General features: G+C 38.2%; 8 protein-coding genes and 1 long non-coding RNA gene across 11 annotated transcripts; 6 read left to right on the top strand and 3 right to left on the bottom strand.

Moving 5' to 3' along the window:
- Positions 1–4,279: 4,279 nt before the first annotated feature.
- Positions 4,280–4,699, top strand: LOC139196125 (uncharacterized). Its single transcript, XM_070821784.1, has one exon. The coding sequence runs from the start codon at positions 4,280–4,282 to the stop codon at positions 4,697–4,699; it is 420 nt and encodes a 139-aa protein (XP_070677885.1).
- Positions 4,700–13,337: 8,638 nt separating this feature from the next.
- Positions 13,338–16,434, bottom strand: LOC103409284 (endo-1,4-beta-xylanase 5-like). The gene is made up of 7 exons (XM_008348096.3): positions 16,254–16,434; positions 15,733–15,779; positions 15,420–15,639; positions 15,151–15,314; positions 14,947–15,045; positions 14,078–14,866; positions 13,338–13,890 (listed from the first exon to the last, which is right to left on the bottom strand). The coding sequence occupies exons 1-7, from the start codon at positions 16,309–16,311 to the stop codon at positions 13,534–13,536; spliced, it is 1,734 nt and encodes a 577-aa protein (XP_008346318.1). The 5' UTR covers positions 16,312–16,434; the 3' UTR covers positions 13,338–13,533.
- Positions 16,435–18,347: 1,913 nt separating this feature from the next.
- On the top strand, positions 18,348–19,345 carry LOC139196123 (uncharacterized). The gene is made up of 2 exons (XM_070821783.1): positions 18,348–18,658; positions 18,748–19,345. Exons 1-2 carry the CDS (start codon positions 18,348–18,350, stop codon positions 19,343–19,345), a joined length of 909 nt encoding a protein of 302 aa, XP_070677884.1.
- Positions 19,346–30,531: 11,186 nt separating this feature from the next.
- On the bottom strand, positions 30,532–32,352 carry LOC139195918 (uncharacterized). The gene is made up of 3 exons (XR_011580995.1): positions 32,094–32,352; positions 31,674–31,747; positions 30,532–30,881 (listed from the first exon to the last, which is right to left on the bottom strand). It is a non-coding gene; the product is annotated as an uncharacterized lncRNA (long non-coding RNA).
- Positions 32,353–37,558: 5,206 nt separating this feature from the next.
- LOC103436118 (adenylyl-sulfate kinase 3-like) lies at positions 37,559–40,778 on the bottom strand. Of its 2 annotated transcripts, XR_529523.4 has the most exons (8): positions 40,339–40,772; positions 39,987–40,127; positions 39,578–39,727; positions 39,349–39,467; positions 39,144–39,228; positions 38,779–38,908; positions 38,555–38,601; positions 37,559–38,055 (listed from the first exon to the last, which is right to left on the bottom strand). XR_529523.4 is itself a non-coding variant. In XM_008374536.4 (7 exons), exons 1-7 carry the CDS (start codon positions 40,556–40,558, stop codon positions 37,957–37,959), a joined length of 861 nt encoding a protein of 286 aa, XP_008372758.3. In that variant the 5' UTR covers positions 40,559–40,778; the 3' UTR covers positions 37,559–37,956. The 2 variants fall into 2 exon arrangements, 1 of the variants encoding a protein (XP_008372758.3); XM_008374536.4 differs by lacking the exon at positions 38,779–38,908 and having other exon boundaries at positions 40,339–40,778.
- Positions 40,779–49,929: 9,151 nt separating this feature from the next.
- LOC103436119 (DNA polymerase kappa) lies at positions 49,930–54,625 on the top strand. Of its 2 annotated transcripts, none has more exons than XM_070822351.1 (13): positions 49,930–50,068; positions 50,216–50,388; positions 50,483–50,656; positions 50,783–50,906; positions 50,995–51,095; positions 51,204–51,290; positions 51,795–51,890; positions 52,045–52,165; positions 52,272–52,385; positions 52,475–52,566; positions 52,768–52,879; positions 53,255–53,894; positions 54,240–54,625. In XM_070822351.1, exons 1-13 carry the CDS (start codon positions 49,990–49,992, stop codon positions 54,358–54,360), a joined length of 2,034 nt encoding a protein of 677 aa, XP_070678452.1. In that variant the 5' UTR covers positions 49,930–49,989; the 3' UTR covers positions 54,361–54,625. The 2 variants fall into 2 exon arrangements, with proteins under 2 accessions (XP_070678452.1, XP_008372759.3); XM_008374537.4 differs by having other exon boundaries at positions 52,257–52,385.
- Positions 54,626–55,273: 648 nt separating this feature from the next.
- LOC114824825 (uncharacterized) lies at positions 55,274–56,759 on the top strand. The gene is made up of 2 exons (XM_029102126.2): positions 55,274–56,005; positions 56,165–56,759. Exons 1-2 carry the CDS (start codon positions 55,496–55,498, stop codon positions 56,333–56,335), a joined length of 681 nt encoding a protein of 226 aa, XP_028957959.1. The 5' UTR covers positions 55,274–55,495; the 3' UTR covers positions 56,336–56,759.
- Positions 56,760–57,169: 410 nt separating this feature from the next.
- Positions 57,170–60,106, top strand: LOC139196122 (uncharacterized). The gene is made up of 4 exons (XM_070821782.1): positions 57,170–57,911; positions 58,221–58,486; positions 58,582–58,655; positions 59,140–60,106. The coding sequence occupies exons 1-4, from the start codon at positions 57,170–57,172 to the stop codon at positions 60,104–60,106; spliced, it is 2,049 nt and encodes a 682-aa protein (XP_070677883.1).
- A 57-nt stretch (positions 60,107–60,163) lies between these two features.
- On the top strand, positions 60,164–61,435 carry LOC139196121 (uncharacterized mitochondrial protein AtMg00810-like). The gene has a single exon (XM_070821781.1). It carries the CDS (start codon positions 60,164–60,166, stop codon positions 61,433–61,435), a length of 1,272 nt encoding a protein of 423 aa, XP_070677882.1.
- The last annotated feature ends 8,900 nt before the right edge of the window (positions 61,436–70,335 follow it).

The raw sequence follows: 70,335 nt of genomic DNA, 5'->3' as shown, positions 1-70,335 counted from the left end.
ATGTGTCAAAATTTCCGTTGTCATACCTGCGTAAGGAGACCTGTTGGTTGCCCTGGTAATTCCAACTTTTAGCCTTTTTATTTTTTTTATTTTTTTTTTGCTTAGAACACGGAAATTTTCACACTCAGATGGACAGAAAGTTTCTAATCAAGGACATGGATTTGTGTTTTTTGTTCTTGAGGTCGAAGGTGATGCTGCTGGTGTAATTTTTCTGTTCTTAAATCTTAAAAAGGTTCACTCGGTATTAGGGCGATGACGACCATAGCAAATTAAGAATACATTTTTTCGGTTCCATGATGACCCACTGTAAGATATTTCTGAAATCATAAGAACAACAACAAGAGATTAGGATCACAGATTTGATAAACCAAAATTACAATAAATCAATTACAATTTACTTATCTTTGGAATATGGAAGACATGGCTCTTGCGGGTGACAAATTAGTCTTCTACTTTCAACAAGCGGAAGTGTTCCAGCAATAATAGGGTTTGCTCGGAATGGAACGTGTGTTTTGTGAAAGCAGGGACACCCTTAATATAGTGATTAGGGTTCCCCTAATTCCGCCTATTATAGTAATTAGAGGAATACACCAAATCACCATTTATTCTTAATGTTGTCCCACCAAGGCATGTACAATATGTCCTACTTAATTAGGGTTTCAATTAGTCAACTAAATATATCTTGGTTCCATGATTCTTGCCAACCAATATTGAATCACATTAAAAGCCAAATATCTTGAAGATCAAGTTATTTGTCTTTCAAGTAATTCGATTCATAATAATTGACAACTCAACATGAGTCTTACACCCGCATCTAAAGTAATTAATAACATATATAGTCACAAAGGTATATAAGAATATAATCAATTAGTTATTAAGGAGATAACATTAACAACACAAAATGCAAGAGCATAAAACTTGCACTAAAACGTCAACAAAAGGCATAATAGAATAAAACTCAAGCAGAAAGTTGGAGCTGCAAACGTTGGTGGGACGCAGTAGTTGGTGCCACATTCAGTGTTTGAACTAAGGACGAATTGGTCTCCACTGATGGCCGGGTGATTTTCACTTCGTAATCACCATGCGGGAGAGAGGCCTCAAAAAGAAACCATTAGCATCTGTCGTGCCAGAAATAATATCTTGGGAAATAATATCCGGTGTGTGTCATCCGTTGGATGAATAAGGAAATAATATTCCCAATATATTAATTAGGAAAGAATATCTTGGGATGATGATGGAAGCATATCAATGATTTATTGTGATAGGGATTCCTTACTTGATGAAGTTTATCTTCAATTGGGAATATAATTAATCATATCTTTAATGTCTGCTTTGAGGTAGTCAAGCCGCTTAGACCTCTAGGGCTGCTGAGCTACGGTAATGAGGGCATTCTTGTTTTTGTCTTCTAGATTTTTTGGATTATTTTTTGCTCTACATCCTACAACTTAGAGAAATTTCCAAGTTGAACTTCTCAGCTATATATTCATTTAACTGTGTATCACTTGTGTCTTTATTTTTGGGTCGATTGTCAGACTTATGTTTAGCAACATCAATGGTTATGTTTGTTTTTATTCATCAAAATTCTGAGTTCTTCATGTTGGCCCGCAGATGAAGCACACAAATATATATATATATGTGTGTGTGTGTGTGTGTGTTCGCTCGCAATGTATAACAACATAACCAACTAATAATTGTAGGAAAACAACAAAATCCGTACATCATAAACTGTAATTACATTGGTATCTGGTACCAAGAAATCGTAATCCCATGCCAATTAAACGCGAGGATACTTAAACTATTTTTAAGCAATATGAAGGACAGTTACCCTTTATGCCCATATGCAGAGATTCATCTTGAGCTGGCGTCCAGAGCTGATAAAATCACTTGGGATTAAAAGGAAACCTGTTTTAGGAGGCCGGCTATCATCATTAAGTACCTGCTGGCGCGGGATGCTCTTGGTGAAAGACTCTAATATGAGAGAATTTCCATTGCTTTTTGCCACAAGATCATAGTAGAAGCCTTCCAAGAATGTGCATTGAACACAGGTAACCATCACCGCATATCCTATATCTTCCGTAGGATAGTTCGCAAGGACAAATAATGTGCCATCTTTCTTTTCATGGAGAACAAGCAAGGTGTCAGAAAGATATAATGTAACGGAAAATCTGCGGTTATACTCAAATCTTGTTGCAGCGGATCCCTCGTGAGCCCTGCTGAATTGTGGGTATAACTTCTCGGCTTAAGAGCGATAGGTACAGCCTAGATGGGGACATGAGCAAGGTGAGTACACACATGCCTTTTGATGTGCACTTCTTAGATGGTATGTCACAGATTCTTTACATCCATAATGTACGTTTGGGCATGATCTTGCAATTGATTACAAAGCCTTCTCGATTCCCCGACAATGATTAAAGCCAACTGACCCGGAGCATGAGTAGCATAGACTTTATTTTTACTTTTGGAGCAGCAGGAAACGCAGGCTAAGTAACAATTTTTGCCACATTGAAAGACAGGGATGGTCAAGGGTTCATAGCAAATTGAACAATCAAACACTTGTGGGTTTGTAAGCGTTACGACAATATTATCAGACCCCTACTACTTGTGGCTCATTATTAATTGGCTCTTTGTCTGCCATATGATCATCGTCTTCGATTTCTTCATCTTTTTCTTGACTTTTGTGGCGAAGTTCTTCACTTTCGGACCTGCATGTGCTGTAGGCCTTCGAGAAACGTCATGAATCAGACGTGGTCTGTTACACCTGAACCAGATGGGTTCTTCATATTCTTCTGAAAAGCCACTTAACGGTGCAAAACGCTTTTGACTTTGAGAAAAGAAGTCTTCATTTGATATATATAGCCATCTGCTGGAAGAGTATAAATCTTATTTGAATACTACTTTTTGCCATTCTGTTTTCAATCCTTACTTTCATCAAGCAAAGAGGCCTGTTTGGGGAAACAAGGCTTTGATAAAAAGAAATGGACAAAAAAACCCCAAAAATGGCAACTGATTTGAAAAATAGAATTATAATCCATGAGTGAATTTTCGTAAAAGAACAAGATGACAAATAATAGAAGAAAAAAATAATAAGCAAAAAAATAAAAGAAATAAAAATACTTTTCCGAGAATGGAGTCACATACTTCTCTCTGCTCTTATTCAGTTTTTAATTGTGTTAAACTGAAATTACTTAACACCATTTGTTGATCAATTAAAACCGAAAATAAAGAAATATCCCAAGAGAAATAGAAATCAAGAGGAGAGTTAGATGTGGGAGGCATTAATAGTTGGTGTCGCATTCAATCTCCGAACCGAAGAGGAATTTAGCACCAAAGGGTGATTGATTTTGACTTCATGATCTTCATGGGAGAGGGAGGCCTCGAAGAAACCATTAGGCCATCTCCAAACTGAGGGTTGGCCAGAGGGCTCATTTTAACCCTCTGGCCCTCCAAGATATTAATATTTTAATGACTAGTACAGGGTCATATTTGCCTCCATCTCCAACCAAGGGCCAAAAGGCCATAAGGCTCGTTTTAGCCCTGTCACAAAAAACCGTCTCCAACCAAGGCCATAGGGCTCGTTTTAGCCTTGTCACAAAAAATCGTCTCCAACCGAAGGCCAAAGGGCCATAGGGCCAAACATAATTTATTATTTAAAAAACTACTACTTAAATTCAAATCCAACGACTAAGTGACGTCAGCATGACGTCAACTAGCCGTTGAATTTGAATTTTTTTTGCTATAAATAGGGTGGATATTGGGCTATAATTCACACAGCTTTGAATTCAATCTATTTCAATTCAATCTCTTTCAATTCAAGTTTGCAATGAATTCCAACTTTGGATTCTCTTCGAATTCCAACTAGGGGTCCTCATCCAATTCTAAATTGGAAGAAAAATAGGTACAAATGAGACAAGAAGATGAGGAATCTGATGAAGAAGTTCAAGTAAGGCGCAACAAACAAAACAGAGCAGCAGCCATGGCTGTGGCCATGGTGTGTCAACCAACTGAGGAACAACCTCAATGGGGTGGCTCTGTTGCTGGTCGCTCTTACAAACCACAAAACAGAGTGATGACGCATGCCAATCTGATGAACAACTACTTCAACCCCAACTTAGTGTACACAGAAGAGGATTTCAGACGTCGCTTCCGGATGAGGCATTATGTCTTCGAATGTTTACTTCATGATGTCCAACAGGTCAATCCATACTTTCGACAAAAGCGGGACAAAGCAGGCCGCCCTAGTTTCTCACCTCATTAGAAGGTTACTGTTGCACTCTGAATGATGGCCTATGGCTCCCCAACTGATTTGATGGATGAAACCCATGGTATGTCTGAGTCTACATGCCTTGATACTCTTGAACAATTCTATGACACAATTGTTCAGGTTTACAAAGACGAATACCTCCACAAGCCAAATCAAGAAGATCTAAATCTGCTCTTTCGCAAAGTTAAAGACCGTGGGTTTTCGGGCATGATAGGATCATTAGACTGCATGCATTGGGATTGGAAGAACTATCCCACCAAATGGCAAGGAGGCTTTAACGGAAGGTCGGGAAAGCCAACTGTTATGTTAAAGGCGGTTGCCTCATATGACACATGGATCTGGCATGCTTTCTTTGGAGTCCCTGGATCCCAAAATGACATTACAGTTCTTGGGCGTTCACCCCTCTTCAATCGTCTGACGAAAGGTAAAGCACCTTAAACTTGACTACTACATCAACGACCATCAATACAATATGGGGCATTACCTGGCAGATGGCATCTACCCAAAGTGGGCGACACTTGTCCAAGCAATTCCAAACCCTAAGATTGATGCAGAAAAGTTGTTTACCTTACACCAAGAGGCATACCAAAAAGATGTTGAGAGAGCTTTCGGTATTCTACAAGCACGATGGAAGATCATTAGCGAACTGGCAATAGGGTGGAGTCGAGAAAATTTGGACTCCATCATGATGTCTTGCATCATATTACACAATATGATAATGGAGGATGAGCGAGATGGGTATATTGATGGAGAGTCCGATGATGACCAAGAAGATCCAAATAGGTCAAGAAGGGCTCGTGCAAAAATATATGATAGGCCTAATTTGCCTTTCAATCCAAGAATTGGTAGTATCTCTATAAATGAGTACATGAGGCGTTATAGAATGATACATTCTTGTGCCACAAACAAGTACCTACAACAGGATCTTGTTGCACATCTTTGGGACAAAAGAAGCATGGAGTAGGCGTTTAAGTTTTAAGTTGTTAAATGTTTTTAAAAATGTTGCTTAAGTTTCATGTTGTTAAATGTTTTATTTATGGTGTATAATTTTTGTGTTGGTTAATGTTATTTAATGTTGTTTCATATTGTTTAATGTTGTTTCATGGTACTTAATTTAATTTAATGTTGTATAATGGTTTAGGAAGTTATAGGAAAAAAAATAGAATTTAAAAAAAAATATGAAACAAATTTTGTAAAATAGAAGTTATAGGGAAAAAATAGAATTTAGAAAAAATATATGAAAAAAATTTTGTGAAATAGAAGTTATAGGAAAAAATGGAATTTACAAAAAATATGAAACAAATTTTGTAAAATAGAAGTTATAGGAAAAAAAAAATAGAATTTATAAGAAAATATGAAACAAATTTTGTGGAATAGAAGTTATAGAAAAGAATGAAATTTAAAAAAACATAGGAAACAAATTTTGTAAAATAGAAGTTATAGGAAGTTATAGAAAAAAATAGAAGTTATAGTAAAAAATTTCTATATAAAAATAAATAAATAAAACTGTAAACCAAAAAATTCAAAAATAACGGCTAGTTGACGTTAGCTAGCCGTTGGATTCAAAATTTTCTTTAAACAATCATATCGGTTATAATCGACATGAATATATTTATATTAAATATATTAAATATCCTCTTGTCGGTTATATCTGACAAGATTGCTCTGATTTTCTGGCCAGCCCAGGCTGGCTAGCTGGCTGTATGCGGCCAGCCCTTTGGCAGTTTCAAATTCTGTGGCAGCCACTAGCCTTCTGGCCTAGCCCTCTGGACCCTTCAGTTGGAGATGGCCTTAGAGTCGGTTGTGCCCGAAGTCAAGCCCTTCAATAATCCCCTTTCATGGAGTAACTCGTCTATAGCAACTATGATGGGCAAGTTTTTGAAATTAATGTTATCTATTAAGCACATTCTGTAACATCCCTTTTCCGCGGTCCAGTGCACATAACAATTCCTTGAATGTGAGGGTGAGCATGTGTCTCCCTTAATATCTGCTCCAAGTTCAATGCCTGACCATAGAAACAAATAACTAAGCTTGTTAGAATGCCATAAATTCCAAGCTCAACTAGAATCGTTCATGGATTCACTATAATAATGTTAGAGTTACTAAATTTATTCATCAAATTGTTAGATTTGGACAAACAGTGAGTAAGTAACATTTGGATTTTCATAATATTCTTATTATTTAGTCTTATTCATCGCGCACTCTGATCTGATATTCAACTTGGTATCAGAGCAAGTTTGATCTTTCGGGATTTAATCTTTTCTATTTGCTCAGAAGTCACACCACGCCCAGATTCCTGCATACCTGAACCCCTGATCCGCCAGCTACTCCACCAAATTCAATTCGACGTGTTGCTCAACCCGTTGTTGCATTTGATGCAATTTAACCTCCGCATCTGACCCGTCTCTATCATGACGTACTAGATCCGACTCACCATTGTACCCATCTCTGTCGTGCACTTGTTTTGTGCATTATGGAGAAAACCACTACCCAGAGAAAAAAAAAAGGAAAAGAAAAAAAAAACAGAGAAAAAAAAAAGTGAGATAAGCCTACACAGGCAAGGAGAAAAATTGTTAGGTTTTGAGTTTCTGAGAGGCCCAAACAGGCAATGCGGCATGTTGTTGAAATCTTCTATTGTTGGTGTTGGCATGTTTTGGAGAGGGTTGTCAATTTTTTTCCGAAAATTCCAAACCAAACAAAAAAATTCTAATCCCATACCGAAAAATTCTGAAACCGATAATACCAAACCATGATCAATACTGAACCGATCCTGAACTTTTCGGTATGGGAGTTGGGATTACATATTCAATGGTTTGGAAATCTTGAACCAAACCGAAAATATATATATTTATTTTGGTTGCATGATGTTGAATTTAAATAGTTTCATAGTAGACTATATTAGTAATAGAAGTATGAAATTAAGTAGTTTGGAACTTTGGAACAAGTCAATCTTTTAAAAAAAATAATTATTTTTTTCTGTATTTTTAAACAATTTTTTTTTATAATTTTTTTTTCAAATTATTAATATGGACCATTGGATTTCAAAAAGATTGAAATCCAACAGCTCAAAATTGGACACGTCACTAGCCGTTATATTTCAAATTCAAATTTTTTTTTACCATGGGAAATCCAACGGTCTAGAAAACTACCGTTGGAAATCCAACCGCCGTTGCCGCACCATATGGCCCAAGTCCCGTGTTCCTTAGTTCTCATGTAGCACGGGCCCACCCCTCTACGCGCTGTCAGGAACGCGCGCCCACTTGCGCGTGTAACGACTCATCCCCAAAAATTGCGGTTTTTATAATTTTAAAATATGAAATTACAAAAATGCCCTTCGAGGTAAAGACATTGACTTTTGCTAACCGCCTTGTCGTGTCATGTAAGATCCATTTTCTTGGCGTATACTCGTAGTACTCTTCACTACGAATGCGTAGGCACAAAAAGAACGTAATTTGAAGTTATAACGAAGAAAATATTAACGTTTAAAGTTAGGGGCATTTTAGTAAATTTATCATTCACTTTAAAAGGCTTCAGATTTTCGGGAGCAATCTGATTGAGCCACATGCACAGTTGTGATAATGAGTGGATGAGAAAAATGAGAGAAATGGACGAAAGAGAAGGGGAGAAAAGGAGGGAAAATGAGGGAGGTTGGGCCAATGGGGGGAGAAAAAGAAATGGAACGAATCAGAAAGAGGGAAAGGAAGGAAAATGAGAGAGGAAGAAAAAGAGAGAAACAGGCTGACCCGTATACCCCCATCGAACCCGACCCGTACCACCACCTTTCTGATACTTTATCGTCAATTTTCCAACAATCCAAACCTCTCCACCCCTGCAAACTAACCATCATCTTCCCCTCTTCCATTTCCAACCAAATTTTATGGAGTTTAGCTTTGAATTCGTGAAGAACGAAACTCGTTGGTTCCGGAGGTGCCACGTCGGAAATGTGATGATCGTGAAGCTAAATTAGCCAATTACCACCATTAATGGACTCCCCTTAACCCCAGGAACAAAGCTTAAGCAATAGTTGAGGCGTCAGTGCTTGTTTGGAGTCGAATGAAGAACACCCAATTCAAGGGCTTCCTGTGGTTCGAGGGCGATTTGGGGTGTTTCCCAGTTGAATTGGACTTTGGCCCATGTATGAAAGTTGTCCCTCTCATTAAGATCTTCATTCCTATAAAATTTGGGAATTTTTTAAGTTATTCGATTTTCCAGCAAGTCGGGGCGGCCGGTAGCCACGTGCAGTGGTGCGTGCGACGACACGTGGGAGAAAAACCCGAGGTCCTTCCTTAGGTTTTCTGACCTATCGAATCCAAATTCGCCTTCCGTTTTCCCAAATTCTATCGTTGAGGTATAGTTTTACTAAAAGGTCTCTAATTGTGCTTAGGCGCGTTGGCGGGAAGCGACGTCATTCTCAATAGTTCGAGCGGCTTCTGGGCAATGGAAAACTTGTGAGTGGACCTTTTCTTAACTTACTTGTTTTTATAAAATGTTAGCCTAGCATGCATTCCATATTTGATGATTTGAATATAATTTATAATATGCTTTATGGACTTTTATAATTATGGTTTATGAAATAGTTTGATTTGTCAAAATTACGTTTTATTAAAGGTATTGAATTATTGGATTTGCATATATGGATTTCTATGATTTTCGAATACGATTTATATTACAATTTTACGGACATGAACTATTTTATGGATTTCATGAATATGATTTATCTTGGATTTATGAGATGAGGTTTGACCTAGCAAGCTCCAGATTTTGATACGAGTTTTGAAGACATGCTTTTAGTACTACCTAGTGGGTTATCATACAACACATCCGCACACCACAGGTATAGATGCCTATGGCCATAAGACACAAATGATGGAGGAGTGAGATATGATATATTATATACCCCCAGCTTCACTGCCGAAAGCATTGTCAGACAGCTTTACTAGCCACGACTAATGTCGGTGTGGATGTATGCTATTTTATACACCTTCACCTTTGGGTGATGGACAGGTTATTTAGCTTCACCTTAGGGTGATGGACAGTTACTACCTTCGGGCGACTATGATACCCCTAGTTGGGGTGTCTCAGTGCGTGTTTCCCAAGCGACTGGCGTAAAAAAAAAAATTATGTCCTTGTTTGACATTATGCTGGCATCAGCCTGACGTCAGATGGGAGGGTTACCGGGTCAGTCCATTCTAGGCTGGGTAACTAGCTGGCCTCCACCTAAGCCCAGCTAATTGGATGGGGTGGAATGGTTTGTTTGTTTTTTTTTTTTTTTTTTTTTTGGGGGGGGTGGGGGGAATAGTATATGGGACTAGTCCACCCTAATTAAGGTTTCTAGGTTTTGCTCTATATAAATATAGCTTATAGTTTAGTATGAAAAGCAAATTAGACGTAGACTTTTGGAGTTCTGTAGCCATTTCGGCATTCTTGTTTGTTTAATAATTTTCTTATTATTATAGTCTTATTCATCGTACACTCTGATATTCAACTATGTTGAAGTGTGCAGAAACCCAGCTAGACAACAATTTCCCCAAAATCCACCCGCACAACCACCCCCAACAACACAGCAGCGCCTACCCACCAACACCCAGAACCAACCCCAGTCCCAAATTTTGCAGGACCACCACGGCTCCCAACACCTCCACCCATCTAGGCCTCCTATGCATATAATTTCTAATCGTCAAATTCCAATTAATATGTCACACTATTGTGTGAAAGAGAAATAACATGAAGTGCACAAAGAACTCCAACCTTCTTTCAGAGAAATTAAAATGTAAATTTTCATTAACGATATCCCACGCGATGAGTTGGCCCTTGTATCTATTCATAATGGAATTTAGCCTCTTGTAAGTAGTCAACCTAAGCTTTAGCCGAGAGAGTGATTTGACTAACCTAGTTGGTAGTATGGATCGTCCCAGAAGACATTGTGGCCTTGGGACTGCAATGTTGAGTTGTTTTGCAAACTTAAGCATGGCATCAGTTGCCAAATCGTCCTCGTGTCCCTGAGCTGTATACTCTGTGCTGTACCATTTCATTTCATTTCCAAAAGTTGTGAACTTGTGATTGTAAACCAGGTTTGGTAGGCAGTGTTGTTGAGGATGTAGTTGGTGATAGCACAACCAAAAGGGAAATTTAGAGATTTGTGTTGAATGGAGATTGTTGCATTTGCCAGTGGTTCCCTTGTGTATCAATTGCTTGGATTCTCACATTGGAATTAATTTGTGTGTAACTTATTACTAATTGAGTTCAAGTGTTAATGTTTAACGTTTAATCTATTTGTATATCTAATGTTCGTAAACTCACATAAGTAATGCTTAGATCTTGATGAGGCTTCCACTGCTTTTCGATGAATGGTTGCAAGGAGATGCTACAACCCATAACTCAACTGATGTGTTCTTGATATCAAATAAACAAAGTTTAAGGGTCAGCATCCTCACTCGGGTACATTTAGATTCACAATCAAAGGGCCTTAATAATATCTTCTCCCAATTTGGTGCATACAAGGAAGAATGGGGAGGAAATGTTGGAAAAATTAGGGTCTAGTTGCTATATTAAATCACTAGAAAATTAAGAAATAATTCATGCAATTATATATCAAAGTAATGCATACATATGAGTAACCAATGTTAAATGAACCTGACATAATGGATTAGAAAAACTTAGAAATAGAGTCAAGGCAAATGTCAGATATTTTGTTCTTAAAACAAGTTTACACCCCACTATGGTATTCATATTGATCAGTCATCGTCTTCCAAGATACAACGACCAAGTTCTTATAATAGTAGCATTCAAAATCACAAGGCTCCAATGGATCACGATTGTATTGAATACCCCCTCATATGGACTCAATGAAACTCTACAAACTCTCTAACAATTAATAGTGCACCATATGAATGAATATGTGAATGCAAAAGTTGTTAAATGAGATTATAGGGGGGATTCCTTATGTATAGAATTTCATGTACTTTTTTGGAAAGCATGTGACTATTTATGAAAATCAAAATATGCAACTCTTTATTTGAATATTTCCACCAAACGACACTACTTCTAATTTCCATTCAACTAATAAATCAATATAATAATATTTTATTATTATTAAATTTTCTAACCATCCCCCACACAAATGGAAATTGACTCAACACTATGCGAATTACAATGTAGACACTAGAGAGAATTCAATTGCAAAAGTACTAAATCGGGATAGGTAGTTTTAGCTTTGAACCTTCTGTAGTGAATTACTATCGGATTTACTTAGCTAATCAATAAGCGCGATGTCTTAAATTGCTCAGCCGTTTGTGTAAACCAAGACAATAGTAATCACACAATACCCTTCTAGACATTTCATGGTTGCTTAGTTGTGTTCATTTCAGCCGTAAACAATTTCCAATTTTTCATGAGTGCTTTAGAGAATTAAGCCCCTAAGAAAATTCTCATAAAAGCGACCTATATATTCCTCACTCAAGATAGGTGACTTCTCATTAAGAGTATCCTGCAATACCCTACTTGGACTTCTAAGTATTCCAAACCATCGGAATCATTAAAAGCATAAAGCTTAACCTAATCTCAATGGTAAACAACACTTCTATCAATTACGGGACATGGGTAGAGGTTATATCTCCAGTGTAAGTATTTCGCTGCATCAGATATTGCTTCGAGCGACTCACTGGTACAAGCTGTTGTGAATTTTCAAAAATACAGACACAGAGTCAAAATTCAAAGGGAAAGTGGGACGATTCCACCCTTTTTGGTATTTTCCTCCACAAATAGAATAAAGCAAAGCAGAGACACTGCCGGTCTCTCTGTGGCCTAGTGGCTTTGTGTTTCACATGAGGTCCACGAGGTCGTCAGTTCGACCGGCACAAGAAGAAGAAAAAAGAAGAAGAAAACTGTTGAAACAAAATGAGGTATTTTAAAATACCTCTGTTTTTGTACTCTCTTTTGCACCTTTCAGAGTGCTTACAAAGAGTAAGAAATTGGCATTGATAAGAGAAAATGTAGCAATTTTATTTACATTATTTTGCACATTTTATCCCCCAAATTTGGTGAAAGTCTTGTGTCGGAGTATCTAATCACGTCATACTTATACAGTATATCTCTTAACAATTTGGAAATCCTTGTATTTGAGCCCTATCCGAATCCATTTGGTTTGAGAAGTGCCCTAGGTACTTACGTAGGTTAAGATGACAATTTTAACCGTTAAACGTTATAACCATGAATAACCATCTGAATAGATTGGATTTGGGTATGAATTATGTATGGGGAAAACCGTGAATATTATTTGGTTATGGTTTTAGATATGGTTATAGGGGTCCCAATCTATATCCGTACATGAATCCGAACTGAATAATAAATAATATTATTATGAGAACTTTAACGAAAAGCTCTTGGTACTGTTCATTTTAATGAAAAACCATATTTTTACACTAAAAAGTCAATCCTGGTACTATTCATTTTACCCTTTATTCTTATCGTTAAAACTCAAAGTTTTCAAACCATTTTCATTAGTTTTTCTTATAATTATATATAATATTAAAGTATTATATAATATATGTACACACACACACATATATATATATGTATGTATGTATTCATTATTCACCGAATTCATTACCTTGAGAATACAAAATTGCATTGTGTGAGTTGCATTTTGTGGCAAAGTTCAAAAGTTTTGATATGAACCAAAATTTATGAGAATTTAATGGTATTTATGGGAGATATCAAAGATCAACCAACATTATCAATGTTTAGCTTTAATTTTTATGCTCCACAAGATCGATTAATTAAATCATTTTATACATCAAATATTTAATGACGGAATTAATATTTACTAAATTATCATCCGTCAATTGAGCGAATGTATTTTTTATATTAACAAAAATGGATATAACTGTTAACCGATGGGGAATCCGTTATCCAGTGGGTATGGTTATGGATAATACCCGATGGTTAATTTGCGGTTATGGATATAGTTAATTTTCGTAGTTATGGATATGGTTAATTTTCGTGATTATGGAGATGGATATAGCATTTCTGTCCCCAAACCGATTTGTTGCCATCCCTACATAGGTAGCCTCAGTAATGAACAAATGTTTTGTCATTCATTACAAAAGAGAACAAACACTTTCGTGAGTAAATTTTAAGCAAAAACTAAAATAAAAAAAAAATTAATCGCCGACCACATTATATGGTTTACAGATTATGATTTAAATAAATGATCTTCTTTGCATTATCCTACTAATAAACAAAAATGAACAGAACTCCCTAGTGAACAAAACTCAAACATTAACTTGAAGCTGCATTTGTTGCGGGGACTCGACAGATGGTGCCACATTCAAACCCGAAACCAAGGGGGAGTTTACGAAAGGATGAGTAATTTTGACTTCGTAATCGCCCTGGAAAAGGGAGGCTTCGAAGAAGCCATTAGCATCTGTCGTGACAAAAATTTCGTCAGAAGTTAAACCAAACTCATGTGAGAGCTTGTCAACAACATCACCGGTGGGCAAGTTCTTGAAATTGTTGTCCGTCAAACACATCCTGTAGCAGCCCCAAGGTTTCCATGCGGACCAAATCACAATGCCTTGAATCTGAGGGTGAGCATGCACTTCCCTAAGAATCTGCTCCAAGTATGATGCCTGCATATACAACCAAAAAACAAAAGCTTGCAAATCCACAAAATTGTGATTTTTATTTATATAATCAATACTTCCCTTCACATGTGACATAAATAAATTGCTCGCCCTGATATCATGTAAAATTTAATGTATCGAATGCAAAATCAATTATACAATGGGTGGAAACTGGAAAGGCGAAGTATTTTACCTGATCGGGACTACTTTCGACGTCCAACTCTGTAATCCAAATTGGCACCTTTGCAGCAGCAAGAGTATCAATAGAAGATCTTATGTACGGAATGTTAGGAGTCTTGAAATGTGACTCGAGGCCAATCGCCATCTTCACATTTTCGTTACCAGGAAACCCTTGTATGTCTCGCAGCTTCTGAAGGTACTTAGCCGGCGTCGAATCTTGATCTCCACTCTCCTCAATGGTATTGTAGTCATTCAAAAACAATGTGGTTGTTCCATCGGCTTTACTAGCCCAATTGTAAAATTCAGCTGAAGCATTTGCACCCATCTTACTCTCAAAGAAGTTAAAGTGCAAATTTTCGTTACAAACATCCCAAGCAATGACTTGTCCCTTGTATCTTCCCATGACAGAAGTGAGCCTCTTGTACGCAGCATCAGAGAATTGTCGGCCAGAGAGCGAGTTGAGCCAACTGGGCTGGTAATGAGGATCGTCCCAGAACACGTTGTGGCCTCGGACTGCAATCTTGTGTTGTTTTGCAAACTGAAGCAAGGCATCAGCGGCAGAGTAGTCCTCACGGCCCAAAGAAGGCTCCGTGCTGTACCATTTCATTTCATCTTCGAATGTCGTGACCGTGAAGGGCCTTGAAGTGAACCAGTTTTGGTAGGCCGTGTTGGTTAAGATGTTCTTGTTGATTGCGACACCGAAAGGGAAGCCTGCAGCCTTTTGTTGGATGGTTATTGTTGCATTTTCTAGTGGATTTGCTTGCTCATCGACTGCTTGAACTCTCACATTCGTCTTACGAATCTGTAAAAAGAGTATAGCTAGTTAATCTGTGCTTAATTAGCCTTGTTTAACGATTAATTATATGGCCTGATTAAACTCACCTTCTCAATGCTTTGTTGTTGATGAGAATACCACTGCTTCTCAGTGAATGGTTGTAAGGAGATGCTATCAACAAAGATTCCAACAGATGCGTTCTTGCTCTGAATTATTAATTTAACAATTGTCAGTTATAAGAGATTAACGTACTAATTCATTGTAACGTAAAAAAAATCAGTAAATGTCGTACAAATAGCTAAAACAAATACCTCAAAGTAGAGCTCGGCAGGACCCGTGGCATTGACAGTAAGGCCACCCTTGAGCATGGACCAGCAACCGGATTCGGCTACAATCGCACCAGCATGTACAAATACGCTATTTGTCTTGAAAATTGCTGTCACCGGAGCACTACCGCTACTCACTTGTATCCAAGCTGCACCAACACAAACCAGATATATTGTACAATTATCGACTGATTTATTAATTAACTAATAATTATATCATTAATCAGTAAAAAAGAGAGTAATAGGGTAAGTACCAGAGAAGGTGTAGAGCTTGTTTCTATGCAAGTAGGTCTTCTGAGAAATACTGTCATGTGGCTGGTTTCTACCATATGCCACAATGAATTTGTTGCCTTCTGAATATCGGTGTTGTATTTTTGCATTGCCGAAAGCAGACCATCCTTTCAGGCCATCATTAAGTTCCGAGTTTACAATGATTCCTCCACGATATTGTGGTTTGTGAGGCTTTGCCAAACACTGTAAACAAGAGGAACAAAAGAGGTCACAAATTTGTTAGATTTAATTGATATCTCTATGTAAACTTTACAAAACAATTGTTGGGAAACTTGCCTCAATACTGGCTGTGTAATCATAGGATAAGCAATTTACTTCAATCCCTGTAAAGCACAAAGCAATTGTTTAATTGTTCATCGTATTATGTTGTGATGAAATAAAATTAAAATACATAGGTAATGTTGTCAAGGTAATAATTTTGATATCGCTTAAATGCAAAATAAAAAATCCTCCTATGATAGCAGAATCAAACAATAGCAGTACTGTTTTGCCTTGAGGCACAAGTTATGGCTCATCAGCGTCAATATAGCAGTATTGTTCCCTTGCTTAGGGCGACTTATAGGTGTCTTGGCCTCGATTGTGCCTTTTAGGTGTAACTGGCTGTATAAAATTGGGGATAGGGAAGTTATTCTCCCCAGAAGGCTTAGTCGATGGGCCCCACCAAACGAATTCAACATTAACACCAAAATTAACGATAATGAGAGACCGTGCCAATAAGCGTTTAATCTTCATTCTGAAGCTTTACACAAGCTCAAAGTCAATTTTTCATAACAAGATGATAGAAATACAAAGCAAACCTGCAAAAGCGAAAGCCCATAACAACACAAGCAGAATGTTTTTGCCCCGAATCTTCATTGTAGGTCGATTGCTAGTTCAAAAACCGACGAACAGATCAGAAAGGCAGAGAGAGAGAGAGAGAGAGAGAGAGAGAACGCTGTAGAGTGAGAAGCAGTGGCCTGAGTTGAAGCAAATCATGCGTTGTAATTTATAGGGAGGTGAATGCTGCTCGGTACATGCCCAGATTCTATATAAAGTTGGGATTTTGTATTATAATAACAAAAATAATTAATTATTCCAATCGTTTTGGCAAGTTTACAATTTTCTTTCCGCTTTTACACTGTCTTAATTTGGGAAAGAATCGCGATGCTTATTTTCCGTCTTTAATGTCTCAATCCATGTCGCCTTAGGATTTTATTTATGTATTCTCTTTAAATTGTAGGATTACTAGAAGGATAATGCTATTAATATAAGTCATGGTCTAGTGATATTTCTTTTCACTTATAAGTAAAAAGTTTTATGTGTTGCAGTCATATTTAGAATAGAAATATGATTGTGTAAATCCTAGGGAATCTAGGAATGTATCATATATTCCTATTAGGATTAGATTACCTATTAAATTTTGTAATCCTAAAGGGAAAGGTTTTATCTTTCCTACTATTATAAATAAAGGCACAATGGGGTGAATCAAGCACACCTCACAATTAAATCAATCTCTCCTCTCTAATAGTGGTCGGCCCCCTCTCTCTCTCTATATCCTAAATCGTTCAATCAAATAGGCCTACAATACATTATCAGCACGCTCTTGCCAGAAGCTGAGGAATTGACACATCATTGGAGGAGGCCATCATCCACCAAATTCAAAGGCTTATTCGTTTTCTGCTAATCAAGTACACTTAAAATAAAAGAAGATATTTGAAACGTCCACAAAGCATGAAAACATTCCCCATGATGCATGAACCCCTCTATGTTTATATTTTCCTTTCGATATATATATTGCATATGTTCATATATTTGTCACAATATATATATATATATATATATATATTTGTTTCATGCATCGCACAATTAAATTGTTATGTGGAATTTGTGAGTCAAAATATAAAATTAAATTAGAAGCAAATTTGGGTTTTTCTGAAACCCTAGGTTCGAAAATTGGGTATGTTTTTTGTCTCACCATGGGATGGCATCACCCTCTTTGGACTACCTGCGCAGCCCTTGTAGGGCTTGCTGCTCCACAACCACTGGCCTGCAGCCCTAGTTTCTGGTTCACAGCCCGCAAGCCTAGCTTGTTGGGCCCCTTATGTCACGGCATGCATCATCAACAGCTAGCCCATGCGCTGGGCTTAGCTTCCCATGCCCACGGCCCAGGTCCCAACCTTCACTGGCCTTTCCCGCGTGCTCGCCCATAAGCCAACATGTGCTGGGTTTGTTTCCATGCCCCCTTCATGGTCTAATTTCGAAACCCAGCTTGCGGTTGGGGTTTCCTCCCTTCACCGTGGCTTGCAGACCACCCCAAGGTTTTTTTGGGCCTCACCTTATGCTTAAGGCACCCATACCCATGCCCTTACCCACAAAACCAAACCCAAAATTATTTTGGGGCTATATTTTCAATCCAATAATATTATTTTAATATTATTTAGCTTCTACAATCGACCCCATGTGGCCCGATTTATTGAATTAATTAATGACCTGCAGTCCATTAATCTGATAATGAATCCAAAATTATTAACCTGAAGATCACTTTTGGACATTAACGATTCAATAATTTATTTTTATACTTTGAATCGTCACATACTTGCGTAGTAACAAAGCTCTCATACTTGAGTTCCCGAAAAACCTCAAATCCACTACACTTAGTTAGTATATTGCATTCTGTGTTTCTTGCAGGAACCTCTCATTATGAACTAATTGTTCATAAAACTAAATTGAACCTGTAGTTTCAAATTTAGTGCCTTTGAAACCCGAAGTTTTCATTCAAAACATACCACATGAAACCCGTAGTTTTCATGCATAAATTAAACCACTACATGTCTATAGAACTTGTATGTTCTACGATATATGTCTATGGCTTACCATATGACTAATCACGTTTTTCCCTCCGTTTTAGGGACATGTCAAACTTGAACAAGCTCGATTTCTCCGCTCTAAAAGTCTCTGGAAGAAACTATCTAAAGTGGGTTCAAGACGTGAAGCTCCATCTCACTGCAAAGGGTATTAGAGCCACCATCGAGGCACCTATTGCCAACAAACCTGTTGACGAAGCTCAGAAAGCTATTACAATGATCTTCCTCCGAAGACATATTTATGATGCACTGCAGACTGAGTATCTCGCTGAGGAAGACCCACGCACCCTCTGGCTTGCTCTAGCCAACCGTTTCGATCACCAGAAAAACATATACTTGCCTAAAGCAAGACATGACTGGCATCATTTTCGCTTCTAGGACTTTAAGTCTGTGAATAAATACAACTCTGAAGTTTGTAGAATCCATTCTCTGTTGAAATTCTGCAAAGTGGAACTAACCGAATCAGATCTCTTGGAAAATACTCATTCGACCTTCCATGCCACCAATATTGTCCTGCAGTAACAATACAGGCACAGAAATTCACCAAGTTTTTAGATTTGATCTTTGTTTTACTTCTCGCTGAAAAGCAGAACCAACTTTTGATGAAGAATCATCAAGCTCGACCCACTGGCTCGAACTTCGCGCTTGAAGCGCATGCGACCTATTCTAGCACCCATAAACGACGAAAGAACCGTCGTGGCCGCGGCAATGGGCGGCAAGCCCAAACATGGGCCCAAGGTCAACAGAGTGCCGCACCTAAGAGAAGAAATGTGACTCAGCAGCGTCCACCACTCACCCCTAAGGTTCCAAACTTCAAGAACAAGGGCAAAGCTCCCGTTCAGGCTGCTTCTACTGAACTGGACATGTGTTATCGCTGTGGATCAAAGGATCATTGGTCACGCGTATGCCGAGTTTTCCTTGAGGCTATTGCCAAGTATCATTCCCGTTGTCAATCTAACTTTGCACATATGGATCATCCGGAAGATGCAACTACATCAATGAGGATATCGGATTTCCAGAAGGCATCAACTCCTATGGATGAATAAAATAGACATGTATTTAGGGTGTTTACCCCTAGTGGCCGAACCCACTAGGAATGGCTGGCCCTACCCCCCTATTTTGCTAGGTTTATGGTTTAATTTTGAACAATTTTTCTAAGTATTTGGAATAATTTGTTTGGTTTTGGTTTGTTTTGAATTATGGATTGTTATTTGAATGGATATTATTTTCTCGAATTGTTTAATTAAATGAATGGACTTATATTTATACATGTGACCAATTCAATCAATTTATTTTTAGGTATGTCTAGTGGGGAAGTTAGTTGTCTGGCAGATAGTGCAACCACGCATATCATCTTGGGTGAATGACACTATTTTACTAACTTCATACCCAAGAAAGGTCTTTAACAACTCTCTCAGGCTCATCCAACCTGATTGAAAGATACAGAAAGGCATGTATCATGTTGTCTAATTTAATGGTACAATTCTGACCATTAAAGAGGCACTATATTCTCCACGTTCTGGAAAAACGTTGTTGAGTTTTAGAGATATTCGAGATAATCAATATCATCTTGAAACCACTGAAGATCATGGTTCTGAATTTCTTTGTATCACTTCGTATGAATATGGCCAGAAGCATATTCACGAGAAATTGGAACGTTTGCCGAGTGGGTTGTACATCACAACCATTTGCGGCATAGAAGCCCACAGTGTGGCCGACCCTATGCCTGAGTTCCCGGATACTTTGTTGCTTTGGCATGATTGTATGGGACATCCTAAACGTGACATGATGCGCCGTATCCTCAAATCTTCACACGGACATAAGTTACATCCATATGTTGGACTCCTACCATGCAAAGCGTGTTCTTTAGGGAAGTTGAATACTCAACCCTCATATACAAAGATTATTCACAACCCCCCTAAATTTCTTCAAATGATTCAAGGGGACATTTGTGGACCTATCCAACCAACCTGCGAACCATTCAAATACTTTATGGTGTTGGTTAATGCATCGACACGATGGTCACATGTTTGCTTGTTGTCCACACGCAACACCGCGTTTGCTAAACTCCTAGCTCAAATCATTAAGTTAAAGGCTCACCACCTTGATTATCTGATCAAGTTGATTCGACTAGATAACGCTAGAGAGTTTACGTCACAGACTTTTGACGATCATTGCATGTCAGTAAGGATAAATGTGTAACATCTTGTACCCCATGTTCACACCCAAAACGGCTTGGCAGAAGCTTTTATAAAGCGCCTTCAATTAATAGCTCGGACTTTGGTTATGAGAACCAAATTGCGGGTATCTGCCTGAGGTTATGCAATATTGCACCCAGCTATGTTGGTCTGCCTGAGGCCCACCGCTACCCAACCACATTCACAGTTATAGTTGGTCACTAGATACAAGCCTGACGTCTCGCATTTACGGGTGTTTGAATGTGCCATTTATGTGCCATTTATGTGCCAATAGCACCGCCGCTATGTACCAAAATGGGTCCTCAGAGAAAAATAGGAATCTATGTCGGCTATGATTCGCATCAATTGTTCGCTACTTAGAACCCTTGACAAGATATCTCTTTACCGCACGTTTTGCGGATTGTCACTTTGATGAGATAGTCTTCCCTGATAGAAGTACTATAGGTTCACAAACTAATCATGAACATCACCTACATCATATTACTACTGGTAGCTAGTTAGTATTGTTATAGTTAGTTTTGTGACCAGTTGTTGCTAAGTTAAAGTGCTGAGTCAGTACTCATTTGATGTATGTATAATTACTGTCTCGATGTATGATTTTGATTAATCAAAATGAAAGATTCGGTTTTTTCACTTTCTATCATGGTATCCCTTGCTGGTGTCTAACAACGCGTCGATCCTACGCTTCCCCTTTCTTATACTTTATTTTATTTTCTCACATTTTCATGTCTCCCAAACAAATCTCTGCTTCTCTAATTCTTCCATTTCTACTGCAGTTCATCTGATTCCTCTCATGACGACAACTCTGAATTCTCTTAATTCTTCTTCTCCGAGAAATTCTTCCGGTAATACTCATCACAATGAGGTCTCCAATCCTTCGATTGTTTCTCTCGAATCGATTACTATTTAGAATATTAGGGGCATGGTACCGACGAAGCTTAACCGTCACAATTTCATCACCTGGAGCAGCATCTTTCTTCCTATTTTGAATAGATTCAAGCTTTTAGGGCTTGTAAATGGCAAAGATCCATGTCCTCCTCAATTTGTTCTTGATTCAGCTGGATCTCGAGTTCTCAACGCTGCTTATGAACTATGGTGTGAGTGAGATCAAATCCTGATGATTTGGATTCATTCTACTCTATCTAAAGATCTGCTACCTTTGAAGGTTGGTATGGAGGATTCTCGATCTCTCTGGCAATCTCTCAAGCGTTGATTCGTTGGTGCTTCGCGCACACATGTTCATAGCCTTCGCTCCAAGATTCAAACAATTCAGAAAAGTGATTCTTCTATGACTGACTATCTTAACTCAATCAAGGTGATCTCCGATAAACTTGCCGCAACCAGTGAACCGATCTCTGAATCAGATCTGATAGCCTACATACTTTCTGGTTTACCTGATGATTACGTGTCATTTATTTACTCCATTGAGACCAGACTTGAACCTGTGCTTGCTAATAAGCTTCATGGCCTGTTATTGAGTAAGGAGATTTCGCTTCAAAAACACAAATCACGAGCTTCTTCGTCTTTTGCTTCTAAGCCCTTTCATGCTTACACTACTTAACAAGCTCCATTTGGTGCGACTTCTTTCAAAGGTAATTCTCGTACTCGATTTCCGAATCAAAATTGACTTAATCAGTCAACTGGCCGTAGATTTGGTCCCAATCGTAATAATAATACCTATGGTGGTGTACTTGGTACTGCTCCTACGAATTTTGGTCAGAATTCTGGATTTCAACATCTTGGTCAATCTTCTTGTCTCGGGTCGGCCAAAATAGTGCCAATTGTGTTTACAATTTGGACACTTTGCTTCTACCTGCCGTTATCTCTTTCAGTTTGCTTCTGGTATAGCTATTGGCATGAATTTTTTTGCTACACCTCCTACGGCAATGTCTGCTATGACATCCTCTACATCAAGCTATTGGCTCACAGATAGTAGCACTTCACATCATGTCACACCTAATCATACTTCATTGAACTCAGTTATACCTTATTCTGGCACTGAACAGCTCTTTGTTGGTGATGGTAAAGGTCTGTTTATTTCTCATATTGGTTCTGCATTATTACATACATCTAATGCTACTTTTCGATTGAATGATATGATACTGGTTCCTAAGGCATCACATAACTTGTTATCTGTTTACAAGTTTGTTACTGATAACGCATGTTCACTGACATTTGATCCTTTGGGATTCTATATAAAGGACCTAAAAACTGGGAGGATGCTTTTTCAGGGCCCTAGTGAAGGTGGCCTCTATCCTTTCTATTAGACGGCCTCTAATGGTGTTTCTGGTATCACCATTTCTCCTACAACCTTCATGATTGCTAAAGCTGATGTTAATGTCTGGCATAAACGTTTAGGTCATCCCTATAGTGCTATTATCACTAGTATTATGCATAAGAACAAACTGCCAATTGTTGGTCCTGATAGTACACTTTCAGGTTGTTCTGCTTGTCATATAGGCAAAGCTTCTCGTTTACCATTTACTAATCTTCCTTGTACATCCACTAGGCCACTTCAACTGATTCACTTTGATGTATGGGGCCCATCCCCCATAGTGTCTTGTACTGGTTACAAATTTTATGTGATCTTTGTGGATGATTTCTCGAAGTATTGCTAGTTTTATCCTCTATATCACAAGTCTGATGTATGTTCAGTTTTTCAACTATTTACTGCTAAGGTTCAGAACTTGTTTGATTCCAAAATAAAGTGGTTCAGATCAGATTCAGGGGGTGAGTTTTTTAGTAAAAGCTTTCAATCTTTTCTAAATGCCCATAAAATTATTCATCAGTTGAGTTGTCCCCATACTCCTGAACAAAACAATTGTGCTGAAAGAAAGCACCGTCACATAGTAGAAATGGGCAGAACTCTTTTATCTCAAACATCGATTTTGAGTTGAAGCCTTTCAGACTGCAGTCTAGCTTATTAACTGACTCCCATATCAGTTTTCTCATATTTCTCCTTGGCAACAATTGTTTAAAGCTCCTCCTAAATATCATACTCTCAAGGTTTTCGGATGTGCATGTTATCCATGGTTAAAACATTATGCCCAAGATAAGTTGGATGTGAAGAGTAAACTTTGTGTTTTCATGGGATACAGTTTAAACCATAGTGGTTATCGATGTCTAGATCCTTCTACCAATAGACTTTATATTTCTAAGCATGTCACCTTTGATGAATCTATCTTTCCCTACCAAACATTCCCAACCACTACATCTGCCTCTTCACCCATCCCTTCACCTTCACCTTCACCTTCACACTCATTTTCTCTTACAATTCCTGTTTCTCATCATTTACCTCTAACTACTGCTCATTTACTCTCATCACCTACATCTTCTAATTCCCCTTCCTCTTCTTATACACCATATATATCTCCTCATCCCCCATCCCCTGCATCTCTTTTACCAACCTCTTCCATCGAAACAAATGCCTTTGCCTAACATTCAAACTTACATCCCATGGTTACTAGGTCAAAAGCTGACATTTTTAAACCAAAAGTGTTTACAGCTACCAAACATCCTCTGCAGGTTTCTACTGATTCCCTTACTATTCTCCCTTCACCACCATCCACTTATCTTCAGGCTTTATATAATACTAAAACCTGGGAGTTGGTTCCACCCAGTCCTCATTACAATTTGGTAGGTTGTAAATGGGTGTTTCAACTTAAACATAAACCTGATGGTACCATAGTTGTTGTAAAGGGTTTTCATCAACAAGAAGGGGTGGATTTTTTTGAAACTTTTTCTCCGGTTGCCAAACCAACAACTATCAGGATTTTATTTTCTTTGGCAATTCATTATGATTGGTTTATTCATCAACTTGATGTGAGTAATGCATTTTTACACTGGCATCTCAAGCAATGTGTATATATGCAGCAACCTCCTGGCTTCGTTGACAGTTCAAAACCTAATTTTGTATGTAAGCTACGAAGATCTTTATATGGCCTTAATTTACGTGGATGATATTATCATCACCGGCAGTTCTACTTCTCTTTGTCAACAAATTATTCAACAGCTTGGTAATTTGTTTCCAGTCAAAGATTTAGGTGATGTTCATTTTTTTCTGGGTATTGAAGTCCACAGATTAGACAAAGGTTTGTTTATGGTGCAATCTAAGTATGCTTTGGATCTTTTTGAAGAAAACTGATATGTTGGTTACTAAACCTTGTGATTGGTTCTACAAAATTAGATCATTCAAGGACTCTTTTATCTATCCTTCACAATACAGGTCTATTGTTGGTGCTCTGCAGTACCTAACTTGTACACGGCCAGATCTTTCCTTTGCTGTAAACTTAGTTTGCCAATATATGCATGCACCTAGAGATATTCATTTTACTGCTGTTAAACGTATTTTGAGATACCTAAAAGGAACTGTGGATTCCGGAGTATGGTTTACTAAGGGTACTCAGGTTCTCACTGCTTGGAGTGATGCAGACTAGGTTGGCTGCCCAGTTAATCGTCACTCTACAAGTGGCTATTGTGTTTTTCTGGGTCAAAACTTAATTTCATGGAGTGCTAAGAAGCAAAGTACAGTGGCCAGATCCTCTACTGAAGCAGAGCATCGTTTTCTAGCTAATACAGCATCTGAAATTACTTGGATTTGCAAAATACTTAGAGATCTTCATTTTCCTCTTCTCCGAACTCCGATTGTGTTTTGTGACAATAAAAGTGCCATTGCACTGGCCTCAAATCCCGTGTCCCATGCTAGGAAAAAACATGTCGAAATCGATTACCACTTTATTCGTGAGAAGGTTTTTCTTGGTCATATTGGGGTTCAATATGTTCCTATCATACTGCAGATTGCTGATATTTTTACTAAATCTTTACCCATGCATAGGTTTCATCATCTTCAAAGCAAGCTTTCAGTGCATGCTACTCCCTTCAGCTTGAGGGGGTGTGATAGAAGTACTGCAGGTTCACAAACTAATCATGAACATCACCTACATCAGATTACTACTGGTAGCTAGTTAGTATTGTTAGAGTTAGTTTTGTGACCAGCTGATGCTAACGTAAAGTGTTGAGTCAGCACTCATTTGATGTATGAAAAAATACTCTCTCGATGTATGATTCTAATTAATCAAAATGAAAGATTCAGTTTTTTCACTTTCTATCATTTCTGTCATTACGGCAAGATAAGCATGCTAAGGTTCACGTAGAACGTCGCGGATTGTTGTGGTATGCTCCCACTATGTCTCATTTAGATCCTTGCACTGTCAGTCTGACACTGAGGTGCATCGAATTATAGATCTTCAGAGCATTGCTCAAAGCATGCCGGATGCTTTTAATGATCTAGCAAAGGTGACAAGATCACATATACCCGCTGCAAACACACCTGCAAGGATAAATGTACCCCGCGTACGTCAACAACCCGCCTGGGAAGGTTGGACCGTCCTCGAAAATGGGGAAGCCGCACCCTCCACGCGGCAAGGTGCATTGGCGGCTAGCCAATCATCTGCTCTAACCCTGAAGCGTGGCAGACCCCTCAGTTCAAAGGATTCACAACCCTGGAAAAGCAAAATTGCACCAACTAGTGACCTTAGTTTGAATCCAACTATCGCTCACTCATCTGTTCCAACGCATGAGGTTATTCTAGATTATGGTGATGCTTCAAACGAAACATGCCAGCCTCCTGAGAATCGTGAGATTTCGATCCACTACACATTATTGGATGAGGTTTGGAATAGGAATGAGATGATCGTCGATGATGCATTCTCGTACTCAGTAGCTATTGACATCATGCTTAGTGATGACATTGAACCACATTCCGTCGATGAATGCTGACGTAGAACCGATTGGTCAAACTGGAAACAAGCAATCCAAGTCGAACTCGATTTGCTCGCGAAACGTAAGGTATTTGGACCTATCATTCCTACACCACCACACGTGAAGCCCGTTGGCTACAAGTGGGTTTTCGTGAGGAAACGTAATAAGAAGAATGAAATAATGCGATACAAAGCACGCCTCGTAGCACAAGGCTTTTCTCAGCGCCCAAGGATTGATTACAAGGAGACGTATTCCCCCGTAATGGACGTTATAACGTTCCGCCACCTATTTAATTTGGTAGTTTTCGAAAAACTGAATATGCAGCTTATGGACGTGGTAACTGCATGTCTCTATGGGGATCTAGATACGAAAATTTATATGAAAGTTCCAAAAGGACTTCCATTGACTTGCTCAAATAGTTCTAGACTCCCGATCACCCGTTGTGCCGATGACTTCATCAACTATTCTACCTTATCTGCTGAAGATCTGATGCGATTGTTTGTTGAGTATTTACACACTCAAGAGGGAGTGTTGCAGTCATATTTAGAATAGGAATGTGATTGTGTAAATCCTAGGGAATCTGGGAATGTATCTTATATTTCTATTAGGATTAGATTACCTATTAAATGTTGTAATCCTAAAGGGAAAGGTTTTCCCCTTCCTACTACTATAAATAAAGGCACAATGGGGTGAATCAAACACACCTCACAGTTAAATCAATCTCTCTTCTCTCTAATAGTGGCCGGCCCCCTCTCTCTCTCTACACCCTAGATCGTTCAATCAAATAAGCCTACAACATTATGTTCGATTTTCAACAAAGATAAATTCAAACCAAATTATTATGGCTAGTCCATTGTGATGTTTAGTCTCCCACCCCCTTAGTATAAATAATATCGAATGTATTAAAAACAAACGATGAATATAAACCTATCAGTAGTGAAGATCCACATGGCTTAGGGATTGATGTCGTGTTTACTAAATTGTAACAAGGAAAATCATGAATCGAGACGGGAAATAAGGATTGGGTATGGGATCATTTAGTGCTTATTTAATCTAATTTTGGATTTTCCAAGTGTGGGAGAGATTTTTTAGTGTGATCGGTATACGGAGTGGTACATCACTTGTCATTATACAAATGGTAGAATATGTGTGCTAAAAAGTTAATCACTTAAAAAATAAAATTTCTCACCACTTCTATTAAAACACGTGGTGTACCACTTGTGTTCCTGTCACAATTAAAATTTTCTCCAAGTGTGGAATTGTGAACTTTAATATGGAGCATGAACACTTTTTTTTTTCTTTATTGTACATGTATTAGTTTGTAAGTGGAGCATTAAACTGATTGGCTGTATGAAGGATAAGTCAAGTGGGTGACAGATTTATTATCAAATTAAGGTCAAATTAAACATGCTCCTAGGACCTTAGGTGAGTAGGGCATTCCCCACCCCCAATGATGGGTGGGGAGGAAATCACCTTGTGAAAGTAAATACAAGGGAAATAAGGCAGTTAGAATTATTATAATGCCCATGTTGTAGGGAATCCAAGATTCAAACAATTTCAAGTTCTCTCGTTGCATGCAAGTAAAGACATCTTCATTTTGAGATTAGAGTTTAAACTTTATATTTAGATTGTTATTGGTACTCGAAAATATTCATGAAATTCCAACTCCTTTATCTTCTACTTATTCATGTGTGAAAATGCATGATAACATTTTTATCAGCGTAAATAGCAACGATACTCTTTTAGATGTTATATTGGTATTGACAAAAGCCAACAATAGTATTATCTTCTATGTATTCGTGTATGAAAAAGTGTATATTAAATTTTTATTAGTGTAAATAACAACAATCTCTCTTTTAGATTTTATCAGTGTAAATAACAACAATCCCCCGCTCTTTTAATGAAGTTGGTTTAGTTAACAACTCTAAACTTAACTGTAGGAGTGTATGTTCTTAAGCAATAAGGCTCCACATGTTATAAATTTCCTTTTCTGTGTACATCAACATGTCTAGATCCATCAAAGATACTAACTTTAATATGGAAAAACTACCGACATTCCCACACATTGCCACATTTAAGCAAAACTCGAAGCCACAAATACTATCATAACCAAAACTCTAAAGTAACTCATAACTCTAAACTCTAACTGCCACTCCACATTATTGAAGTCACAGTACCGTCATAGAATTCATCGCATCTCGCGATAACAAACGAACATAAACCTTGATTTGAGTAGTTGGAAAAATAGCAAAATTTTATGAACAATCACTTATTAAGGCGTTGTTAATTAGCATAAGTCTAGACAAACAGTTTAATAACTAACATGTAGTGAGTTTCGTTCCTGCCATATACGCCATGCAGCAACCAGGAGTCAGAACTCTCTCTTGCCAATTATGGAGAGGATCGGCTTTAAATCCATTGGAGATGCATTGCAAGTTGCAGGCTATACAAGAGTTTTAAAAATGGCACGGGTGGAAGCATAAACCAAGCCCTGGTAACGCGCAAAAATGAAAGGCAACTGCTATGGGCTGTGACAAGTGCAATATCGATGGGGCTTGGGGTAAGCAACGGGGTCTGGGAGGTGTTGGGATGGTCGTACGAAATGAATATGGCGAGTTTATTGCAGCTGCGTTGAAGAACCACTGCAGGATTGCTTCCCCGCTGCTGGCAGAATTTGTGGTAGCCAGAGACGCGGCCCTTTCCATGCAGGAACTGAAGCTCATGGCGGTGGAAATGGAGGGGGAAGCACTGCTTGTTATGGTGGCATTGCAGCGGGCTGAGGAGGTCCCCAGTTGGGCATATTATTATGGACACACGCAGGGTGATGAAATCCATACCATGGATGGAGATTTATTTTAGCAAACGGGAGACGAACAATATTGCTCACAAACTCGCAAGAATGAGCTTGACTTCGGAGAATTCTGCAATTTGGTTTGAAGAACCCCTGACGTAATTCATGATCTCCGGCTTGAGCATAGTAGTTCATAATTGTTTAGGTGCAGAACACTCTTTTTCCTTTCAACCAAGTTGTAATTCCCGGTAAAGTTTTTATTGAGGCCCATTGTATGCACCATATCCTCAATGATGTACTTATTCTCCTCGTTATGAATGAATATCGTACTACGAATGGCTTGATCATATCTTAGGATACATAAGCAATCTAACACAAAAGTTAGATGTAATCATAAAATAAACGAAGGGATGCTATGTTGCTAAATTATTGAGTCCTTTTTAGTCATATCTTGAAAGCGAGGCGTGAGAAGACTGCCTTTATCGGTTAGGTACTTTGAGTTTTGGAGTGCTGAACTTGGCTTGCGTACAATATTAATTACTTTGGCCACCTTAACGCCAGTCTCTTGAAGCATGTTGGTTTTGTGCTAATTCAAAATCCAGTTTGTCCTGGGTTCGAGACTGGCGGCCAATCCACTCCAATTCCTCCCATTTCTCTACACCTCTGTAGAGGCCTTAAAAGCAAATGAGGTATTCTAAAATACCTCTGTTTTTTTACCACTTCTTTTGCATCTACTCTCTTTTTTGTTGAAGACCTGGAGCTCTCTTTTTGGTATGTTTTTAATTAGTAAAAGAAAGTAGGGTTTGAAATTGTTTAAGGTTTGAAATTGTTTAAGGAAGCCCCTTCAACTAGGATATATACATAATTACTAGCACCTTGCACGGACACGAATACGGCAACACGCGACACGACGATACGTACGGCGACATAGTAAATCTTAAAAAACAAGGACACGAAGAAGGCTAGGACATAGCGATTAAAATATAATAAATTACATATATTAAAAACAATATTTTGAATTCATCATATAACAAAGTACTACTCATTTCCCGAAATAAAGTTAAGCAACAAATTAGGTTGAGGTCAGGGCTCTTTTAGGTGTGCATGTTGCTCTTCATCAGTCACTCCATCAAACATTATGTATTCAATGAAGATTTTTTGTTGACTGCAGAATCAGTCACTCCAAATGTTTTTAGCAATTGCGAACTACATTCAATGAAAGAAGCAAAAGAGTACTCATAGTTCATACTACCTAATTTACTAAGATCCACAAAATCTAAAAACTACAAAATTTTGATTATAAAATCAAAATATACAGCTTATTAGAGCATTTCCTTGGTTGTATACTCTTTGACTGTCAAGGATTTCCGTGGCATTGATATAATAGCTCCACTACCACATTGAGATGCCGTAGGTGGTTGGAACATAGTTATGTACCTATAATTTGACAGAACAGGTTATATAAGAAATAGTGATCCAGTCATAACATGAATTGCTTCAATTAAGGAACCATACTTATTCAAAGGTTCTCCCATTCCTTGAAAAAATACACAAAATCAAATTATTCAACATTTCAACGGTTGCCATATTTCTTCCATATGCATACCATTCAATAATAACCACAAATGTGAGAATTTGGAAAATGATCAAAGGATCAGGGTCACCCTGGGCACAGCTCCAGTTTGAACTTTATTGATAGCATCGCAGAGGATTATCCCACTTCTCAACCCAAGCCTAACTCTCCCTCCAAAGGATCCGCCGGCATATCTATAGCAGCAACAACAACAACAATCATCTTTCAGAGTCCTCCGGCCGACTCATTTCTCCTTGTTGCTACAGAGCAAAAGATTAGCTCAATTAGCTCAAACAATCAAACGAAACCCAATTTTCAAGTATTCAATTATTTCACACTTAATAGTTGAAGTAACTTAAGAAACTTTTAAAGTATCATTTGGTAAAGTTAAACCAAACAAAGGAGAGAGAGCTAATTTTCTGTCTGGTTACTTAGAAAATGAAGGAAAATTTAATCTTGACCTTTTGAGATAGGCTAAATAAATTCATAAACCCACTCCACATGCAATCACTAAAACCCATTAAACTGGTTCAAAAGAACCGGATTCCACAACCACCTATCTAAAGATCACAAACCTAACTGCACCTCTGAAAGATTAAGAATTGAAAAGCTGGGTGGTGTCATTTATGATGGCTACCTCAATTACGATTTGGATTTTTCTTACGCATGCATACAATACAAAAGTAGTATAGTTATTTAAAACAAAGGCTCTGGCTTATGACTTGCAACCATGTTTCCAATTGCTCCATTTCTTGTGATTTATTAATTTAAATTACAAAATCATATTGAAAACCCCTATCGAAGCACATTAATAATCTAACTAATGAATGTGATTCGACACAGAACTCGCCCTTGCATTGCTAGTGTCAACACAGAACTCTGTACACAAAATCCCAAAAAAAAAAATCAATAAGTAACCTACTTAATAGATTAATGCAAGCAAATGTGAATTTGAATGGATTAAAACTCAATAGGTAACCTACTTAACAAACCAATTTGAATGGCTTAAAACTCCAAAATTGTGACATTTTATAGAAAAGTTTCCATCAAACCTTATTTCAAAAACATTCCTCTGTTCTTCCTTATACTGCTGAACAACTCCTCCACCAAAACTGATTTACAACATCTGTTTCAAGCCTAATAATTATGAGTCAATTTGCAGATTTGATAAAAGATCTCAGAAATTAAATGAATAATTCAAATAAAAAAAATCATATCAACCATAACTTTAAAAGAAAAATTGTCCTAAACCCTGCAAATTTAAACAAAGAATTCTAAAAAAAAAAAAAGGTAAATCGATCTGATAAAGACATGAGTAAATTAATTTCATAAATTTGAAATCATAAGCATGCGATTCCTAATACTATTGTTGGTATGAACACGAACATAAGGATGCCTAAGAGCATTCATATGCAGATTATACAGTTTCCTTCAATTCATCTTAAAATGAACTAGTATTGAACATGCAATACCTTCATGTATCTCCTGAGAGTGAGAGAAGTTGTTTCCAGGTAACGGAAAGGCCCGAGTCGCCGGCGATCGGCAAGAATTAGGTCGCTGGAACATATGTCTGAAACTCTCACTATTGGTTACACAAAAACAACGACAAAATTGGCGACAGCTTGACTAAAAAGAGTGAAAGGGATGGGTTGGTAGTGGTTCGAATGAGTGTAGTGGTCGTTTTACAGTAGTCGAGGTTTGGAGGAATGGTGAATTGCTCGCGGAAGGGAAGAGAGAACACCGGAGGAAGAAACAGAGAAACAAATATTTGGTATATATAAGCAGTGGCAGACTTGAAATAACAGAAACTAAGAGAAGGCAAAACCGGAACAACACTGTGCTTATGAACAGTGTTTCAAGGAAAGATGGGTTTTAGTATATATTGAATTTCCAATAATTTCTCAGATATGTTTTTTAATTTACAAAAAGGCCCTTGCCATGTCTTGAGCGTGTCTAAGCCATATATTAACCGTGTCCAAGCGGTGTCTAGGATGTGTGCGAGGCATGTCGGAGTGTCCGTGCAACCTAGACTAGCACCCTCGTAATACCAGTCTCGTGTAACGTGTTGGTTTTCACAATCCAGTGGCCTGGGTTCAAGACTAGGAGCGCAACTTCAACAGCATCTCCAACATAAGGCAATTAAGTAAAATGAGATGGTATTATAACAGTAATATGAACATGCCAAAAGCAAGGGCCTGAAAAAGCTAGGTATGCTAGATGGAGTTTGAGATTTAACAGTTAGTGAGATTAGTAGGCAACCAATATAACTAGAGCTAAAAAGGGGTTGTGCATGGCCCTAAATCATGTGCAAAACTACGAAATATGACCTCTTCCCTTTTCCATAACCTTTCTTGCGACAAAGCAATGATCAATCATCGTTAAGAAGAAAAAAATCCTCTCTCCGAAGGGAGAGTCCTTCTCACTACTGCTTCTGTGAGACTTTCAGATCTAAGCATCTCCGGTGGCATCAGCCTTAGCTTCAGTTGGGGTCGGTTGTTGTGTCCTCTTTTCCCTCTTTTCCTTCTTTTCTCCTTGCATCTACTGCTGGTTCTCCCAATTTTTCAATCTCGCTTGTCCAATTCCTCAACCCCGTGGGTATTCCTCTTCCTAGCTCTTCCTTTCTCCAATCTTCAGCCATGTTCTTTGTCGAGTTCATGTGTAGAGTTCCAGCGCTTTCACCGACTCAGATGTTTCCAACACCACCACGTTCTCCTTAGTGTCTGCTATTTCTGGCAATGTCGTTCTAGGATTTCCTTGAGCTTCACACAGGTGGTTTGCTTCTTTCGCTTGGGTGCCAACTATCTCTTACTTATGGTTGTGCGCAGGAGGTGTCTGAGGAGGAGATGATCGGTGGTGGTTGGAGAATCGGATGGCTGGATGCTCCTCAGATAGGCAATGGAGAAAGTAGTGAATGCTTTTTGGAACTTCTGTTGTTTTGGGGCTTTTGGGCTCACTTTCTGTTTCTGTTTTTTCTTTGTTTTTAGGCCCTTTTTTTTTTTGTTTATAGGTGTAAGTTGGGCATTTGTTTGTTTGTAAGTGTGTGTTCGGTGTTTATTAAAATTTCCCCCTCAGCAAAAAAAACTAAGAAATATTATATCCTGACAAGTTTTAAGGACGAACTCATTTTAACTTTGTAGGCACAATCAAGCAGTTTTTGGGTTTGATTGGCACTTGAATATGAATAGATAAGTGTATGGAAAATATAGCTTAGTTGTTGAATCCCAAATGTCTAAGAATGTTGAAACATATATGAAATGAATTGATCGGGAAGCCGAACCTGTGAGGTTTTTAGTAAGAGTTCCTTTTCTATCACGAAAAATCTTTCATAGATTATTAATGTTTTTATGTCTCAAAATATATGGCCAAAACTCATATCTAGGAAATCATCAATGTCAAATCAAATGAATTCATTATTTCTTTTTAACTCATGGTTGTTTGGGTTAATATTTAACTTGGGCTTAAAGGGAAGGAAGCCCAAGAAAGCTCAATAGAGGAGATTTTGCCCAAGGCCCAGAGTGAAGCCCAGATACCTATCTCAAGACAAGACGGCTCCCCATTAAATGCAAAGGTTAGGTGCTTACAAGGGAAGTGATAACCAATGGAAATCAACCAACTCTCGACCCAAAAGCACTTTTCCGAGTGGCAAAACATGTAAAAATGTTGATGACTCACTACCTTCTAGTTGCTTTCGAGTAAGAGTAGAAATAGCACAGTCGAGCTAATTCACCTATAAATAAGGGAAGATGGCCTAGAGACAATGACACTCAACAAATCAAACAAATAAACATACAACTTGCCTTTCAGTCAAGCAAATATCCAGAAAGTTGTGCTTTGTCCAGATTCTGCACCCTTTTAGCTTTAGACTTCCTTTAGAAAGACATCTTTTGTCTATGTAAAAGCTCTGCTACCTTCTTCAAATGTTGTAGTATCGATTATCTTATGTAAACCCATTTACCTTTCATTCCTCTTTCAATATCTAACCCTTTAGAACTACAACAAAGAGATTGCAAGACATTCAACCTTGCCCGACAAGGTGAAATCTTGCCCGCCTCTCTTTGTTTTGTCTTTCAATTAATAAATCTATTGTTATAATGTATTCCCCAGTACATATTCAAATCATTTCCAGTCTTTTAATGATCCAAAGTTCCATCAATTCTTAGATCTGGTTCACTTAGTGTTTCTATGGTCATAAGAAGATTAAAACTGATTAACACTGATGACTTGATCAAATCTTGATCTTCACCCTTTAAGCATACAAGATAAAGAACCAAAAGTCCTTAATCTCAAGGCACAGAAAAGAACTTAATGTAGACTTAACCCATCTACGACAATCCTTTGATAACAAGAAGTCAGAATAACTTGAGGCACAAGTAATCGACTTAAATACACTTGTTCTACATCTGCCATAAAAAGATGGCAGTGGCATGCCTTAGCACTTAGTTAGTTTTGATTACGAGTATTAAGGCCTACCCCTAAGGCCCCACAAAAGCACCTTTCAGAACTAACTTTGTCCTCCTTTTGCAGCATCTCAGCAAGCCGGAGCCCGACAATCAACAAAATGTCAACTCCTCGAGGAGCTATGTGCTCGAGCCAGGGACCCCTCCCCGTGAGATTTCCTGCTCGAACAATGGTATTGATCACAGTAGTGTGTTCGCCCCCTTCTATTCAATTTGTATCACCCTTTTCGTAACCTAGAATTAGAGGTGGGCATAAAAATAGTTGAACTGGAAAACTGAGTCGAATAGTAGTAAGAAAATACCATAAAAAAACCGCATAGACCAAAAAAGTCAAAACTGGGACAAAAGACGAACCGGACCATCTCAAACCGGTTCTAGTTTCGGGTTGGAAATAATAAGAACCAAAGGAACTGAACCGAATCACTTAAATATAAATTTTATTGTTTTATTGTTTTATTTTTTATATAAACAAGCCATCTTTCCAGCCTGATGGTGTTCTAGTCTTGGTAAATTTCAGCTTGTTGATATGGTTCTAGTCTTGGCAAAAGGTGCTTTTGGTGTTGATATTGGGAGCTAGTTCAGAGTTGGTCACTCTTGTGAAAGGTTCGATCAACGTTCTTTGCTTTCTATTGTTTCAAATTAGAAAAATTGAGTTGCTTTACATGTTGCATTAATTGGGTAGTACTAGACTAGTTTACAAATATGAATCCATCATGTGGTTTTTTTGGCATACTCAAACCAGTGAAGTAAATACAAACGTTTTTTTTTTTTTTGCTCCAATATGAAATGGTGTTTTATTTGTGTTTGATTTTGAAAAAGGTTTGGCATACATCATCGATGAAGACGATTCAACCATCATGAACAACTGAATCAATCTCGCCCAATAGTTGATTTAAAACAAGTCTCATCACCATAAATCCTGAGTTTTTTTTTTTTTTTTATTCTTTAGAAAATAGAGGATTCGAAAAAGTGAAAAAAATATATAATTTTGGTTGGAACCGTAAACCATCATAATCTAATAAATTTAAGTGGAATTGTACAAAAATGAATCGTTGATATTTTTCAATATAGGTTCCAATTTGATGGTGGAACCTGACCGTGCCCACCCCTACCTAGAATGATTAGAATACATGATCTTGTAAAAAAATAAAATAATTAATTAATGAGTGATACATTTAATTTTCATAATCCAAATGCAACATTTTATATTGAACATTCAGCACTCGTACAAAAAAGGAAGAAAACTTGAAAGAGAAATATCATCTCTCAGCCGTATAAATAGAATTACTTAAGAAGGACAAACGCTGGTCTCACGCGTAGCAGCTGGATATTGTGCTACACTCACAAACCAGCTGGTCCTGGGTTCGAGACTGGCAGAAGAGAGAGAGAAGAAGAGAGAGTACTGAAATCAAAATGAGGTATTCTAAAATACCTCTGTTTTTGTAAGGTGAGAATGAGAGTGCGGAAATAACTCTCGCCACAGTATACCAAAATTTTAAAGTGATTCCGTTAATTGTAATTTGTTTATAGTGATTTTGAGTAATGTTGTGTACAATTTTTCTTCTAGCATAAGGAAATGGCTCAAATCAAATGAGTTATTTGAAAGTATCTTTCAAGTCAAATTGGTTAGAGCAGTGTGTTCATTTCTTCACACTCAAAGTTCGGATCCCCCTTCATGTATTTTAAATGAATTTTAAAGTGATTCCGTTAATTATAATTTGTTTATAGTGATTTTGAGTAATGTCGTATACAATTTTCTTCTAGCATAAGGAAATGGCTTAAATCAAATAAGTTATTTGAAAGTACATTTTAAGTCAAATTGGTAGAGCAGTGTGTTCCTCCATTCACACTCAAAGTTCGGATCCCCCTTCATGTATTTTATATGAATTTCAACCAATAAAACCAGTCTTACGACTTGGTGTGGGCTATGGCCTTATTGTGGTTGGGGGAGGTTAGGTGATGAGATGCGTTGGTTCTTAGAGGGTTCTCCATCTTCCCCCAAGTTCTTTTATGAGCATTTTCCCTCTTTTGTTATTCTCAATTAGAGCACGGTCCAGATCATGTACTTTAAAAGATTAAATATAATAACTTAAGAGGCTTTACCGCCGGTCAGTCATCCAATAACTTGTTAGCTTTGTGTTACATCTAAAGTCCAACAGGTTTTAGATTTGATTGGCATTGCATTGACGATAAATCACCAGAAATGTTACAAACAAGAAAAATGAAGTATTCTAAATTACCTTAGTCTTTGTTTCTTTTTACTAAAATTATCTAAATCACTAATAATAGCATGCCAAAGGCAAACGCCTGTAACGAAAACCTCTTTTTGGTTTTTCTCTCTCTTTTCTTTTTGGTCTTTAAACTAGAGAGTAAATTCTTCATCATCTTACATTGTCTATAGAAAGCTCTTTTGGCCTTCTTTTCCCCCAAGTATTTGGTCAGATGTTATATAAGATCTAGTACACATAGTATAACAGCAGTTTATCAATACAATTATATTCAAATGCGTGCACCGATGCATGTACAAAAGGCACGAGATTATTTACGAGTACTAGGGTTTATGATTCTTAAATTTCTAGAGCTGATACAAACACATCGAACACGGGATGAAAGAATCTGACCGAGAAACTCTACACACTATCATTTACAATGAGGAGAGCGCAACTCAAAATAACACCAAACATAGCAAAGATGTCGCATAAGTTAATCAAGCAATTAACTAATGCGTTTTACCAGAGCAGGTGATTTCTGCATCTGTTTTCGCTGATCTGGTAAGGCCAGACGCATACCATCCACATGGAGCGCTAGAAGCTATCTGCACTGCATTTACGGTACAGCTCAAAGTTTTGACAGTTCAAGGAAGGGTTCCACGGACTTCTTATGCCTGGAGGAACCCCTGATCTTCCAAGTAAGAAACTACTTCTTCGGCCATCTCACATGGGGAAGGACATGCTCCTCCTTTATGTGATAATACTATCTGAAGCCAGATAAAGGATGAAAAAACAGCAAATGAGAAATTCTCCTTTCATATTCCAAATAAAACAATAACATCGAGCACACTATAGACCGAAAAGGAAAACGTAACAATAGGTGAGTTGAGTTTATGTGCAGCTGTAGTTACATCATGTGTCCAGCAAGTATACATCAGATCATCATTCATTTCATTCTGCGCCGTATCCCTACAGGCTAAATTAAAAAATGGAATTGAAATGGTGCCTATGTGGAAAGCGACTAATGTATCTCAAATTTAACTTCCAAAAAGCATAGATTAAGCTCTTGGTTAATTACAGACTTTTTTAACAACAGCCTTTTCCTATAGAAAATATTTTCTTCTGGATTGCGTTTTAAGTTTAAATTTTTTATTTTTAAGTTGCTATTCCCCACAGCTCTCACTACGCAATGTGTATTTCTTTTTAGCAAGAGAAACATGTATGTATATATATGATATCTGTAGTCTCTATGTAGCCACACCATACCTCACAATCTAACGGTTGCTCATATGGATCATCAATCCCAGTAAAACCTGCAATGCCGGATTGATACAGTGTAAGTAATGACCAGCATTTCGGACTTGGAAACTGACAAAGTGATAAATAATATGGCCATTTAATCATAACTCCTTGTAAAATACAAAATGAAAAGATTCGGTGCACTATGGAGAGTGGGATTGGTACACATATTTCAAATAAATTTAACATACCAATTGTCCAGGATTCAATTAGTAATCAGAGTCGCACTTAAGGATCCATATATGAGATGGCGAAAGTTACCAACTTCAAAAAATATCCATGTCAATGCACAAGGGAAGATTCACAGATACACACCCACACCTAGAGGTTTGCGTACAGTAGTACCAGAAAAAATTAAGAATCTTCCAAATGATTGTTTAAACAGAAGTTTAATTAACCATAATAAGATTCACAACGTTTCTTGTATCTCATCGTAAAAAAAAAAAAATATCAACGTAAAGATTTTAGTAGGACAGTGGTACCTTAAGCAGGCTGTTAAATTTTAAAGACAAACTCAATTTAGTAACCAAAACCCGAGATACTAGTTTGTATATACCTTCGATCTTCCCTGCACGTGCAAGCTTATATAGGCCTTTCGGGTCTCTAGCCTCACAAACTTGGAGTGGAACGTCCATGAACACCTTTCACAAAACAAGTTCGCTTTACTGATAATTTCTTCAGCAAATATTCCAAGCATATGCCCAAAGCTTAGTTGAACTTGAAAAACAGTGATAGAGATTAAATAGCAGTGAATTACAGACCTCAACGAAGTCTCCAGCAGGTAGCATTGCACGGCAGGCATCACGATCCCTTCTATAAGGAGAAACCACGCTAGCAATACAAATAACTCCAGCATCAGCAAACAATTTTGCCACCTCCCCTGAATACAAGAGCAAAGGCAATGCTACATGAATACATAATGAAAACGAAAGCGGTAGTTTATCTAAAAAGAGGAATTAGTCAATTAAAAAGAGGCATAGACATGCATACCAATCCTCCGAATGTTCTCTGCACGATCTTCTGCTTTAAAACTAAGGTCGCAATTCAGGCCATGCCTGACATTGTCCCCATCAAGAATGTACGACAGCTTTCCCCTGTGATACAAACTCCCACCCAAAGCACAAGCCACCGTGCTCTTCCCTGAACAAACAAAATCAATTATACGCAAGTGATGAGCAACTTTCTCTCGGCACAGTCTAACGGGTTGTGGATGTTGTTAGACTATCAATCCGAATCAATTAAACAAAATCATATATGAATGCGGTTCTGATTCACAGTCTAACCAGATATAATATGCCATATTTCTATCATAAAGAACATTATACATATATATATATGTGTGTGTGTGTGTGTGTGTGTGTGAATGTAATATACAAATTTGAATTAAGGAAAAACTAACCTGAACCGCTGAGACCGGTGATCCAAATGACACACCCCTTTTGTTTAAGCAACTTTTGCCTGTCAGTTTTGTTCAATGAGCACTCATGCCATTTAATATTGGTTGAATTGCCAACCGAAGACAACAAGCTCCCATTTTTATCTATTTAACAAAAAAATTAAAACAAAAATCAATCCAGAAAAAGCATAAAGATTCCAAATATACATGAAAATTCAGAGTGGGTAAGTTCAGAAAAAGCTTAAAGATCCCAAAAATTAAAGATGAAAAATCATAAGTGGGTAAATTCTACATGGAAAACAAAATCCAATTCAGAAAAAGCTTAAAGATTCCCAAATAATTAACAACTAAGTGCCTGAACTCCCAGCGTGGCCTTTCAGACTCGCCGTTCTGGAACCCTCCACCTCCATGGCCTTTACTACAAACAAACCCCTGGCTTTCAAGCCATTCACAGAAGCACCACCGGGCAAGTTCAGGACCGCCAGCTGCGACAAAGAAGACGTTTCGACCCCGACCCGGAGTCCCGGCGACGGCGCCCATTGCAGTGACTTGGCTTGCATATCTCGCAAAATCATCAAATCCCCCCAAAAAAAAACAAAATTTGAATTAAACGAAAAGAAAAATTGGGCTTTCTGAAAACCCAGAAAAATATATACACTGAAAGTGAATGTGGCATTAAAGTGCAATTTTGGTGGGGATATTTGGAGGGAGGCCGTGGGGAAATGGAAAGTTGAGTTTGTGTCGGTGGGAGAGTTGAGCAAAGTTGGTGGGGAACGGGGGTGGATAGGTTTTAACAAAAATGCGACCGTTAGGTTTTTAATTGATTTTGTTTTTTAAATAAACACTTTATACTACTGCTGTTAGATTCTCACGACGCCGTGAAAGCGGGCTTCGTTCAAGACGGAAAAATAAACTTCTCGTTACCGCCGCGATTAATTGCGATGATGATTCTGTTAATCTTTTAATTAATTCTTCAATTGGAGTTTCTTTATTTGTTTAATTATTTCTCTAGAGTTATTTCCATTTATTGTTTTTTTTTTTTCAGATTTTTTTTTTCTTAGGATGCAAGTTACAGTTTTACATAATTAGTAACTCTCCTTGACATAATTAAACCACGAGAGGTGCAATATGTCAGATGGAATGACAGATGAATGTAAAGGTAGAAACTTAATTCACAACCGAAAAAACTTCTCTCTTATTGAGAGCTTTCTCACCATTTGTGTATGAGTGTATATCTAGCTTCCATTCTTCTCCTCGCTACCACCGATTCTAGCTATGGCTAGCTTTGCTCCTCTTGTTTTCCTTTTCTTTCCTTTTGTTCCTACTTGTTTTTTTCCTCTACCTTTTTGTTGGTTCGACCATATCCTCATCTCTCTGGTGCCTCTGATTTCACTTCACCAACTCCCCTTTTTTTATTTACTTTTCCCTCCACCACCTTAATTTCCAACACTCCACACCCTACCCCTTCCAATTGACTCACTCCTCCATTGATCTGACACTTTACATTGAGTTCCACTAATCAACATCGTGAATGTGAATCTTTGCGATTCCCCTTTAGGAGGAAGAGGTGTAGAGCTTCGGATTTCATCGATGCTCCGGTGTTCTCACCACCTTCTTGCCTTTATTTTGCCTTGTTGCCTCTGTTGCTCGTGGGTTGTTTCCTGTGAGCTTCATTTGATTTGTGGTGCCGATCTTGGCTGTGCTCTTTGGAGGTTGTTGAAGTCTTCTTCTTATCCACTTTGGGGGGCTTGCATTGGCTTGGTTTCAGGGTGGTTTGAGTTTGGTGGTCCTTCCGATGGCAGTAGCGTCAGAGGATGCAAGCTGTTGGGGTTTTTTCTGTTTTTCTGTTGGGCTTGGTTTCGTTGTACTTTGGAGGTCTGTAATTTTGTTGTTGTGTTTTTATTGTATGTGAGCCTCTCTCTTGTAAATATGTGTTGTTAGTAATATGTTATTACCTTTTTACAAAAAAAAAACAAAACAAAACAAAACATGTAAAGGTATCTTTTTAGTCCAAAACGTCACTTAAATTATTTTTGATAACGAAACGAAGTTTTAACGAATGTAATCCTGAAATCGCATTAAGAAAAAATCCACTAATTAAGCTTTTAATCGAAAAGAAACCTTTGGGTACGTCAAAAGTAAAAGGATGATATGACTTATGATTGTAGATGTGGGCTTAGTCCGTTGCACTTGATATGAGCCAATTGGCTGATCAACAAAAGGTTCCTTTGTATGTCTCCAATAAAGCACCATCAACCTCCACAAACACATAATCGAAGTAATCACGTGCTTCCACCAATTTACTTTGGCTTTGATTGTACGATGAAAGCGACTTGTATAGTATAGATATATGTTGATTTTAGCATTTTATGTTCATAGTTTTAATATCATATGCAGATAAAATTTACAGACGTCATTATATTATTAGTACAAAACGTAGCTGCATTTTTGTGGTGTGTGCAAGTGAGTGAGATTGCAATTTGCACTTGATAATTTGGTGTAGTGAGTTGTGACATCCCACATCGTCCAGGGGAATGGATCTTGTAAGCCTTATATGTATATTCTCATCTCTACCTAGCACGATGCATTTTGGGAGCTCACTGACTTCGGGTTCCATCGGAACTCCAAAGCATTCTCAGGATGGGTGACCCACTGGGAAGTTCTCGTGTGAGTTATCGGAAACAAAATCGTGAAGGCGTGGTCATGGCCCAAAGCGGACAATATCGTGTTACAATGGAGTCGAGCTCGGAATATGATTGGGGCCCGGGCCGGGATGTGACATGAGTGGTGACACACCGTACACATATATTTCAAAGGAAAACTAACGAAAAATTCAAAAAAAACTTTCCTTTTAATGAAAAGCCGAATATGATTGGGGCTCGAGCGGGGATGTGACATGAGTGGTGACACACCGTACAAATATATTTCAAAGGAATACTAATGAAAAGTCCAAAAAAAACTTTCCTTTTAATGAAAAGCCCTTTTTAAAGATATAATGAATAGTTCTAGGAAAATGTATAAATATGATTTTTCGTTAAAAGTGAACAATACCAAAAGTATTTTGTTAAAACTCTCATATTTCAAAGGTGGAAAAGTTGAACATGCATATTGCATGACCTAATTGACATTTTGATGAGAAGTTATTCTTTCAACTTACTTACATGTGTCATTCCAATACACCCAATCATTCCATTCTTTTTTTTTTTTTTTTGAGCACATCATTCTATTCACTTTTGAGCCATCATGAAAAATCAACAACAGCCAACAATGTCACAATTATGAACATCATGATTATTGAAGTGTAACTCAAGTAAATGACAGAACATTTTGGTCATAACGACAACTTCTAAGCTTTGATGAAATCTTTTTTTTTTGGGTAAATTACATAGTAGCCTCTCAGGTTTGAGGGTAAATTTTAACCCCATACAACAACTTTAAAACATTTCATTTTCATACATCTAGTACCATTTTATTTCAAAATAACACATCCGTTAGATTTTCCATCCATTAGTCTGTTAAATGCTTAAGTGGCTACCACATTTGTGCTGATGTGGCTGCCACGTGGAATTTTTTTTTATACATTAAAAATATTATAATATTAATCCAATTATAAAAAATAAAAATAAAACATAAAAACCCTAACCCAAATCCCCTTTCTTCCCCCTCTCCTCTCTGCAATCCCTACCCACTATCTCTCACCCACCCCCTAATCGACCCACATCCCTATCCCTAACCTAGAACCTAAAAACCTGCAACAACAACAACAACAAGAAAGGAGGGAGGAACAGAAAAAAAAAAACCCAGTTCATCCCCCCCAAAACCTGCAACAAGAAGAAGAAGAAGAAGAGGAGGGAGAAAAAAAAGAGAAAAAAAAAAAAGAAAAAAAAAGCCCAGTTCGCGGGAAGGTCGTCAGAAGGTCCGGGGGGGGGGGGGGGGAAGGGAAGTGGGTCGTGGCGGAGTGGGGGGAAGGGAGGTGGGTTGTGGGTCGCGGCAGGGGCGGGGGGGGGGGTTTCTCTCTCGGATCTCTCACTCTTTCACTCTCTATCTCTCTCTCAGACTCTCTCCCCGACAGTACACCCACACACGCACCCATCTACACAACCACGCACGCACCGACGGCACACCACCACCACTGAGCTTCAAAATCCCGGGCGGGAAATCCAACTTGAAGTCGTTGTGGCTGATGTCGCGGATCTTGAGGTTGTAGAGCTCGAAAATGGCGGGCTGGAGAGGGCCATGGAAGGCGTTGCCGCTCAAATTGAGGTGGATTAGTGAAGAAAGGTGGCAGATTTGTGGTGGGATTTGGCCGGAGAGGTTGCAGCGGGACAGGTCGAGGGAAACAGAGGGAATGAGGAGGAAGAAAGAGAAGGTACTTTCATGGTTTTGGGGGTGTGGGGAAGGTGCTGGGTGAGAGTGAGAGTGAGAAGGAGAGTGTGTTGGGAAATTTAAGAGAATGGGGGTTTTGATGGCTGCTTATGGGTTTTCTAAAGGGATGGGGTTTCGGCGGCCGGGGGGAAGTGGTGGGATTTGGGTTTTCTAAGGTTTTTTTTATATATATATATTTTTTTTGAAGATTTAGGTTTTTTTTAAAAAAATTAAAAATTAATTTTTTTTTGCCACGTGGCAGCCACATCAGCACAAATGTGGCAGCCACATCAGCATTTAACAGACCAATGGATGAAAAATGCAACAGATGTATTATTTTGAAATAAAATAGTACATGAGGTATGAAAGTGAAATGTTTTAAAGATGTTGTATGAGGTTGTAATAAATCTCAAACCTAAGGGGCTACTATTTTTTTATGATGTTTTCATTAATATTTCATGGCTACAGAAATTGTAAAATAAGAATACTTTCAAAAAGAGCGTCTAGACTTTATAGATTTTTATGTTAGTAAACCCTAAATTCTAAACTAGATTCAATAATATGAGCAACATATCAACAAGACATCAACTCATTATAAGCAAATCTTTTTTTTTCTTTTTTCTTTTTTTTTTTTTGGAAAACATTATAAGCAAATTTTGAAAAGAACATAGAGCAATTATGCCGTGTAATGGTAGTGCCACAAGAGAATCTAGCCAACGATAAGTTTGCTCTATATTTGAGACATACATAATGCCAATAAGAGGAGAAAATTTTCATTGTAATTGGAACACGAGTGGTACATCACATGTTATTATATAAGTGGTAAGAAGTTTAAATTTTTATCACACATATCCCATAATTTGTATAGTGACAAGTGGTGTACCGTCCTGTGTTCCGGTCACATTGAAAAATCTTTCCAATAAGAGAAAGGGTTGTCCACTCACATCCTTTTGATACCCAATCGAATGCCTGAAACAATATTTCATCTTCACACGGCCAAAACTCATAAATTACCCAAGAAATGTGGCATTCATTGTCACTTAAGATCACAACAATATATTTCACACACCACATTTCAATCAAACAGTATTTTTCAATGTTAGAGATTATGTCACAAGTTTGAACCACTTCTCTCCCCATTGATCTAAAAATAAGCAACAATCTAGAATATGATTGCATTCACAGTACCATATGACCCCATCAATCTAATTTTATTTTGTGAATTGTTATTAGTACTTCAAAATTTTCATTATACACACTTCATAAGTGTATTTTTCTTTCTAATTATAGAAATTTTGGAGCGTAAAATAAGATTTTTTGAGTACCAATAACAATTTCCTTTATTATTTTGAACAATGCTATTCTTACCACATTAATATACCACATTATGTGGCATCTGATGTGGCTGTCCACATCATCTAAATTAATCATATTTTAAATTAAATTTAAAACTATTTAATAAACTAATAATAAATAAAAAATCTGAAATTAAATGGTAATTGTGGGCATACGAGGAATCTCCTCTCCTTCTTTCCTTCCCCATTGCTTATTCTTCCGTTTCTTCTTCCACGCCATTTTTTTGTTTCAGCCCAGATTTTTTTTCAGCAGCCTCGCCATCGATGGAAGCAGATCTTTTTGTTTCAGTTCTCAAACAATTGAGGTAAGAATGCAAACCCATATTTCCAGTGTGATATTTCATCATTCGAGTCTCTTGAGTTGTATGTTTTTTATATTCTCTCTCTCTCTCTCTCTCTCTCTCTCTCTCTACAGGATCTAAGTAACCATAGCTTATTGCAAACCCAACTTTCTGAAATAAAAAAAAAGAGACTAAGGTGAATACCTGGAAATTTGTTCATAGAAAAATGACACTGGGGGTTGAAGAAGAGCCCGAAAAATTGGAGAACACTAACCACTTGATGATTATTAGCAGCCCCATATATGAAGGTAATTATTTTTATTATTTATTGGCATTCAGGTTCTACGTATCTGTTAATTTGATTCAAGAAATTGGAGTTTTAGTTTCATTTTTCTGTTATGAAAAGTTTGGAAAATTTGTATATACCATTTACTGGAGGTCTGTAATTCTGAGATTAATAGAGTAAACAGAACGGTTTGAATGAAGCCCACTCGATATAAATGTATATACCCCATGCATACAAACTTCAACGAAGTGGGATATAACTTTTAAAAACTTTTAAGAAGTGCAATATTTATAAATTTGTAAGCAATTGAGATTTCTTTTTTTTTTGTTTTTTTTTTTCTGCTACTCGGTCATATTGTCATCTTGTTGTGCATCTCTTTCAAAATATATTGATGGTCCACCTCCTTGTAGAAGTGATAACATAGTTGCAACACAAGAGAGTAATGTCGTTGTGGAGGTATGCGATAAATATATTGATCTTCTTGTTATCTTTTTCCTTAGTTAATAATCATTGTCATTGTAATTACATACTCTTTGTAATTGTAATTACTTTTATTCTTTGGGATTTAGCATTCTCATCTTACACAAGGAGTTCAAATTTGCATGCCTGCCAACCAATATCCTATTTTTCCCCATACTAATGTAAGTTGTGCATTTTGTCCTATTGATAGTGATTTTGAATTGCTTTTGTGTTAGCTATTGAATAAATATTACCTATTGTAGGAAAACATGGCATTGTTATTGGGACTCAGTCGAGGTAGTCATCCAAACCTGTTGTACAAAGAGTCTAAGATTGAAAATATAAGTTATCCTACTATGCATGGAAATTATGTCCAGGTAAACATTGAGAGGATGCATATAATCCTTTTGTAGTTATTAATTAAATATTTATTTACATCACATAGTATAATGCTTTATTTGTGGTTCTTATGGTTTTTTTTTTTCTCTCTTTATTTAGGGTCAACAATATCCATACTGGAATGGAGGTTATAGTATGTACAATATGCATAGCTCTACTTCAAGAGGAAATGATGACCAAGAGCTCAACTAAGCAATGGAAGCAACAATGAAAGCAATTTCTTTATGCAGTTTGAGTTTTTGTGGTTTTGGATCCTATTTCTTCTAAACATAGACTTCAATGCATTTCAAATATTTTGTAATAGCAGCCAGTATGCAGACGTGTTGCTCTTCTAATTCTTGTTGTACTGAAAGCGGAGTTTAATCAAATTCTTAAAAGGAGCATATGTTTAATCAACGAAATTGAAAAACGAAAGGCCTATATCAAAACACCGCTTTCTAAAGCTATAAACCAGAAACCAATTTCTTCCAAGATTCAATCTTGCAATCCTGCAACAACACTTATAGCTCAAGAAGAATGCAGAGGAAGTTAAGTACAAATATTCATATTTTGATCATGAAAATGTTACTACTTTTTATTCACATTTACAAGTTGTAAACAATATTGATTGACCTGGTAAATCTATTGCATACAAATAGTGTCAAAAAAATTGAAGTAAAATCCAAACCAGAAAAAAAGTACAAAAAATCTTAGAACCAGAATGTTAATCATCTAACTACAGAAGCAACAATATGAGTCCACCATTTAAGATTGCTTTAATGTCAATTCCATTCTCCAATGCAGGAAACCTCCAATTCATCAATGGCTTCTCTATCTTCCTCTTCTCCCTGACCTCCCAAGCTTCAGAAAGGTACGGCCTTGTAATTGCAGACTCATCAAAACTCTCATCTCTGCTATCATCCTTCTTTCCCAATCTTTGCAGCCTAGAAATGATTCTCTCCAAGAACACTTCTGGCAACACACCTTCCAAATCAAAGTCGTTAACTCCGGCGACCTGCTTTATTTTCGCATCAACCAGCGGCTTCAACTCTGTGGTGATATTATGTTTGCCAATATCAGTAAGTAAATAACACCTTAAAAAAGTTTTTCAAAACAGAAAAGAAGCAATGCTTTACTTGACTAGTGCATTATAACGACATAATTTGCTGCTTTTATAAATTTTCCTGCCAATGGAAAATTGGATTGCATTAGTATCAAGAGGTGCAGTAACATCAGAACTAAAGGTAGCACAAGGTCAATTGAAAACTAAAGAGGAAGGATACTCAGAAAATTATACACTCCTAAGTTGTATGTAATTGTCAATGTTTTCTTGCTAAAACTCCAATGATGTCATACTCACTACTATTCACATACATTCCCGAATTAATAAGTAATCAAATTATAAATTGCAACAGTCTAAGGCAGTACATCATTTCCGCAACTTCCAATTATCAGTGGTAACATTTCAGTAGCATATAATATTGGAAAGCTAGGCCAATTACAATAATTTAAAAAATAAAATTAAAAATTTTAAACCAGACAATAAGAACACTTCATAGTGCCGACCCTGTCAAGCGCAATAATTCTAACATCGGGTGGGTATATACACTAAATTTCTTCATATGAAACCTACAATTGAATGCAGAGGATACCTTATGTGTTCGAATCTGGTTAAGCGAATCTCTAAGTGAATCTTCCATTTGCCCCAACTGTTCTACACTGTTGATCTTATCAGGGCTAGTAGAATTCAAGATTGGTAAAACATTTGTTTAGGGGGGGCATAGACCATAGTAAAATTTCATTGGAACATAAATTAATGAAACGTAAAATATGGCTCTCCAACCCAAATTTTCAGGTATTCACATTAGTCTCTTTTTTATTTCGGAAAGTTGGACCATAGTAAAATTTCATTGGAACATAAATTAATGAAACGTAAAATATGGCTCTCCAACCCAAATTTTCAGGTATTCACATTAGTCTCTTTTTTATTTCGGAAAGTTGGGTTTGCAATAAGCTAGATTGGTTACTTAGGTCTTGTAGAAGAGAGAGAGAGAGAGAGAGAGAGAGAGAGAGAGAGAGAGAGAGAGAGAGAGAGAGGAATATAAAAAGCATACAATAATGAAAAGTTAAGACCAAGAGACTCGAATGGTGAAATATCACACTGGAAGTATGGGTTTGCATTCTTACCTCAATCGTTTGAGAATTGAAACAAAAAGATCTGCTTCCATCGATGGCGAGGCTGCTGTAAAAAATCTGGGCTGAAACAAAAAAATTGCATGGAAGAAGAAACGGGAGAAGAAGCAATGGGGAAGGAATGAAGGAGATGAAACTCTTCGTATGCCACAATTACCATTTAATTTCAGATTTTTTATTTTTTATTAGTTTATTAAATATTTTTAAATTTAATTTAAAATATGATTAATTTAGATGATGTGGACAGCCACATCAGATGCCACTTAATGTGGTATACTAATGTGGTATATTAATGTGGTAAGAATATCATTGTTCTATTATTTTTATTAAAAGATACATTTATACTAAAGGGCAAGGAATAAATTAGTATCGAATTAACCATTTATAAAATTCGTACCTAATTCTCATTTACAAATAAAAAAAGTTATCATTAAACTATAATACTAAACGATCTAAATTTTAAGTTAAAAGATTATAAACGGTTCATGAATTTAACAATAACACAAACCTGGGCTTAGATTCCTTAGTCTAATAACAGTTTGGGCAGCCTTTTTCTTGGGCCTTGTTCTTTTTATTTTCAAATAAACATATATGGGCCCACGGCACATCGGCCCTTTTCTACTCCCTTACTTTCCCTCCCCTTCTTCTTCTTTCCAACGCAAGCTTTTGGAGCCAAAAAATTGTTGGCCATGGCGAACAGCGAAACCTCCGCCGATACTGCCCGGCCCTGGCAGTCCTACAACACCGTTTACACGAACGCCAAAGCCGGTGCGTTTCTCACCCAAATCCCAATTCAAAATTCCAAAAAATTCTAGGCTCCTAAATTCAAACAATGAATTCGAATCGAATTTACATTTCAGAGTGTCAATTGAGTGACTATTTTTCCATTTTACTGCTAAATTGTCAAAATTTCAGGCATGGAAGGCGTCGACAGGGAGAGAGTGCAGAGGATAGTGTACGAAATGAGCAAAGGATCGCAGTACTTCAAAAACGAGGAACGCAAAGAGGCCTTCATCAGGGAGAAGATAGAGAACATGCGAGCCCGATGCGCGAAGCTCAAACCAGCAGACCTGGATCACTTCCAAACGGTGCGTTTTAGTGTTTCCAATTCAATTGTGTGATACTTTTTTTTGGGGATTTCTGTGAGATTTATTGGAATGGTGGTTGTTTTGTGGTTTCTAGGTTGCTGATAAAAGAATTTTGGAGCTTGAAGCGACGCGGGACCTTTCGAGGATTTGGGTACATGTGGATATGGATGCTTTCTATGCGGCTGTCGAGACTTTGAGCGACCCGTCGTTGAAGGGGAAGCCCATGGCTGTTGGTGGCATGTCTATGATCTCCACTGCTAATTATGAGGTGAAAGTAACTCCACATTACAAGTGTCGCAATTTCGGTTGCAGTGGAATTGCATATTACAAATTTATCTGTCCTGCATTTACCTTGTGAATGCATATTGATAATGTGATCACTGCCACCCTGCAGGCAAGGAAGTTTGGGGTTCGTGCTGCGATGCCTGGTTTCATTGCTCGTAAATTATGTCCCGACTTAATTTTTGTGCCTACGGATTTCGAGAAGTATAATCATTACAGTAGTTTAACTAGAAAAGGTTAGCTGTTGTTTCTTTAGGTAGATTCTTATTGTAGGTTTTTTATGCCAGGTCCTAACTTTAGGTCGTGACTTATTTTTTTTGTTAGTGTATCAGAAGTATGATCCTAACTTCCTCGCTGCTAGTTTGGACGAAGCATATCTTGATGTAACTGAGGTTTGCAAAGAAAAGGGCACTACTGGTGAAGAAGTAAGTGTACATGTACATTTTTTATTCTTTGTTTGGAATTGACATTACCCTTTCGCTTTTGAAGTTTTTATGTTAAACCTCATTTTCTGTTACTTTTCCTCCATTAAGATTGCCAAAGAACTCAGAGCTGGTGTTTATGAAGTGACTGGTCTTACATGCAGTGCTGGAGTGGCACCAAACCGTCTACTTGCTAAGGTTTTTCCAACGACTCATTGAATGAAATATGTTACATCGATACGAATTCAAGTGTTTGCAATATGGTATTGTGCTTCGATTCACTTTCGTTGTAAAATAAATATGGATGTTTTACATGTTGTCTAGTTGATGATAAGATGTCAAAATAAATAATTCACTGTATACATGTAAGCTTGATAAAAAGATGAACTTTCTGCTTTTTTAGTTAGCTAATGGTAACTAAGGTTTGCAAATAGACGCATGCTACTGCCAACTGGCAAACAAGTAAGCACATCTAACTATTAGTTGCCTTGATATATGATATCACATCTTGACATTTGCTTTTGTAACTTCTCTTTTTCTCAAGCCTTTTTTTAGCTTTTTATGTATAGGTTTTATGTTTTAGGCTTTAGAGTTTAGATATTATGACCAATACTGGATTTAGATGATTTCTTCAGAACATCTCAAATGCTTAGGCCTGTGTATGCACACAATTGAATTGAGTCTCCTGATCTTATTCCTCAGGTTTGCTCAGATATAAATAAGCCAAATGGACAGTTTGTTTTACCAAATAATCGGGTGGCTGTCATGACATTTATATTCTCTCTTCCTGTCCGAAAGGTATATCCACCTTTTGTACATTTGTTGCAGAATAAACTGTACCATTATTGTCTTTGTTGGTACAACTATGGTTCACATAATAGCAAACTTTTATGTGCTCATTAATTACAGTTCACATACTAATGAAGATATGGAATTGAAAACTCTTATACAGATTGGGGGCATCGGTAAAGTAACTGAGCATATATTGAAGGATGCTCTTGGGATTAGTACATGTGAGGAGATTCTGCAAAAGAGCAGTTTAATTTGTGCGCTATTTTCTCGATCTGCAGCAGGTTAGCACTCTGTCCATTCCCTTGCATATCATATGATTGGAGACACCACCTGTTTCTGTTCAACATCCGCTTCTCCTATCATGTATTGCAGATTTTTTCCTCTCAGTGGGACTTGCCATCGGGGGAACAGATACTCCTGAAGCAAGATTGAGAAAAAGTATAAGTAACGAGAGATCATTTTCAGCCACAGGGGATGAAGCATATATTTATCGTAAATTGGGTATGTAGTTCTATTACTCAAGAATTAACTGAAAGTCATGACTCATCACCATTTAGATTTAGTAACTTGGGTATATTTAATGCTTGCAGCGGATATTGCAGAGATGCTATCTACTGATTTGCAAAAGGAGGGTCTTTGTGGGCGAACATTGACTCTAAAACTAAAGACAGCATCGTTTGAGGTATTTCTTCTGATGCTTTATCACTAATTCTTTTGCCTTGTCAAAGTAAGATCGTTCATGCATTACCATCAGTAGGGCTATTTGTGATGCATGACTCCCCTTGTATATGACTCTTAATTCTCGCATCGATTCTTTTTTCGTTTTTAGCTGTGATCAGTATTTTCTTGTTGTAAAGTTTTAAGTATGGTCTACAATCTACAGGTTCGCACCAGAGCTGTGACTTCGCAAAAATATATATGCTCGACTGAGGATATTTTGAAGCATGCTTCAAAGTTGCTTAAGGCTGAACTTCCTATTTCTTTGAGGCTGATAGGTAGGCTGTTGCACATTATATACAAGCACGCAAGTATAAATATAAAATGTATACTTGATGTCAGATTGAGATGTAAATATGATTGATAGTTTGAGATGTACATTATATCAAGCATGCAAGTACAAATAGTAATGATGCATCTTTACTCATCCACGGTGCATCTCAATGGTCCATATCCACTATAATGACAGACATAAAGATGACAGACATAGTGATATTCTATTAATAGACATGATACTGGATTTCATGTATGACAGTATTGCCAGATGTATATGTATATGCGTATAAATATATATGTCAGAAGGGGAATTATATTAAAGCTCAATCTTGCAGTTCAGGTGGCTTAGGGTTAAATCTATTTTCATCTGTTGTCAGGCTTGCGGGTGTCTCACTTTGATGAAGAAAAGGTTGGTGCTCCATCTGATCCCACACAAAGAACTCTGACCGATTATATTTTATCAGGAAATGTTTTAAGGAAAAATGTGGGGAATCAGAGCTCCTTGGAAATGGATACTAATGGTCGCTGCATGATGCATGGTGAAGAACCTTGTTTATTTGAAGATGGCCATCAAACTTCTCGAGATTCTCTTGATGGAAACCACGTAGTAAATTTGGACGACAGTAAGTTTACTTTGGGAAACTTTGATGAAAAGGAAGAAGTTTATGAATCTACGAGCAGTGTAAATGCAGAAACGGTGTGTGTGGACGTACAGAACGAGGACAACGTTCTGGGTGGAGTGTCACCATTGTTGGCAGCAGGTCATTCTGGGCAGTTTGAGGGCAGTACCCTAGACAGAGTGAATAATGTAACTAACAACCATGAGGACGTTGCAAGTTGTTCAGTCAGTCAGAAAGAGTTACTTTTGTGGTTGAATGACTACAAGTGTTCGATATGTGGGATAGAAATGCCAGCTAGCTTCGTTGAGGAAAGGCAAGAGCACTTTGATTTTCATCTTGCTGAGAAGCTTCAGAAAGAAGAATCTGGCGCTGACTCAACATGTATGCTGAGTCAGAGGTATGTTACACTTTCATTTGCTGCTATTATTTGCTCATACCCATTAGCTACGAATCTTCTCTAAATGTACAATTTTGAGTTGAAGTATGATTTTAAGCGGTTGACATTGTTACTGATAATCCGCGCTCGCCTGATTACAAGAGAACATGGTTTGCATCTTTAATCTAGTAAAAAGTTTGTTTCGTCCATAGATCTTGTCTATGCTTGCCATCAAAATAATTTTTTTTAATTTTATTGACAACGACCTTATACGTTGAGTTTCCAACCTGCCTCTCTCCGTAATCCCTTTTTTCTTCTCTTGATAAGTTAGTTTTACCTGATATTTTTGGCTGGAAACCTTGTCAGAAATGTCGAGAAGGATCATCGTACAAGCCAAAGGAAAAACAAAAGGCCGAAGCTGTCCCAGAAAGAAGGCAAACATATACCTATCGATTCATTTTTCGTTAGGAGCAACCAGAACTTCTAGGATTATACTTTATTTGTTACTGTCTGTATATCTGTACATGTCCCTGTATTTCATTTATTTGGTAAATATCAGACTATTATGTAGATTAATTAAGAAGAGGGGAAAATGTTCGAAACTATTACGATAATTTAGGAGATGAGAAAGTTTCGAGCCCGGTACCCACCAGACTATTTATGTGAATACAATCACAGAATGTGCAATTTGTAAAGATTTGGGTTCTAAATGGATCCGTCAAGAAAAGTTCCTTGTGTTCCTTATTTGTAAATCCACAGGCTTCCTACAGAACTTCGCACGTTACTTTCATTCTTTTTTTTAGCTTAGCCCACTTTCTCACTCTCTTAGTGTAGCCTATTGCGAATTTGAACTACATTATTACTAGTCTAAGTGAGGCTTAGCCTACTCTCTTTAATGTAAATAATATTATTTGTTAAAAAAAAAAAAAAAACTTACACGAAAAGAAGCCTCTTAGGTTTTCGTTCAAATCTCATGAATAGAAGTTTGTATCAATTCTTCCCCCAATTTTTAGTTTAAATATATCTTTGCATTTTCAAGAGATGTGAATGAGGATTCTTACTCCGATAATGATGTAAGTTTAGAATTTTGTTTAAGTTTCCCTCCATAAATCAAAAGACTCACCTATTAAAGATGTGTATTTACATTTTTTGACGAAGATGAATATTTTTATAGAAAATGTAAAATGTCAATTTTAAGGCGTTTTGCATCCCCCTAGAGCCACATGAAAGAAACTTCATTAAACTCTCTCCTTGAAATAAGATTATAAAGATTTTTACCATATATGGTCTAATATTCAAGTAAATAGGATGTTGAGTTTCCACTTTACGTGAATTTTCCCTCTCTTTCCCCTTGATATGAATAACTTTACAAAAAAAGATTATAAGCACTTGCTCAAGATAGGACACATGATGGTGGTGGTGTAGCCACGTGTAGCTTATCTAAACACCAAGGATGAGAGAAAGGATCTGTAACACCAAACTCCATCACGGTAGCCAGTGTCTCCAAGCTTTGAGATATGAAACTGAAAGAATCCAATTCTTCATACTTCTGAATCACTTCACAAACATTTCTGTAAAAGAAAACCCCAAAACCCTAATCCCAAAAATTAAATCAGAAAAATATGGAACTATCATCCGTATCAATGATTTCAACTTCCAACCTCTCCATGCCAAATCCAACTGTTCATTTTCGCCGCACCATAAGCGTTTTAATCCGAACCAGAACCCGAATTGTTTCTTCATTACTCACCCCCACTACCCTTACCAAGAAAAGTAGAGAGGCCGGCACCGGACCCACAATGCCAACCATGGCTGAGATACTGGACTCATCAAAATCCCAGAAGCTGGACCTGCAGCTCCAAACTGTGGGACCCTTTTTCAGAATCACGGCCAGAAGCTTGGGGACGAAGAAAGAGCTCGGAAAGGCCGAGGGGCTCATAAGGGTCTGGCTGAAAGGGAGGATCCTTCACTTGGAGTCCATCAGACTCAAGAGAGAGACTCTGGGGATGGAGAAGTCGATATTTGGGATCGGTTTGTTTCTTGGAGCTGTTGCCGTTCGGTATGGATACGATTGCGGTTGCGGAACGGCTGAGCTGCTGGCTATCAATGACTCCGATATTTACCACCACAAGGTTCGTCCTTTTATTTTCTGTTTACAGTTGACGTAGTGAAGAAGCTCTATTTCTTACTGACGGTTTGTAAAAGGTTCTGTTTGTGCATATTTCCCTTTCCGTTTTATACTCTCATAACACATATAGCAAAATGGTGAAGCATCTAATTTTTTTGTTCAGCTTGTGCGGTTCTATTCAAGAATCGGATTCAAGGCTGTACATGAAGTGACTGGTTCGACATTTGGAGACTTCGCCCATATGCTGGTCTGGGGAGGAATCGGGACACGAATGGATGCCAGTGTTGAAGCGCTACTGATCAAATGGTGCACCAGGTTCAAATCTCCAAAGTGACCATTAGACCGCACAACCTGTTGTTACTAATACATTTGCAGACTGCTGAATGTGATGGCTGTAATACTGAAATAGAAATGTTCTCCATACACATCGATTTTATTGAGCTGGTGTGCGCGGATCTAAAGCGGAAGATTTTCATGCTTTTGCTGAACATCCCTCTGCGTTCAAGTCTGCTCTCAAGCGACGGAGAACTTCAATGTCGCAGGTTAAACTGGATAGAGCAAAAAACAAAAAGTGGATGCTGCTCCATAAACTACTGAGTAGACGGGAACAAGAAGTTCCAAGCCATTAGATAAAATCAGTGGGACATGCAATACTAGTTAGGAGTTGATTTGTAAGTGTGTCAAGATTTATTTTTTGGGAATTCCCAGCTAGTGTGCAACTAGATCATATAAGTAAAATCCTTCAGTTGTCGCTGAAATGATTTCGAATTTCAGATGCTATTGAAACAAGCTGCAACTTTATCCCATATTTTCAGGTAAAGTGGCTACTGCCACTATCGTCACACTTGGTCCATCTTTCTTGTAAATTGTTTTTCTTTATTTCTGACTGTAAGTGTGCCCATATAGCTGCAGCTTTATCCCATGTTTTCTTGTAAATTGTTTTCTTTATTTCTGACTGTAAGTGTGCCAAAGGTGCACGTCTTCTTTTCTTTATTGTTCGGTCTCTATATAGAGCCATCTCTTGTAGCTCTTAAACCGATAGAGAAATATACAAAACCTTTTTTGGGTTCTAAATTTTCACATGGTATCAGAGCAGGAACCATAGGGTCCTGTCTCTGTTTGTTCATTCATTCAAAAACCTTGTTTCGGTCGTGCCTCATTCACTACAATGACAGAAGAAAGTTCCTCAAATCATGAGGCTACAAGCTCCTCAAACTCCTTTCAAGGTGAAATCAATTCAAATTTGCGTCTATGCTCAGTGCTACTAAACGAGTTCAACTATCTACCTTGGTCTCGTGCCATTTCACTTGCCTTAGGAGGAAGATCAAAGCTCGGGTATATCAATGGAAGCATCGGACCGCCTGAAAGATCATCCACGTCATATGGTGCATGGCATGCAAGCGACCAGTTAGTTATGTCCTGGATACTCAACTCCATGGAACCAAAGTTATCTGAACTCTTCAGTTACTCAGAGTCCTCTTTCACTCTCTGGGAATCCATTAAAGAAATGTATGGCAGTCAAAATAATGCAGCTCGTATTTTTCAGCTCAAAAAGGATATTGCTGGGCTAAAGCAAGGTGATCGATCCTTCGTCCAACATCTAGGAAGCATCAAGTCCATGTGGAATGAACTTGACATGTATCGTCCACACTCAACCGATTCTGCTGTGCTCCTTAAAAGAGCTGATGAGGACAAAGTATTTCAACTTCTAGCAAGTCTAGGAGCTGAATATGAAGACCTTCGAAGCCACTTGTTGATGACTCCTGAGCTGCCCTCATTTAATGGTGTCTGTCAAGCTGTTCAAAGGGAAGAAACTCGAAGAAAAGTTATGCACATTGAGTCAAAATCAAATCCTGAGGCTAGGGTTTTCTCGAGCTACCATAAAAACACTGGTGAAAATTTTTTTGCCAGTAAGAAAGCAGATTGGAAATGCACTCACTGCAACATGAAAGGTCACCTAAGGGACAAATGTTGGATCTTGCACCCGGAGTTAAAACCAAAATTTGATAAGGAAGGAAGAATGATCAAATAAGGGAAAAGAATCAACCCTAAGGCCCTCCACTCATCCAGTTCTTCGACGGGTGGAATCTCAAATTTCACTGAGAATCCAATAGATCTCATAAATGAGTTTGCAAACTTTCTTCAAAGACGAGGAGGCAACACTCAAATTGAGGAAGCGACCACTTCAACTCCTACTGCTATGCTCGGAAAATTTGCAGGTTTTTTGGCTGAGACTTCAACTCATGACAATGTCTCAGGTATCATCACTGCTCTCAAAACTGCACTTAATGAAATTAGTCATGATTGTTGGATTATAGACTCAGGTGCTACTGACCACATAACAAATAAGTCTTCTTGCTTGGATAAGTTTCAAAATATGCCTGAGTCTACACGGGTGTCTGTTGCAAATGGGAACGGAGAACCTATTCTGGGAAAAGGGAAACTTAAACTGTTAAGTGATAAGATTGAGTCAACAGCTTTATATGTACCTTCTTTCCCTTTCCAACTCCTGTCCATAAGTAAAATCACACCACCCTAGATTGCCTTGCCATATTCTCTCCTCACAGTGTTGTATTTCAGGATCGGGTCACTCGGAAGAAGATTGGTGAAGGGTATCTCCTGAATGGACTCTATTACCTCTCAAAGAATTCCAAGTCTCTTAAGCACCCCCTTGCAAGCCTCAGTCTCTCTCAAGATTACCACCTTTGGCATCTTCGGTTGGCTCATCCTTCAGAACATGTGATGACCAAACTGTTTCCAAATTTTTGTAAGCCTACACATGCTTGTGAAATCTGTCAAATGTCGAAAGCTACTAGGCTTCCTTTTGTTTCTTCCAAGTCTAGAACCTGTAAACTGTTTGAAATCGTTCACTCTGATATCTGGGGTCCCTCTCGTGTAAGCTCTTTTGATGGATATAAATATTATGTCACCTTCATTGATGATTACTCTCGTGTTACATGGGTCTACCTCTTGAAATCCAAAAGTGAGTTTTTTTTATGCCTTTAAAGATTTTCATAAACTCATCATAAATCAATTTTCATCTAAGTTAAGCATACTGCAATCGGACAATGGCACTGAGTACACATCCAATAACATGTCTAATTACTTAAGTGATCATGGAATTTTGCATCAAACCAGTTGTGTTGGTACTCCACAGCAAAATGGTATAGCGGAAAGAAAGAACCGTGATTTGTTGGAGAAAACAAGGTCTCTTATGTTTCAAATGAATGTGCCTAAAAGGTTCTGGTCACAAGCACTTCTCACTGCAGCATACATCATCAATAGGTTACCCACTCGAGTTTTAAACTCAAAGTCTCCTGTTGAAGTAATGAAGGGAAGAAACATTGACATCTCACATCTCAGAACTTTCGGGTGCACTTGCTATGTTCATATTCAAGCAGCACATCGAGATAAACTCGAACCTAGAGCTGTCAAATGTGTTTTTATGGGATACTCAAGCTCTCAAAAGGGATACAAATACTTCAATCCTCAGAATGGTAAGGTTGGAGTCTCCAGAGATGTAAGATTTGATGAGCTTGCTTCTTTCTTTCATACAGACTGCAGTGAAGAGCCTCAGAGAAAGGATATTATGGACATCTTTCCATTACCTACTCCAATAAATTTTCGTGAATCCCATTCTCATAATGATTCTCTTGAACCTCACTCGGAGTCGGAACAATTTGAGGGTGAGGGAACATCTACAAGTGAACAAAGCACAACCTCTACCTCACAACCGTATGTAGCTCCTCGAAGAAATCCAACTCGGGACAGACATCCTCCTCCAAGGTTTCAAGAATACATTACCTACAATGTAAGACATCCTATTTCAGAAGCCCTAACATATCACAAACTGTCAAAATCCCATGCTGCATTTGTAAATCAGATATCCTCGAATGTTGAACCAAGGAACTTCCATGAAGCTGCTCACAGTCAAGTATGGAAGGAAGCTATGCAAGAAGAGCTCAAGGCCTTAAATGACAATCACACATGGAGTGTAGTTGATCTACCAAAAGGGAAAAAGGCAGTAGGGAGTAGATGGATATATAAGATCAAGTTCCATTCCAACGGCAGTATTGAACGACACAAGGCCAGACTAGTTGCCTGAGGATTTACTCAAACTTATGGTATTGACTACAAGGAGACATTTGCTCCTGTAGCTAAAATGAGCACGGTTCGAGTCCTGTTGTCCGTGGCAGTTAATCATAACTGGTCTCTATTCCAAATGGATGTGAAGAATGCATTTCTCCATGGTGATCTTGAAGAGGAGGTATACATGAAGCTCCCCCCCGGACACCCACAAGAAAGTGAAGTTAACAAAGTATGCAGGCTTCACAAGGCCATATATAGACTTAAACAATCCCCCCGAGCCTGGTACTCGAAGTTAAGCTCGGTTCTGGAGGCTGCGGGGTTCAAGAGGAGTCATGACGATTCCTCCTTGTTTGTTCGCAGTGGTTCAAATGGAAAATTAATTGTTCTTATATATGTGGATGATCTCATTATAACGGGGGACAACATAGAAGAGATTGCTACTCTAAAATCCTCTCTTCATCAACAGTTTGCAATCAAGGACTTGGGAACCCTAAAGTACTTCCTTGGCATTGAGATGGCAACCTCTGCCAAGGGTTTGTTTTTAAATCAACGCAAATATGTGCTTGACTTATTGGAGGAAGCTCACATGTTGGATTGCAAAGCTGCTCTCACTCCCTTTGTAAGCAAACTCCAACTTGATGACTCTAGTGAACTTCTGTCGAATCCTAGTGTCTATCAACGTATGGTGGGGAAGTTAATCTACCTTACAATTACTCGCCCTGACATTGCTTATTCCGTAAGCCTTATCAGTCAATTCATGCACTCTCCTACTCTACTCCACTGGGAGATTGTCAAAAGAATACTCAGATACTTGAAGGGGTCAATTGGCAGAGGCTTGCTCTTAAAGAACCATGGCTCAAATCACATTATGGCATACACAGATGCTGACTGGGCAGGTAATGCACTCGATCGAAAGTCTACCACCGGGTTCTGCATGTTTGTTGGTGGAAATCTCGTGACATGGAAGAGTAAAAAGCAGACTGTGATTGCACGATCAAGTGCAGAGGCGGAGTATAGAGCCATGGCAGCCACGGCGTGTGAATTAATCTGGTTAAAGCGTCTTCTAGCAGATCTTGGCTATATCGACAATGAACCTATGTCCTTGTTTTGTGATAACCAAGCTGCCATGCATATTGCTTCTAACCCAGTGTTTCACGAACGCACCAAACACATTGAAGTGGATTGTCACTACATTCGTGCTCAAGTTCAATCCAAAGTTATCAACCCCATTTACACTCGCAGTCACGATCAGCTTGCAGACTTGTTCACAAAGGCTTTGGACTCTACTCATCTTCAAAGGCTACTGAGCAAGCTTGGATCAATTAACCCACTTGATCCAGCTTGAGGTGGAGTATTGAAACTAGCTGCAACTTTATCCCATATTTTCAGGTAAAGTGGCTACTACCACTATCGTCACACTTGGTCCATCTTTCTTGTAAATTGTTTTTCTTTATTTCTGACTGTAAGTGTGCCCATATAGCTGCAGCTTTATCCCATGTTTTCTTGTAAATTGTTTTCTTTATTTCTGACTGTAAGTGTGCCCATATAGCTGCAGCTTTATCCCATGTTTTCTTGTAAATTGTTTTCTTTATTTCTGACTGTAAGTGTGCCAAAGGTGCACGTCTTCTTTTCTTTATTGTTCGGTCTCTATATAGAGCCATCTCTTGTAGCTCTTAAACCGATAGAGAAATATACAAAACCTTTTTTGGGTTCTAAATTTTCACAGATGCAGATTGCTTTGAAACACTAGCACTAGACCTGTTGAACCGACAGCTTTCTAAACTGATAGAATCATAAAGATCTAGAAAAACTTATATCAGTAGAAATATCTATCTAATAATTGCATCAGTTGCATATGAATATTGCGAAATTGTTTAAGGGGCAAGAGAAAGTGCCAGTCCAATTTTAGGAATCTTGTCAAGTGCCTTGGTGTTGAACTCGCCCGAGATAGACAAGCGCGACTTGGGTCTAATACTGTACTGCAGGACAGTCTTAGCATCTCCACTACCATCGAGTCTAGCTTTCACCACTGTTTGATGATCAACCATTCACGATCCTCCAACTGTCAAGGTGCTTCTCTTTGTTGAGAGGTTCTGAGTGAACTCTACCACTAGCTTTCACCACTGTTTGATGATCAACTGTCAAGATCCTCCAACTGTCAAGGTGCTTCTCTTTGTATGTGTACGATCCTACAACAGCTGCACTTGATCGTCCTCCAATCTTCGCGGAGGTTGAACATATAAGGTTCTGAAAACAAACCCGAAAATACTCTCAACTTTCTTTCTAACGTTTTAGAGGGGGTGCCAATATAAGAACATACCACTCCGCCATCAATGTGGGATGAGAAACTGAACGTCTGGCCCTTGGAATATCCCGCTGTAAGCAAGTCTGCCGGAACCCAAAAGAAGTGAGTTGTAGGAGAATCCTCGAACAGGCTTTTTGCGATGCAAGAAACGAAAAACACAGAAATCTGGAGAAGAATTAGAGAGAAACCTTTAGCTTTGTGACCGCAGTCGGAGAAAAGTGGAGGGCCCTTGCTGCTGGTTGTGCTTTTGCTCTTGCTCTTGCTTTTATGCTTAGGCTTGGAGGAGGACTTGCTCATTTTTCTTGACGGAGACACCAATGGACCTTACAGAAAGACAACCACATCAAAATATAAAGCTTTTTTCTTTTGATCGACTAGAGAGTGGAGACACTTGTATCATTGTTTATTTTATAGCTTGACTCATCTCCTCGTCGGCGCATCCTACCCGCAACGGGTGGTTAGCCAATCCCAAACTGTTTGAGATAGGGCGGTGCTTTTTGCAAACACACCTCAATTTTCGTTCGGCGAATCGAATGAATTGAAGAAAGTAAGAATAACAAATGTGTGTGTAAGGTAAAAAAATGTGTGTGAATAGCACTACTATTTTAGATAGGCTAAATCGTCAAAATAGTCCTTGAGATTTGCATAACTCATCACTTTGGTCCCTGAGATTCCAAATCGATAAAAGTGGTCCCTGAGATTGTTCACCATCCATCATTTTGATCATTCCGTTAAAAACTTCGTTAAGTGTCCCGGAGGAAGTTTGAGAAATTTTCAAAGCTTCGTAACTCAATCATTTCTTAACCAAATTCGACCCATAATATATCAAAATGACGATAGGAAAGTGTAGAATAAGATTATACCTATTTCGAAGCCCAATGGTTGCCCGAGATGGCCGGAACATAGCCTCAAAGTTGACTGGTCTGAGTGAAAACTTGAAAACTCGCCGGAAATTGGGTAAACTTTAAACGTTCATAACTTCTTCAATACTCAACGAAATCAAGTTATTCAAAAACAAAAATCATACTTCTTGATGAGACGAAGAGAATGGTACCTTTGTCGACGGCTAACTCGTCGTGGTTTGGCCGAAAAACAGCTCGAAAGTGGCTAACTCGAGACTAAGGCAGCCACTTTTAGCCGTTTTCCGGGCAAAACATGGCGAGTTAGGCATCGAAAAAAGGTACCATTCTCTTCTTCTCGTCGAGAAGTATGATTTTCATTTCTGAATCACTTGATTTCGTTGAGTATTGAAGAAGTTATGAATGTTTAAAGTTTATTCAGTTTCGGGCAACTTTCCAAGTTTTCACTCGGACCAGTCAACTTTGAGGCTATTTTCCGGTCATCTCTGGAAACCATTGGGATTCTAAATAGGTATAATCTTATTCTACACTTTCCTATCTTCATTTTGATATATTATGGGTCGACTTTGGTTAAGAAACGATTGAGTTACGAAGCTTTGAAAATTGCCCAAACTTCCTTCGGGACACTTAACGGAGTTTTTAACGGAAGAACCAAAATGATGGATGGTGGACAATCTCAGGGACCACTTTTATCAATTTGGAATCTTAGGGACCAAAGTGATGAGTTATGCAAATCTCAGGAACCATTTTGGCGATTTAGCCTTTTGGATATAACATGTCTTAGTGCTTGAGTCATCCCTTCATCGACACACCCTACCTGCTGCGTGAAGGCCCTAAGGCCGTGAGAGTATGGGTCTTTTGTGTGCTTGACTTGACTCATTCTCTCGTATCACAATCAACTTTTTTGTTTTTTGTTTTGTTTTTGTTTTGGTTGAAAAACCGGGTTAAATGCTAATAACCCAAACAAAATTATTCAATAATAAATCTAGACTAGAACATCACATGTTGATCCTCACGAACAAAACTAAATGAACGTAAAGGAGAATTATCAAAATAAAAAGTTGTGTAAATCTAAATTAAGACTGTAGGTCGTTAAACTATCAGCTACAAAATCTTTGTGAATGGTTGAAGTTTAATACTCACAAGATTGATAACCCCATAGAATCGAATATTTGCCCCATTTGTAAGCTTCTTCGTATTTGTTTAAGCTTAATGTTGATGGTTGCAAGAGCGGAAATAATAATTTCTTGTAAGTGGTGTTTTAAGAGATTTTTATGGTAAATGAATTTTTGGGTTTTGTGCCAAATTTGGGCACAGGCGAGATTCTCACTGCTGAGCTATGAGAACTTTATTTGGATTTACAATTGGCATGAAGATTATGGATTAATAAATTACTAGTGGAATTAGACTCTGCACTCATAATTCATTTGATGTTGCAAGTTGCTGGCAATCATCATCCTTTGGGTCCTCTTATTTTGGTTTGTTGAAAGGTTGCTTTCAAGATCTTGGTAATGCGAACTTTTTTTATTTTTTATTATTACAACAACATTTTTATTAGAGATTAGAGACATCGGAACGACTTGAGACGATGTTAGTATATAATCTTTATCTCCAAAATCTTTTCTATAATTATCAAATTATAATTAGTATATGATTCTTTTCACACTAGAGATTGTTATAACTGTATATATTGTACTCTCTTTAATAATTAATACAAGGAGAGTCATAATTTACATACAGTTGCATTTGTTTATTTTAGAATTGACTCCAAAATAGAAAGCTTCTTGGTATGGGTGGGCAAATGGGTATAGGAACCACGGGTAGGGGCGGGTAATTTAGGTTCGGGGCGGGTCCAAAATTTCTAAACACAAAACGAGGCAGGGTGGTTCGGGTCCCCGGCCCGACCCGTTTCTAGCATGAAATAATAGAGTTGAAATTTTTTCCCCATCCCAGTCTTCTCGATCTCTCCTCCCGACTCCTCTCATTTCACTCATACCTCAATCTCTCCTCCTCGATCTCTCATTTCATCATCAGAAGCTGCAGAGTGCCGGTTCTGGTTTGCATGCTGGCGATTCGAGTTCTGGGGCAGAAAACTTGTGGAAATTGATATAGTGGAAGTGGCAGGTCTTGATTTTGGTTTTGATTTGCGGGAGATTGGTTTTGGGTTGGGGGATTAGGATCATAGTGTTTTTTGTGGAGAGGTATTTCTATCTGTGGAAGAGGATTTTGTATTTCGTATATGGAGTTCGAAAGGCGGTGCAGAACTGCCTTTGGCTTGGCCACATGACATTTCATGTTTGACAAGAAGGTGGAGATGGAGACCAAGAGTGAGTTGCTTTGTCTCTTATTGGAGTGTTGTTGTGGCTTGTGAAGATGTTGATCTCTCATCCTGACTCATAGTCCTCTTCAGTTCTAAGGTATTACGTTTTAGGGATTGGGATTGAAAATTAAATTAGGTTTCTAGATATAGGGATTTTTTTTGGTTCTTGAACCTTGACCTCTGTTATGTTCCAATTTCAAATCTTTTATTGAATTGAATTTGAATCGACTGAGTTTGAAACTTCTGTTGAATTAAATTGAATTTGAGCAAAAGAAGAAGCAGATTTGAAATACATGAGTTTGGCCTTGAAAAGGATTTTGAAGATGGCGTTAAAGGTGGCGTGGGTGTGGTGGAAGTTGGGCTGGCAGTCGACCCAATCGAAGAACTTGAGGCAGGAGAGGACATCATGGTCGTTGCTGCCGTACCTTAGGACCCATGGGGACCCATAGGAACCGGCCCGTTTCAAAAGGGCCGGGTCAAGTTCGAATCCTATTTTGAAAAATCCAAAACCCGCCCCGTGTTATTTACAAACTGGTTTGGTCCGGTTCCTTCAATTTTTGGCCCGGCCCGGCCCCTGCCCATCCCTACTTCTTGTTCGACCAAACTTTTCCTATTGTTTTGTTAGGGATTAGATTCTCTCGCTCGTGCTTTCTTTGTTTCGAAGTCAAGAATACCTTGCATTTTGGGTTTGGTCTCACTTGCATACTATAGAAGTCCGTTTAATAGTCACTTATTACTATGGTCTAGTGGTAATCATCTTCATTTGAAAGGTTTTATATTCGATTTTTGTTAAAGATAAATATAAACCACATTATTGCTAGTACATTATGAGGTTAAGCCTACCCCTTCTCATTCGTGTAAATGATATCGTTTGTTAAAAAAAGGGTAAATTATACAAAACTACCTCAACTATGGGTCGAACAACAATCTCATACTTCATGTTTTAAACATTGCAATTTCATTCCTCTACTTATGAATTCGTTGCAATGTTAGGCCTCCGTTAAATTTTCTGTCAATTTGGTTGTTAAATGATGATGTGGGAGAAGTGGGGTCCACTCATTCCTCAACTAAAATTAAAAATTAATTTTTTATTTAACAATTAAAATGAATTAAAAAAAATATTTCTTCCTCAAATATTTTCCATTCCCCAAAATTTTCTAGTTCCTCAATTTTTTCAAAAAAAACCCCTCGAGACCCTCACCGATTCCGTCCACTCCCGTCACCTTAGGCGTTTCAATGCCGGCGAGGACTACCTTGTATTTGATGGCCTTTTTGATATCTGCCAGGCCTCCGCTCGCAGCTCAATCGGCGTCGTCGGTTCTAATGTGATTCCTATTTGGGTCGTTAAATTCCGGGTTACGACCCGTGTTGAACTCGCCGGCGAGCAACGGGGCGACAAAGTGTTAGGACCCGGCACTAATTTACTCATGCCTTGGTTAATTTACCTGCCTCATAGTGGAATATAGGAATGTGGTGATTCGGCACTTGGGTTACCTAAGTCTTTTGTCTGTAGTGGATGATGTGGGGATATATTAGTCTGTTGTAACCTCATTTGAGTTATGAAATAGAACTTATCGTTCTCTGCAATTTCCTTTTCTCTGCAACTTTTCTTTTTCTTGAAACTTGTTCCCCTTGGAGCGACTGGAACCTACCATTTGGTATCCAGAGCCCAGGTGTGCATCAATGGGCAAGAGCAAGGCCTCAGTCACGGTCGCCGACGTGACGGAGGCTGAATGGGATCATGAGCTTCAGCACCAGCAACTCCAGGAATTTCAAAAATCCTTGTCGATGGTGAACATCCGCTATGAAAACATCCAACATCACATCGCAGACCTCCAGCACTTCATAGCAGATTTCTCCGTCCACCGCCTCCGCCAAGACCAAGTTCAACAAACCATCCTTGATGAAGTCCGTTCCCTCAGGCAGCCACCCCATACCCAACCCAGCATCCAAATACCCATTAGCTGCATCCTCATTTCCCTCGGGTCTTCCCCCTTTTCCTCCATTACTACTCCCATACCAACACCTTAATGGGGTCTCTCTCCCTCCCAACCGATCACCAACACCCACCTACCCGGATCCCATTTATCCGCGGGTCCATCTTTCATTCCTTTCACCCTGCCTTTTCCTGACCCACATCCCTCTTTTAGTCGCCCTTCAACCTCCAATTATCTTCCTCCTTCCTCCAGTGGCCCTCTCATTCCTCACTTAACTCCAAAGCCGTACGGATTTACACCCAACTTACCCTTTTCCCCCATCTTTTCTGGACCTCGACATCTCAAGCTTGAATTTCCTCACTTCTTTGGGGACTGCCCTTATGGCTGGATCGCTATGGTGGAAGAATTTTTGGAGTACCACGAGGTTGACGACCACCCCCGTGTCACCATAGCGGGCCTCCATCTCGGCGGCGACGTTGCCCACTGGCTCCGTTGGTTTAAATTGAGATATCCCTTCACCTCGTGGTCCACCTTCACCACCCAGTTGCTTAAGTGGTTTGGACCATTCAACTCCTTGAATTTCAACATGGCTTTCTCTCACATCCAACAGACAAACCACGGTTGAGGCTTACGTGGGGCATTTTATCCAGCTCGCCTGCCGCACACCTGATTGGACCGACGCTCAACTCTTAGAAGCATTCTTAGGGGGTCTCAAGGATGAACTTCAAGATGATGTGGTTGCCAAAGTGATAGGAGCATATTTATGCGACTGAGTTAGCTTGTTCTCATGCTCTTATGTTGTTATTCCTTAGTTATTTTAGTGTTTAAAGTCATTTTCGTGCAATTTCAGGTTCTAAGGACAAAGTATGCACAAAGGTGCATTTTGGAGCCTTTTGGAGCAATCTTGGGCATGAATTGAATAACTTATGTTTGGAGCAATATAGATGGACAAAATTGAAGACTTAAAGAAGTTTGGAACCTGCCAAAGAGAGGAAGAAGATGGATTGACCAAATCAAAGTTTCCTAATCTTAGTGCATAAGAATTTCAGCTACAAAGAAGGAGTCCTAAACATTTTTAGGATACCTATGTCCTTGTTCTAGGAGGTTACCACACCTTTCCCTTCATTTTCCTTTCCCTTGCAACACAAGAAAACCCATTCCCTTTTAGAATTAGGGCATAGCCGCACTTTATGTCCTTATTCCCTTGGGATTTTGGTTTTAACTCCTATTTTCTCTAAGTTTTGGATTTAATTCCCTAACCTAAATTAATCATTCCATCACACCTTCCTTTGCCGTGCATAACCATCCAATTTTTGCACCATCCCTCACTCTTCCTTCCACTTCCTTGACAAAGTTGATGCACCACTTACTCACCTTTCCACCAATGCCATGCATCACCATTGTCCCCTTCATTATTTCATGCACCATTCCACCACACCTTCCTTTGCCGTGCATAACCATCAAATTTCTGCACCATCCCTCACTTTTCCTTCCACTTCCTTGATAAAGTTGATGCACCATTTACTCACTTTTCCTTCCACTTCCTTGACAAAGTTGATGCACCACTCACTCACCATTCCACCACACCTTCCTTTGCCGTGCATAACCATCAAATTTCTGCACCATCCCTCACTTTTCCTTCCAATTCCTTGACAAAGTTGATACACCAGTTACTCACTTTTCCTTCCACTTCCTTGCCTTGGTGCACAATATTCTTGTCCACTCCTTTGAATCATTACACACACACTCCATGTCCCCCTCCATTGCCTTGCACTTCCTCTATAAAAGGAAGTGTGTGTAACATAAATGGGTTCATACTTGGTTATATCATTCACTCCCATTTTAACACAACCTTCATCCAAACACATCCATTCATCTTCACATCCATTCCTCCATACAAACAAACTTTCAAACACTCACCAACACCTTGTGCCGTAGCAAAGAAAGGGAAGGAAAGTGCTTAGACGTGCTTGCTGTCCAACTTGGATCATTGGAGCGTTTAGGTGTTTTCTTTCTTTTGTTTCTAATGTTTAAATTCATTTCCTTTCGTTTTGTTGTAAATATGAGTGGCTAAACCCCTTTTGGCTAGGGATGATTTCAAAGCCATGATTATGTGTGCAATATAATTTTATAAATTCCAGTTATGAACTCTTGAATCTTGAATGCAATTGGCTTAACTATTTGATTGATAACTTATTTGTATTTGTTAATTAAGGGTCGACACTTAATTGGCATGCATAAATCCGTTGCTAGAATATAAGGAAGTTTCACATAATCGTTACAAACTTATATTCACATGTAGTGAATGTCGCTTATAAACGATCGCGTTAAGTTCAATTCCTAGCATGAGTGACATGATGTCATAGTTGCAAGTACTTTGTCAATGCTTATGATTTTCATTAAACGTAATGATCTTTGATTGTATCTCTATTATGATGTCATGTAGGGAACTTTAGAAGAATGTTTTGGGTTGTCGAATGATGTCATCCAATCCAATAAAACAAGGAAAATCTGAGAGTTAACTAGTGATGTCACAGTTAATTTGGAGCATTGTCATTCATAATTCAATGAAGTAGTAACTGGAAATCGAATTGTTTGCATACCTGTCATGTGTGGAGAAAAAGCCTCTAGCTATCCCATCCATCATCTTATTTCTCACATTCGTTTTACAATCTGTCTAGTTTTTCATACTTGTTTGTTTGTTTCAACTTCATCCAAATCAAAACCCCCATTTTAGTTTCTTGTTTCAAAGTGTTTCAAATCTGTTTTAGTTTGTGTTTTTAAGTGTTTTGATTCAAGTAAAAGTCAATTTTCGTCCAAAGT

Source organism: Malus domestica, chromosome 05 (assembly GCF_042453785.1).
Source record: "Malus domestica chromosome 05, GDT2T_hap1".
NCBI lineage: Eukaryota > Viridiplantae > Streptophyta > Magnoliopsida > Rosales > Rosaceae > Malus > Malus domestica.
Note: the sequence above shows the minus strand (reverse complement) of the source record. Positions and strands in the feature narration are given on the sequence as shown.

Excerpts from the sequence above, each read along its gene's own strand:
- LOC103409284 (XM_008348096.3), bottom strand. The coding sequence starts at position 16,311 with ATGAAGATTCGGGGCAAAAACATTCTGCTTGTGTTGTTATGGGCTTTC. Across the intron at positions 15,640-15,732 it reads ATTACACAGCCAGTATTGAG|TGTTTGGCAAAGCCTCACAA; the intron begins GCAAGTTTCCCA and ends TCTTGTTTACAG. Across the intron at positions 15,046-15,150 it reads CTGCCGAGCTCTACTTTGAG|AGCAAGAACGCATCTGTTGG; the intron begins GTATTTGTTTTA and ends TTAATAATTCAG.
- LOC139196123 (XM_070821783.1), top strand. The coding sequence starts at position 18,348 with ATGTCAAACTTGAACAAGCTCGATTTCTCCGCTCTAAAAGTCTCTGGA. Across the intron at positions 18,659-18,747 it reads CCTAAAGCAAGACATGACTG|TGGAACTAACCGAATCAGAT; the intron begins GCATCATTTTCG and ends AATTCTGCAAAG.
- LOC103436118 (XM_008374536.4), bottom strand. The coding sequence starts at position 40,558 with ATGATTTTGCGAGATATGCAAGCCAAGTCACTGCAATGGGCGCCGTCG. Across the intron at positions 39,728-39,986 it reads CACCGGTCTCAGCGGTTCAG|GGAAGAGCACGGTGGCTTGT; the intron begins GTTAGTTTTTCC and ends TTGTTTGTTCAG. Across the intron at positions 38,056-38,554 it reads AGCAACCGTTAGATTGTGAG|ATAGTATTATCACATAAAGG; the intron begins GTATGGTGTGGC and ends ATCTGGCTTCAG.
- LOC103436119 (XM_008374537.4), top strand. The coding sequence starts at position 49,990 with ATGGCGAACAGCGAAACCTCCGCCGATACTGCCCGGCCCTGGCAGTCC. Across the intron at positions 51,291-51,794 it reads CAAACCGTCTACTTGCTAAG|GTTTGCTCAGATATAAATAA; the intron begins GTTTTTCCAACG and ends CTTATTCCTCAG. Across the intron at positions 52,567-52,767 it reads TAAAGACAGCATCGTTTGAG|GTTCGCACCAGAGCTGTGAC; the intron begins GTATTTCTTCTG and ends TACAATCTACAG.
- LOC139196125 (XM_070821784.1), top strand. The coding sequence starts at position 4,280 with ATGGCCTATGGCTCCCCAACTGATTTGATGGATGAAACCCATGGTATG.
- LOC139196121 (XM_070821781.1), top strand. The coding sequence starts at position 60,164 with ATGAGCACGGTTCGAGTCCTGTTGTCCGTGGCAGTTAATCATAACTGG.
- LOC139196122 (XM_070821782.1), top strand. The coding sequence starts at position 57,170 with ATGACAGAAGAAAGTTCCTCAAATCATGAGGCTACAAGCTCCTCAAAC. Across the intron at positions 57,912-58,220 it reads TGGTGAAAATTTTTTTGCCA|GTTTTTTGGCTGAGACTTCA; the intron begins GTAAGAAAGCAG and ends GAAAATTTGCAG. Across the intron at positions 58,656-59,139 it reads TACCTCTCAAAGAATTCCAA|TTGTGTTGGTACTCCACAGC; the intron begins GTCTCTTAAGCA and ends GCATCAAACCAG.
- LOC114824825 (XM_029102126.2), top strand. The coding sequence starts at position 55,496 with ATGGAACTATCATCCGTATCAATGATTTCAACTTCCAACCTCTCCATG. Across the intron at positions 56,006-56,164 it reads CCGATATTTACCACCACAAG|CTTGTGCGGTTCTATTCAAG; the intron begins GTTCGTCCTTTT and ends TTTTTTGTTCAG.